The 54,627-nt window shown below is 39.2% G+C and overlaps 1 protein-coding gene across 1 annotated transcript; it reads right to left on the minus strand.

The window, feature by feature from the left end:
* Positions 1-397: 397 nt before the first annotated feature.
* On the minus strand, positions 398-30,820 carry LOC124169253. Its single transcript, XM_046547811.1, has 6 exons — positions 30,673-30,820; positions 28,963-29,083; positions 24,762-24,940; positions 21,177-21,332; positions 2,904-3,242; positions 398-1,007 (listed from the first exon to the last, which is right to left on the minus strand). The coding sequence occupies exons 1-6, from the start codon at positions 30,740-30,742 to the stop codon at positions 865-867; spliced, it is 1,008 nt and encodes a 335-aa protein (XP_046403767.1). The 5' UTR covers positions 30,743-30,820; the 3' UTR covers positions 398-864.
* Between the last annotated feature and the right edge of the window lie 23,807 nt (positions 30,821-54,627).

The raw sequence follows: 54,627 nt of genomic DNA on the forward strand, positions 1-54,627 counted from the left end.
GAAATGAATTATTGTCATAATATCCTTGATTAATAATAAACAGAATTAAAAAACAATGTGCTTATATTCCTGACATTATTAGTCAAATAAATAATTGCCTATTACGATTCATGCACAGGAAAGGCAATCGAAACTAAACGGGAGTCAAAACCAGTAAAATTTCAATGGTTTCGTTACCGGGAGCAAAATTTAGAAACTAAATGAATTGGATTCAAACCCGGAAGATAAATTTAGGGTCAGAACGATCCATGGACCGATGGTGCGTTTAAAGTTGACCAGCTTCACGTCGTTAAAATATCTAATCAAGACCACTATAGATTTGTGCTCTCTTCGCTGTCGCCGTCCTTAAAACGAGTCAAGCTTAACAATCGACTGCGATAGCAGTTAAATTTTACGGGTGAACCCAGTTTTATTTTATTGAAAGATACATTTAAGTACAGCACAAATTGGCATGTGTAACATTTGTTATTGTTCAGAATCACGAAATTTACAAATCAATCATCTGAAAAATGAAATTTCACCATTGGTGTAAAAATTGCGCTCAAATATTTATTATCCATATTCATCTCCAATATATGACAGTGCAATGATTCAATTTCATTGGCAACAATGCATAAAATGAAAAAACTCTGTAGATTTTCAAATAATTTGCAGTAATGCTTAAGCTCATAAAATTTATCAAAAAACTATTCCATTAATTAAGTCAATGTTTTTCGGGATTCAAATTGGCTGAGTAACGTGATTCGTTTTTTTATACTTTAAAGGTTTCCTACTAACATCCCTAAAATAACAAGAGCTCAATGAATCATAAATTAGAAGTTTTGTCTTAAATAAATATATATAAAATTATCATCGTGGCTTGAATTATCCGTTTATCCAATTTGTCCTGTAGCACCCTGTTCCACTTTCGCTGTATCGCATTTGGAATACTATTTCTGGCTCAAGCACGGTTTCATCAGCCAAACCATCGGTGTGGAAGATCACGTACATTGGTCCAGGAGCAGACGCTGAAATTAAAATAACAACCATTTTAATATTTAATACGAAATTTACATTGACATTTTACCGTTGGCATATGAGTATAAATATTATGTATGTATTCAGATAATTTCATTCGGAATAGCTTGTTATCCCGCTGAAACGTTGGGAAAATTTTGTGAGTGTCCCTTTTTCTGTCTCTCTATGTTTTAAATACTAGTAATGTATACATAAACAAAACTTTGGAAGGACACTCGCGAGGTGATATCACAATGCACTGATTAGCAAAAAATATAAATGTCAAATAACACTTTTATCATTTTTTTGCCTCAAATTATGTACATAATTTGATATATATTTTGTGACATGCCGGCGTTATGTCCGTTTATTTATTCTATGTTCTCCCCTTACGTTTTACGCGTGCACTGTAGGAGAAACGGCTCACGCCATGCTTGAATTTACCGATATTATATTCTGTTGTTCAGTTTTTTGTGGTTATTGTCATAAAAAGGCGGCGTTGGGGATCGCCGAAAAAAAATAAATACCAGGGACGAGGAGGCATGTGGGCATTCGGATTACGCATTGAGAATTTAGCATTAGGCTTTTCGTGTGTGGAAGGCATTGGCTGCAGATTATCCGTGAAGGCATATTGGTGGAGAGAGAGAGAGAGAGGTCGGTGACAGACCTTCGGAACTCAGGGAAAGTTGGAGCGTGGTTCAAGAGCATTCGGTTTGGCCACGCGTCGTGCGGCGTCCATCAACGTAACCAGGAGAAACGAGTATCCCTGCCGGGTGTCGACCTACAGTGCGACCCATGCGTGGAAGCGACAACGTACCTCTCCAGAATCGCTGCTCATTCAATGAATTAAGTATCACGGGCACGTTCTCACTCCCTTCATCAACTCAATAGATATTGAGTGCTGTCCACAGTCATCTCTCCCACACGCTAAATTCGTCCAATTGTCTCCATCGAAAGGTGTAGTGATTTTTGACTCTCAGTTGATGATGAAAATCGTCACCTGGTGTCGAACAGGACGATGTGATTGAAGTTCTCAATGCTATAAATCACCGGTCAAATTAGTCCTAACGGAATAAACTGCCTTCGGCGTAGAAAGCTCTCCCATGCCACATTGTTTGGAGCGGAGTCTAAACTCCCTATTGTATTAATAATCTCCCGTCGATTGTCCAACGAAAGACAGTTACCTTAAACGAGAAGTAGCTTGTAAATATTGTTTATAAAGGGTTATTATAGAATTCATTTCTTTATTTGGTCGGAAGGATCTCCTTCAGTATTTTCTTTTACTACACATTTATGTTGCATAATTCATCAATCCATTCATCCATCATTAGTTATTAAGAGGGTAATTTTTGTTTAACTTTGTATGTGTGTCGGCGGCTATTTTTATTTAAGTTATGAGCATAAATTATTCATGTTATTTGAAAGAATTTCGAGTCGCCTATGAACACGTGATGCTTCTAAATTTAGTTCTCTTTCAAAATACCAGCACCGCGAATGCGAAAGTTGGGAAAGGTTCATCCCTTCGAAGATATCTTCTCATTAGTCTACTCACTGATAGCTCGGCCGCGGTTTGGCGAGGCCCAATGGTGGTTTTCTAAAGGGATATTTGACCATTGAGGTGTTTTTTTTATGTCGCTATGTCAGAGCCGGAGAACAAAGAATCCGCATTTACGAAGTATACGGAAAAGGAGATCGATGACGACGAATCTGATGCGCTTAGCAGTCAGTCGGAAACCAATTGCTTAACACTGTCAGGTCACTGCCCGGAAAGGGGGATGTATTAGAATTGTGGACGGCAGGAATAATTGAGACCTCCGAGAGAATGACCTCGCTGTCATGTGACCCGGGCATGGCCCCAGCATGACTGGCTCATCGCTTCTATTTGAACGAAGAGAGATGTTACTCACTTCTGGTCGTTTTATTCCTGAGGTAATAGCTACAGAAAAGTGATTCCATGATTCCGGTAGAGTCAACTCGAGCGTCTGGTATGAGCAAGTAATCCTGTGAGCCGAGATATTCAGAGTCAGTGGCAACGTTGCATCCAGAAGTTCCATATGGATATTGGATATTGTCAGTGGCTAATTGGAATCCCGTGGACGTGTACTGGATACTGCAGACTCCATCGTATCTCTTGAAACAGATGGCGTAATTCAGATATCCTTGATAGTGGCCTTTGCCGCCGTTGTAGTTGAAGCTTTCAAATTGTCCAGTTCGTTCTGGATAGTACTGCAGGCACCCTTGAGGAGCTGTTAAAAAATGACAGAGTCCAGACATCAAATGTATGTAACCGGATTATAATGAAGGACATAGCTATAAAGGGATTTTGAGGCCAAATAACACCCCAGACATTGGCGCAGTTATCCAAAAATTACTGACAAGGGACACCTAGGGTGACCAGATACCAAAGAAAAAGAGGACAGCGCCTGTGAAAAAGAAATAGAATAGTATATAATAGAAAATGAAATTTATTATTCCGGAACAAGTTTGTCCCTTAGGAACACATATGATTATAAATATAATAGAGTCAAAATTATTACATAAAATATGAAGATTTAAATTGAACATCGATGTCACGAAATGCTATCCAATGTAAGAGAAAGTAGAACAAAAAATGCATATGTATATATTTATCAGCAAAGCAAACGAATGGATACTCATAAAAACGTCTGATTTTGTTAATTTTAGTACATATTCTTTTAACTTACAACATTCAATTCAAAAAAGAAGGGTACAGGTAAAATAATTAGGACACTTGAAAATTACTTTTGACAATTTCATAATTAAGAACAATACAAGTTTAATATCAATATGATTTTGTTTATTTTTCTGTGGAACTAATTTTTGCAAGCCATTTTTGCATTTTTATAAGAACTCTTTTTATTGAGGCAATGTTTAATTTATTTTACCTAGCAGTCGACCAAGATGAAATTACAGAAAATACCCGTTCTCCATTTTCATTTTGCCTTGGTATGCTGAAGAAATATTCAGAAATTTTGAGAAGTTCTCACTCCAAGAGAAAAATACCTACTTTAGCTTTGAACAATCTCTCCGTGACGATGGGAGTAAAACAATGGAGTCTTACAATATTGGACCACAATAGGGTGGTTTCCAATTTTTTTTAACTGCCTAAATCGAAAGATCTTACTCCTAGGGTACGTATTTTACGCTTTTAGACTTTTAAATGACGATATCCATTTTTCGGGATTAAATTAAAAGTGTTATTTTTAAATCGCGTGAAAACGCGACGGCTAAGTATGAATGCTGGGAAAAGCCCGTGTGACGTCATTCTGATTCCAGCTGCCGCCGTGTGAGGCCACCTTGGCGCGAGGCAATGAGCGCCGCTACGATGCAGGCTGCTAGCAGGTAGCAGAATACTCTTATAGCAGTTAGCGCTTGGAGGGTGTTCTATACCTCCGCGAAAAACGGCTCTGCAGACTTCAGGTTGCTCGCCATTTGCTCGCTTATTATACACTCTGGAGAGAACTTGTTTTGGATATTGTTTAAGCTAAGATTATTGTTCTCGGCAAGCGAAAAACAAATATTAGAAAAGCATTTGTTAATTAGTTATTGGCGCTGAAAAACACAATAAAACGCCTGTTTTCTCGATGTAATTCTACCACGTAGAAAGCGCGATTTGAATTTTTTTTTCGGGAAATGAGAACATTCTTCCTTCTTCTTGGAAATAAGATACGTTTCATCAATGTGATCTTTGTAATAACCACGCTATAGCCCAATTTCCCGAGCGTGTTTTCTCAACGTCAAGCGCCTACGATCTTTTCTTCCATGGCGCTGCTGTATGACCCCCCACTCTCGGTGAAAGAGCTTCTCACCCCACAGCAGTCTCTCTCACTACCTCCCCTCCATCGTCTCTTGGGTCCCCTCCATCTGTTTTTTTTTCCTCTATGCTTTCCTCGACCTAAGAAGCCCGTCTGACCCAGCAGGCCAACAGTTTTCTTTTCGTTATTATCCGAAGCCTTGTGTTCTTGTGTTGCGAGCGGCATGTTTGAAACGGGGCTAGCGCGAGTTTTCAAGTTTTCTGTTCTTATGCATGGAAAGTGAAAGGAAATCATAGAGGAAGCATATCTTATGTGGGAAGGTGGAAAAGAAGTACTAGGAATAATGGTGAATATATAAATCCTTTTGAAGTGTGCTTCATTAATAATAGTTTGTATATCTTTAGACACGTATTTTCATAATATCTCTAATAACGTGATGCAGCTAATAAATAGACTATCAAATTATTTTAACCATTTTAGTCATTACAAACCTGCAACAATAGATGTTATTTACACTGCAGAAGGAGAAACTGCTTTTAAGTAAGTACCTCTCGATAATGTATTGGCTATGACTATAATATATTAATTTTTTGTAACCAAGCATTGAAAATAAGATGAATATAGAGAATATACTGCACATTATCAATTAGATTCTAGGTTACACCATTGCCTTTTAAGTTCTCGCAGACGATAATCAAGAATAAATATTTCACCGAGTAGGTAATACAACGTGCATATCTTCATTTCGTGTCTAAATATTTTCAAAAGTAACCGTTATGTCATCAAAACACGATATGAAAAGTATCACGCTGGTTTATTTGTCTTGCATTTCCGACATATGTTTCTCGATAACTTGCAACCCAGGGGGAAAACTTCGAAAAGTTATTTTCTTATAAAAATATTCTTATCATTAAAATTACTATTATTAATTATTACGTGAGTCACCCAAAAGAAAGAATTTGAACTTGAACCACCGTATCACTAAGCAGGGGTTGATGTTTGGTCGATGTAATACAGCGATGACGTCAAGATAACCGAATTTAATCGTTAACTATCTCCTATTTACGTAAATATGCTTGTTGTATGCAAAAAATAGATACTCGAGATCCTGCCTGCGAACCAGTTTTACAAGTATAAGGCAAGAATTTTACTTGTGTAGCAGGAATTTTAGTTTTTTTTACCCATCCATCGACCGAATTATTAACTAAAATTACGATTTCGTGTCAGAGTAAACGACCACATTGCGATATAAATATGCGAGACTTCATATAAAATACTAGTGCACAGGATCAGATAGACTCATTATATTTAACTGTTGAAATTCTTCGGCATAATAATGCGTCTAGAAATTTATGACAAATAAATGTAATTTCATTAAAAATTCTTCAGTTTAGAATTATACTAACATCACCGCAGCGCGGTTGTAGTCTTTGGGAAGAAACTAAAATTTCTCAGGAGCATTACCCGATCAATTTTTCTGTACCCCTCAGTACACTGTATGACCCTTCCGGGATGGAACCCTGCATTGAAGTTAGGTCTTCTACTTGATATGTTTCCCATTTTATTAATTCTGAAGGGAATTTTAGTTCTTATACTCCACTATTATTTAACATGAATGAGAATACATATATACCAAGACTGTTATTTGCCACGAAAAAAACATTTCGCTAAGCCGCGATTCAAACCCAGATCCTCCCGATTTCCGGTCAGCTACATTACCAAGTAATTTTTTTTCTAGGCGAATGTTAGACACAAGTAAAAGGAGAATTGCATATTCAAGGAAAAAGGTTGCTTCGAGGTATAATTGGTAGCATATTTGACCGGCCATCGGGGATATCCGGGTTTGAATCCCAGGTTAGTCAAATGATTTTTTCATGTCGATTATCATACTTATTTAACTATGCACTAGTGTATTTAACTATGCACTCGTGCGCGTGACTGCGTACAAAGTTGCTTTTTCGACGCAGTACTTTGTATGAGTGAGAGCACAAAACCTTTTGCATGTGACGCAGGAGTATCCTCTTTCACAAATAACTGTAACCACTGTACGATAGATAATATTTAGTTGCCGTTCCATGCTTAACAACTTTATTTGGTAGAATGATTAATGATTTTCAAACGCTCTACATAAAAACATATACTTAATTCAACTTACAAATAAAATCCGAAGATTCAAACGCTATGGAGCGGAATTTTTCCATATTGAAACAAACACTTGCAATTTTCCACAATTATAAGAAAAGTTATTGTGACCTAGATTTCAATGATATAACAACATCTTCAACGTACAAATGGCGTGTTATTCATTCAATGTATCTTCTTGGGACTAAGTTGTGTCTGATTCCGAACTAATGGATTCGACTTTGCCTATATTTGGCCCGCTTTAATTTCGTAGGGGATAAATTATTTCTAATGCCTTTACTAATTTACTTTGAAAAATTGCAAGAAATATTCCTCCTTCCGTTAATTATGTAAAAGATAAGGAGCATACGATAGAAATTCAGGGAAAAAGGTTTTGCCCAAAATAAAAGGATAATTATGGTAAAGCTAGAGACTAAGCCGGTAGATACCGTAGTGGTACATGTTAACATACCTACGACGGACTACTAGGATGAAGAAGTTTAAGGCGTCTATGAAGATATCACCGCAGTAATCAAACAGGTAAGACGTGAAGAAAACCTTATAATTTTAGGTGATTGGAAGGAGAAGGGTTTGGGTGTCAATATTGACTGAGAAAAATAGTATTCTATGATTCGCTGACGACATAGTAATCATAGCCGAGACAGAGAAGAATTTTAAGAAGACTTTGACAAATATAGAAAGGAAAATGGCCAGGTATCAGTTGAAAATCAACAAAAGGAAGACTAAGATATTAGTATGTAGTAAAAGAGAGGAGGCTAGGACAAACATTAAGGTAAGAAATCAAAAGCTAGAAGAGATTTTCTTACCTGGGAAGCCGAATTATCAACGATGGACGAAGCAAGAAAGAAATAGTCAGTAGAATAGCGCTGGCGAAGAGGGCTTACTACAAAAAGATGAATCTTCTCACATATGAGAATACAAGCATAGAAGTAAGGAAGCAATTCATCATACGCTACATATGGAGTGTGATTCTCTAAGGAAGTGAGGCTTGGACGTTGATAGCAGCAGAGAAGTCAATGATTGGAAGCATTCGAAATGTGGTGCCACCGAAGAATGATGAAGATAAAATTGATCGAATGAGTAAGTAATGAAGGAGTGCTAAGAAAGTGGGAATTAAAATAAGTCTTCTAAAAACCTAAAAGAATTTCTTCCTTGGTTTTAGCCTCACTAAGACAAGGAATTTTAGTTAAAAATTGAAATTCAGCTCCTGTCTTGTCGATTGCTTTCACAAAGTATTTCATCTGTCCTAGTTTGATGTGCAATGGTGGCAAGTGAATATTTTCTGTCGGAACCAGGGAAACATGGGCGACATTTTCATAACCATGAGTGAAGCTTTCTCGCAGAGGCCATTTCCGTAAGATGTAATGTTTTCTCGGGCGCGGCTGTTGTATTCAAGGGAGCAGCAGTATTTCGTGAAGCCTGATTGCAGTCCCGTGAGTAGAGCGACAACTTTCAGATTAGCGCAAACTTACCAATTATAATCACGATAATTAGTATTCTCAAGGATTCAACTGATATATCGGTATGTCTCCTTCATATCAGCAGAGTATGCAGATAGGATAGAAGGTAACTCATTCCCATTGGCCAACAGGACAACTTCAAAGCTTGTCTTTGACGAATCCATAAACAGTCTCCATTTTTCTGGGTCACATGGCATCATAATTTCTATCAACAATGCATTTAATTACAGTAAAAAAAACCAAGCCTTCATCTTACGTAGAAATTAATTTCAGTGTTGGCGCTCTTGTCCTACTGGAAAAGATTTTTATGCCCTTTTGTAAGAGATTGGCATCCATATAGGCGCAACTTCGTACCATATGTTACATTAGTTTCTCCAAGTATTTGGTCAAATTACTGTAACAAGTGGTGCAGCAAACACTTGGAGCTTAATCCTAGCCCTGACCGCCAATTTGGCAGCCAGAGAAAAATTTATAAGCAGTTTAAAGAATTAAAGAAAGAGATTATTGTTGCGATGTTTTAGTCAATTCACCGCAAACATAGCAGAAGCGATGACGATGATTTTACACACGTGTAATTTAATTACATATTAAATCACGGTAATATTCACAACTCAAGCCCACATACTGACATTCACCTGGAAAAAGCCGGAGTAAAACATTTTTTACTGTTTTGAACTATTTAAATTACTTGTAAAAAAAGGATCCTTGTCCAGAACACCGAAAGAGTTGACTCTGCGATCGCTAGAGGTGACGAGGGAAGATGATGACAATTTCAATATACATAATTGATTTTAGAGGCTGATACTTTGCGGAATTCCATGATTAAGGAGAAAGAATACTTTTTTAATCCAATGGAATTATAAAATCTCAGTTTTACATTCTTCGTGGAACTAGAAAGTATTACTTTTCTTTTTTTAGCTGCGAAATCAAGAAAATTGCCGTCCAAGCCTGAACGGGAGAGGCACTGCGAGGGCCAGAGTAGTTAAGTGAATCTTCCGAGCTATTGCTTCATATTTTAATTATTGCTGCTATGCTAAACAGCAAAATATTTTTATTAATACTGCTGTTTCTTGCTGCTTTGTATTATTATCTTTCGGGGAGGATGATGTGAAATAGAAGCTGGAAATATTTTTAAATACGTGAAAATTTGCGAAAAAAATGGCAAAATTGGTCATTTTCAATGCGTTTTTACACAATTGACGGAGACTAATTCCCCTCAAATCTACATCTTTACCATTAATATTATTTTTTCAGAATTTTGCACCCCTCAAAACCCCTAAAAAAAATTTAAATGCTAAAATAATCCTTTTAATTTCTCCAAATGACCGAAAAGTGGTAAAAATTGGAGGCTCTTCCGAAAATGGTTGGTGATGGAGAAAAACAGAGTTAATATTCGGATTTAGGAGGTCATTTTAAAAACGAAATAGCAGGAATGGTGTCAGGGCCGATTTTCATGCCGTCCAGCGATAATTTAAGCAAAGCTGATCATTTGAATCCACTCCCCCTTGATAGTATTGTAAAATGATATAAAGCCAGGAAGCATTTTGTTACCACTTGAGGCAGTAATACTTGCGTCATGGATAATGGCAGAAATAAATACTACATGGATTTTATTGAAACGTAGGTATTACAACGCGGAAATGTCGGGAGTAAAGCAAAAAGGGAAGGATGTAAGACAAGGGCATACCCAGGGTCATAACTAGGGGGGGCAAGCCATAGTCTAGAAGGGGGCGCAAGCCAAGTTGTGACTTTTTAGCATGGAAAAGGTGAATGAAAAAAATATTTTAAGAAAATTATAACAGCGCATTATTAGTTTCTGATATCATTTCATAGAAAAAATATTTTTTTTTAGTTAAGTACATATCTTATACCTACTAATGCATATCATTTTTCGTGGGTTTAAAGGAAATTTGTTGAATACTTTCGTTTCAATTCAGTACCGATTTTGCTTAAGGACTTCTGCGATTTTTGCTTCTGGAGGGGGTGCAATTGCCCCCCCCCCTGCCCCTCGCCTATGATGTAAGGTTCTATTTTTTCTTGGGGGAGATTCAGGAGGAACGTCTGCTTTGTTCTTACTCATCGTCCTTACCATATTCAATCTTTTTCTGATAAAGTTCTACTGTTAAAGGCATGCTGGTACACCAACTGTCACTGGTAATATTTCTTCCTCTGCAGTCAATGTGCTCTGCTAAGCGTTTGACAATTTCATGAGGTGAATTGGATTCTTTGAAAGGGCATCTGGCTACCTGCCCATATAAATTTCAATTTTTAGGTAAAATTTCCTAGCATCCACCACAGCAATGACTTCAATAACATATTTCTTTGGCTTTTTGATAGATACTGCGTTCAAGGACATCGGCCTCGAAATGGTATAAGTTGCTCAAGGATCGTGATGCACTCTGATGGTGTATTTGCAAATTCAAATTTGTTGGATATTTTATTAATGAACTCAGTAACTGCAGCTTACTAGTCACTTTTCTTACTTTCTAGTCTAGTGCTGAGGTCATAAAAACTAATGCACCGTAGAAAAAAAATCCGATAGTTCAGTGTACGGGAAAAAATTTGATAGACTTCTTTGCTCCAAATCTCCCTAATATCAACATGGGAAATTTTATACGCACCTGAGAGAAAAAGGAGACTAATAAGAGCCAGTTATTCATCTTCACTGAACTGCTTGTATCACGATCTCTTGCATAATTTCCAGAAACAGAATTAAAGTAGAGATTTGTGATTTTCACAATTATATCTAATAATTCTGCGCAAAAAGAGGCGAAATGCTGATGATTCATTATACACACTTTGCACATGGGCGTATTCCAGGAAGATGAGTCATCGGCAATTTCATCAAGCCAAATTCGAGCGAATGAATTTTAATCGTCTCCACGATGGATCGGTAGCGAGAATAAATTGTAGCACTTTCGGTCGCATCGGGTCAAAACGTCGGTTGCAGCAAAACTAGGGAACACTTTGAATATTAAACGTTACTTCAGTCAGAATTACAAGAAATTAGAGACCAGAAAAACTCTAGTTCGAACGGCATCATTTTGTTACAAAAACATCGAAGAAAAAGTCAATATTACCCGATGCGATATATTCAGGGTTATTGGCTTTATTAAAGCTGTATGTGATGTCTGATGCAATACGAAATTTATGATGTTCTTACCATATAAATCAATAAATATTAAAGATGATTGAAAATCAATTTTCGTTAATTCATTATTTGTCATATTTCTCATTAGTGTTCTCCCTGTAGCGATATGATTACTGAATAAACATGTTTCGGAAAGTAACTGTATTGAATACACGTTTTCAAATGGACGTGGGTGGTTACTATTTCATTCATACTGAGGAATAACGTAAAAATGTAAAGTTGTACGTTAAAAAAAAGATTCACGAAGTACGCGCATTTCGGTTAGCGTAATTGACTTTTACGATGCTTTGAAGAACACTTAACAATTTTGAGATGAGAACGTTGACCAGCTCTCCCCTTCGAGGAGAGTGCATAAGGAGAGAACAATGCAAGTAATCGCCTTTCTTCATAGAAGCAGGCCGTACTTCCCAGCCTCGTCGAGAGCGTGCGTATTTGGATTCTTCCAAGAAACGTCAACCGAGTGGCTGAGATGGGACTAATGCCACCAGAGAGCAAAAATCAACCTCAGAATCCCGACCACTCTCAATATCGCACCTCCGCAGTGAAATTTGATACAGCGCCGGGTGTTTTTTTCGGTGGGAGCGAAGCTCTTTTCCTTTTTTTCCTTCGGTCAGCGACAACTCCCCTCCGCCCAAGGAAGCTTCCCATTCCACTGGCCGTTGCGGCCGACTTCGCAACTAAAATCCTGCGACGGTTGAATTTGGATTTTTGAATTAGGATAGAATACCCTTAATCGAATAAGGATTATTAATACCTACCAAACAAGGAAACATTCCGACAATAGGCAATTTTAGTAAGTGATTATTAAGAAATGTTTCCATGAGCTCTGTGTCACATGATTGCATTGGTAATATCAGACGATGTAAAACTCCTCAACACTCGTACAAAATCTAGGTGCATGTGACGTCACATGGAGTGGCATCACAAGGGCGCCAATCTGGCCTTTTTAAATGAGATAAAAATTGACCATTAACATTCGTCTAAACTGGAATTTCTAAAATCAAATAAATTGTATATTATGAATACACTAATGTTGCGTAACCAATCGCAATCAATGCCTATCGATTTCTTTGATGAAGCAAACTACCCTGTTCTTGTTGACGACGCGGAACATATATACGGGATTATTGTAATGAAAATAATGGCGTTCGGTTGTACGCGTCATTCCTTCGCCGAAAGAACTCATGAACAGTGTTTTTATTTACTATATTTGTGAAGTTACGGGGTAAAGTCCAAAAATTACTGACAATGTGAGTCGTACGCACGCTCGCACTCACTTCTTTTGGTATTCCGCTGTTCCCAGCCAAAACTGGCTGTCTCCTGGGCGCTTCGCTTTTTTTTAGATTGCTTCAGACAGCAAAAAGTCACTTGATTATATTTTAAATTGAGTCATGGCATAGTGACTAGAGGTAATTAGGGATCGGGAATATGGGTGGGTTCTAGGGCACATTTAGAGAGTATGTATTCATCGTGCGAAATATCCACAGAGAAAAAATCATCCGCCTTGACCGGGACTCGAATTCGGATCCCTCGATTTTCGGTCTAGTGCTTCAGCCAGTTAAGCTACCGAGACGTCATTCTTCCCTATGGATATTTTTGGACACTACCACCGGGCAAGGTGTGGTGCAGTGCATGGCGGACACACCTTGGACACACCTTGTCCGGTGGTGTCCAAAAATATCCACAGGGAAGAATGACGCCTCGGTAACTTAACTGGCTAAAGCACTCGAACGGAAAAGGGTTCGGGTTCGGAAAAACATTCGGGTTCGAATCCCGGTCAAGGCGGATGATTTTTCTCTCTATGGATCTTTCGCACGATTGTGCATTGCGGGTGACTCCCGTATAAGTTATCACCGTGGCTAGTCCCGGTATACTTTAAACTAGTCTGTATTTAGGTTTTACAGGAGGTTAATTGTCCCAGAGATTTTTCAGTAATGGATTATTTGTAGCAGCAAAGGATTTTTTTAATTTTTTTTTTAATGTTAAATTTTCATACACGCTAAAATTGAGGTCGATGTGAGTGTAAGCCGCTGGTAAGCAATTTAAGGTTGAACATGATCATTTTTATTTAAAAAAAATGTAACTGTTCACCCGGCGTTGCACGAGAAGGATAGTACCCAGAGAAGTGGGAAACTTGGAAATCCCACTGTTGACTCGAAATTGAAGTAACATGGTCGTGCTCTGTCCGCCATGCACTGCACAACACAGCTCGCTATAACCGCGTCTACTTAGGGCCGCACTGCACAACACAGCTCTACTAAGCGTCTATACAGCGTTTACTAAAGGTCGTGCTGCTCAGTCTATGCAAGGTTGTTGTCGGTATTATTACTATTTGACTTTGTGTGTGATAGTGAATCACGGAAACGAAAACGGAATAGTTTGATGTCAAGGTTTGTTATTTAAAAAATCAACGGTTCTCAGATATAAGCTTATTGAGGGAACTGAAAGAATACAACCAAGATCACTACAGAAATAATGTTATGCAATACATTTACTGATTGAAATGCGTTTGAGTTAGCCATGATTCCAGAAAAACTGCGCTGTCACAAACAAGTATCAGGAACGCAGTCACAACTGAACTATCACAACGACCTATCATACTCCCGCACGTCTGCCTCTCAGTAGCCCATCATACACGTGACTGATGGCCCGTCATGCAAAGCTTTTGGCGCCTACATTTTTTTAACTAGTCCAGATTTCAGACAGCACTTCGATCACGCGCACGACCGTGCACGGATGCCGCTTAAGGCTGGGACACAATCAACGCTAACGTGAGACGGGATCCGGGAGAACGTGAGACGGAGAACGCCACCGTGCGGTCACAATTGACGTTCCCGTGGCCGGAAAGAAAATTGACTAACGCCCTCGCAGTGGTTTTGTTCGTGATCTTCAGTATTTTCGTTTGTGTGTAGGAAGAGTTTTGAAGAATGTTCGAAATCGACGAGGATAGTATGCACGTAAATTAAATTAAGTAATGTCTTACCTTAACTGACTTCTCTTCAGCTCACGTTGTACGACAACAACAACTGCTATATTCAGCAATGGACGCCAACAACGCTGTATCGCTGTGATTGGCTTTCCGTGTACGGGGCACGGGAAGAGATGAAAGTTGCCCATCTCTCGCGTTTACGTACTCTCCGTAAACGGTGGTTGTGTCCCTTCCATAAGCTTTCCCTTCCGCCATCTTTTTACCACTTCCCGTTAAGGGGACTGGATACCACGCCAGAAAAGTGCCGTTGCAGCAAGCTACCATTTAGGTCGCTAGGGGGCCATTTTTGCATGTAACGAGGAACTGTTTCCATTAAAAAACATAGGATATATGTAGCCTTGGTTTGTATGTCTTCACAGTTGCACACGTAAAAACCTATTGGGAGAAAAAAATTGTAAACTTCCCAAAAAAATCGCCTTTTTCTCGTGAGAATTACTCCGCTCCTAATTGAGACTCAGAGATGATCAAACATTTGAGTCAAGGCTGCGTCTTTCATAATTTCTAATATATATACCGGTAGAGCGTGCATGCAACCAAATTTGCGTTATGTTCTTGAGCGTGATGGATGTTTTGGCCTTTCTACGGTTCGACGTCTATCACAGCGCTGGCGGGGACCTGGCGCTGTCGTCTTCCAGAGAAGGATCCCCCCACCTCCACTTCCCCTCTCTTTGGCGGTCTCTCTCCTTCCCCTCTCTCTCCCCCACTACCAATTCCTTGCCTTCCTTCCCCTCACACTGCTCCACTACGTCGGGCGTCATATTCGGAGAAAAAAAATATTTTGTTTCGGGAGGCTGGAGAGTTCAAGCGTGCTACGAGAGCAAGATACACCTGTGTTTTTCGACGGGTCAGTGTCGAGATTGATTGTGGACAGCAGATTATGGAAAAACCAACTCCTTACCTGAAGTGGAGATATCGTAAGTGTTATCAGCCAAAGAAGAGGAAATATCACCCTCCAAAACCTAAGGAAGCAGGTAATTTCACAGTGAAATTCAATTCATTTTGCGTTTAAAAAATGACTCTCTTGTATTAATAGTGTACCAAGTATTTAAGCTTCAAGAAAAATAACGAGAATAAAAATTCCCTCCTTTGCCTGAAGCCTTATTACACATTTATTTTGTAGCAGTTGAAACCGGAAGCGTTCATTCCGAAGAATCATCACCATTGGGTTCCGGAACAGGTGTAATGGAAAGGTAAATATTGCTGCAAAATACATAATTACATTAAATCTTATACCTACGATTTAGTTGATAATAGTTCAGAAATATTCAATGGAGCGCTAATTGCTAATTATAATTAACGTGTAAATTACATCACCGTCAGCAAATTCGTTTTCTCAAAATTAGTTTTTTCCCCTTAGGCCATCATCACCTCAGCCTGGATGCAGCAATTGGCATGGTGGAGAAATGGACCCTAAGGAACAGGATGAATATCGACGAGCTGAGCAATCAGAGGTAGACGATTGCCTTCTCAGAGTTTAGGATCATTTGTAAAAAACGGATAGGTAATTGCAATAAGACTTTGGTGGATTTGTTGATTCGGTTAGGTTGAATTACTCGGAACATAATTTTGAATACGCAAACTCACAGAATTGAAAAACGCATTTTAATGTAGTTCACCGTCTCCTATTTTGTACGCCCCTAGTTTAATATATAATGTCACCAACAATCCTGTAGAGTCATACAACTCTTACGTAGCTAATGTGCATAAAATATTTGTTCATTAGAAGCTATATGCATTCATTTTCTTTCAATACTTTAGTTGGAAGTTAATTTTAAAACTTGAATATTTAATATATTTTTACCATGAAATCATTCACGATCAAACAACATCGCTCTCAAGTAATGAAATCCTCTTTATTACAGGTGATGGTGATAGTAGCATAATGCAAAGGCTGTCTAGGGAAATGCCATATGGGCAGCAGTTACCAGTGCAAAAAGTAGAATGCGTCAACCACCTACTTAGAAATTACAGCAGTAGACTACAAGATATTGCACGACGGCCAAGAAATTCAAAAGGGGCAGTGCCCGTTGGGTACAGGAGAACAATAAACAATAACTTGCAAAGATTGAGGGTAGCTGTGAGTGGGGCAATCTCCTTCAGAGCGAAAATGGCCGGGTCGGAAAGGGTCAAACTCCTACAGAAGGACATAGAGCAAGGACCGAATCATGATTTTGGTAACCGTAATAAATGAGACAAATGTTATTGCAAAGTGCCCAAACAAGGAGAGGAGAACTTGGTCCCTCATTTCATCAGTTGCGATGGGAGGATATCACCTCTGCCAACAGTCTATTATCTCATCACTCCGCCAGTTCGATATATAACTTGACTAACAATCTTGTGGAGTCCTACAATCCTTATGTAGCTAAGTGCGTAGGAGGGAAAAGGCTAAATATATGTTTAAGGGGGGCCTATGAAACTAATTGTAAGTGTGCCATTGCATCGATAGCCTTCAATGTGAAAGATGATGTACATGGCATAATTCATAAAGGACTGACGAGCAAGAGCCCAGGAGAATGCCCAAAAAAATTCTGTTTCCTCCAAAAGGAATAGGGAGTACATAAGAAAGCGACGTCTGGAATTCTCTGAAACTTCAAAAAAGAAACGTCTGCGAATTGAGGGACCAGACAAACATTATGGGCTTGTTCCTGATGTACAAAGTGACATCGCATTGGCCAGCCAAGATTCCATGAATAATATCCTATCATCACTAAAAATGGATAAAACCTCAAGGGAAAAGTTGGAGAGGGAAACACGAGAGCAAATGCTCAATGCGACGTGGCAGGCGGAAATCTGGAAAAGGTTGACGGCCTCTTCCTTTGGCCGTATTTGCAATTTAAGGCCCACAACATCTAGGGAGAAAGTGGCAGACGATATTTTGTTTCCTTCCTTCAGAGGAAACAAGGCTACAGATTGGGGAAATGCTAACGAAAAATCTGCCATCAGGGAATATGAGTCTTCTATCAAATATAAAGTTTTACCCACAGGTCTCTTTGTTGATGACAAACTACCTTTTTTGGCTGCTAGTCCTGATGGGGTAATATCTGATGATGAAGGCTTGGTTGAAATCAAGTGCCCCTATAAGTGTAGGTATATTACTCCTGAGGAAGGAGTTAAAAATAAGAGCTACCTTCATGGAAGTGAAAGAAGGAAAATATAAGTTACGCAGGAGAAACAGATATTTTTATCGAGTACAGGGACAGCTGGAAATATGGGATAAACAATATTGCGGTTTTATTGTGTGGTCTCCTCATGGGATTATAATTGACAGAATTCAAAGGGAAAGCAGTTTTGGGCCACAGCAATGGTGGATAAATTAAAAGAGTTTTACCTGAACTTTATGTTGCCTAAAATATGCCAGAATACACCTGGTTACAATAAATAATTGTACCGGAGTTGATGTTTTTTAATCAATACTTTCCCTCAACTTTTTACCCTTCATTTCTCTTTGCACACCGGCCTCCTGGAGACTAAATATGGTAATATTTTATCCCTGTATATCGCGGTGCGTCCAACAGCAGCCTTCTGCCCCCGCCACTGGTTTTTCCTGGATTATCGCATATATATTATGGCATGGCTGAGTAAGACTCATTTTTCTTTTCTCGACCAATTTTATAAATTAATTAATATTGTAACAAATTTAAGTGCGACTTCCATTAGTGCTTACAATATGCTATACATACATCGAAATAATTAATAGCTATCAGCCGCGCGAACCGCATTGTTTATCGAGTCACGTGCGCATCAAAAGTTTCCGGCTTCAGCATTAAGGCCGTTTTACACGAGGTACGGAATTGCGCAGGTTAGAGCTGCATTAATTTCTAAAATGGCGCGGAATTGCGCGAATGCATGAACGAAATTAAAACAGTGGCTATTTTGCCGTCTCTCATCCACGCATTCCCGCATGTGTTCTAGCAATTCGCCGCTTTACACGACGCAATTTTGATTTCGCCTTCGCACGTACGTCAGATTGCGCAATTCCGTGTACCGTGTAAAACGGCCTTTAGAGATGGGATTCTTACAGGGTAATGAGATCGCAATACATGAAGTTACTAATTCCACCTCTGAATACCCTTCACCAATTGTGAACCGAGTCGAAATTTTTCGTGCTGCGGCGCGACATTAATTTTCTCCGGGCATTTTCAAACGAGTAAGATAAAAAAATGAGGATATCATGACTCCTCAGCTTCAGTGCCGATTATAGCGCTACAGACTTCAAAGTTAAGAAAAAATTAATTTTGCATGATCCCAGGGGAGTTGAGATTTAATAACTGTGTATGAATTTTTATAAATGTAATCATAAACACATATATGTATCATATGAAATAGACCACTTGTAAAACTTTTCGAATTTTAAGACATACTTTCACCTTTCATACTTGGAGTTGAAGCTTTCGAAATAGAGGTAATTTAGAATTCCTCCCAGCTGTACTAAAAATTATGCTGTCGTAGCCATCATAGGAAAAAATTATAATTGAAGTGCGCAATAAAACGGAGTATTGAAGTAATATAAACGTGGATTTTGTGGAGGATTGCCACAACAAACGGTAGAGAGAAAAATGAAACTGCAATTAACGAAAGTGATACACGATTTCTCGCGTTCTCGTTTCGATTAATTATATTGTGTAATATTGGTTACCGGCGTGGAATAAGTCAAGTCATACGGTCTATTTTATTTTTATATTATAAATTATAAACTGCAATCTTATTTACGATGCATTCATTGAGGTACAGGATGAATAGAAATGGGACACCGTGAAGAAAACGAGCGGAATTCAATGCGGGAACTATCCAGAGAAAAAGAGACCGACCGAAAGGCTGATCAACTAAAGTAACACAAAAAACACAAAAAGAGTTTTTTGGGCCTCAAGAGTTTTTTTGCAACACAAACAACTCCGTGGGGTCTGCATAGGTTATCCGAGATCCCGACCCTCAGCGGACCGAAATCTGACACCGCAGAAGGGGAGTTCAGTCCCTCTCCCCAACCATGAATTTTTCTTCGCTCTCGAGTCCCCCTTCCACCCAGTCAACTTCCCCTCCAATTCAAACGCAGCGGTCGCTTTCGGAACTAAATGCCAGCGACCGTTGCAGCGGAGTTCTCCCGAAGTATCCTATCCCCTTAACGGCTCGCGTCTCACGTTAGCGATCATTGTGTCCCGCCCTTAAGACGGTGAGTGGATGACGCTGAACATTAAACAATGGGAATGCATTTTCAGTATTCCGGTATAGCTTATTCTTCGCACCGCAACATTGATTTTTACGTGTGCGTTGACCAAAAACGTCTGCTGAACTCATACCCCAACAGAAAGGTTTACGCTGACCAGATTAATGGCTAAGCGTTGAATACTTTCGATTCATGTTGTCCTTTGTGCGTGTCAAGAGGTGTGGCCACTCGGTAGGATCTCCAACCGCAGAATTTGTATGATGTGACGTGACAAATTTTAATGAGTAAACGACGGAAAGGACGCGTCGGACACAACCGAAAGTTGTACTTCAGGGTTGGAGAGCATGGGATACACCTATGCACTATAGTCTATTCATTTTATGACTGCGGGTTAGTTTTCGTGAGAGCCCGGACGATCTCGGATTGCTTCGCTGATAGGGGGGGGGGGTTAGTACCGAGAGAGAGAGAGGAGGAGCGAACATAACGTTGCCAAATGCACATAGCCGCCCTACTTTTTCACTGAAAACGTGTGCGTCATGGGGTGGCCACAGGTATTTTGGCCCCTGCGTTAAGACAATATACCTACTCATTTGCAAGGCATTAGGGATAATTCTTTGACAGATTCTCATGACATTGTCAGCTACCGCGCTGAATGAGGCACCGTTGGTGGAAGGCATAGGTACTTAATCACCAAGGTTCTTAGAGTCTCAAGAGTTTCAAGTACAGTCTAAGAACCTTGCTTAATTACATACAAGGAGAACGCGTGAGGTTTGGCAACACTGCTCCACGAGCAGATTCACGATTTTCACTCGGCGGAGGTCTGAGAGCGACTCACTTTGGGCACGCCTACTGTTTGCTGATTGGCAAAGACAAGGAACTATATTAAATCGAAATTCTAAGAACAAACCTGCACTTCAGAATATGTATTCCTTCGTTTTACTGATATTTTGAAATATCTCTAGTTCTAATAGTCATTTTCACCAAATTACTCATTAATATAATAACTTCTTTCAATTCAAAATTTTCCTTTTTCAAAGAATTGACGCCTTATAAATTGTATATCATACTTCACCAGGATTTCGTGAGGACTTATTTTCGATAACGTCTTATATCTTAGTTCGGGTTTCATTATAGATCATGTTTATTTTTGTCATTCACTTTCATCCTTACTGCTGAAAATCTTGTTATTGTAAATAATTTTGCATTTACGAAACGATGTGCATTCTCTTGTAGACCACGGGGCTACGTACCATAGTTACGTAACCACAACGTTGCATAGAAGGGTTTCGGGCGATTTAAGACTATGCTGCAGAGTCGTAGCAGCTTGGATTGCAATGACACGGAAGTTTTACTATTTTGTTAACATCGGTGAGACGTTGTTATTATATGTAAAATTGCTACAATAGCGTCTCACCGGCGGCAAAGGGAGGCATTCAAGCTAGCTATTGCGGTCCCTCTCAGTATTTTCCAACCATACTTAGAGCGTCATGATATTGCATTCCGCATAGATCCTTTGTGTCGTTAGCACAGCAGTCAATTTGGGTTATTTTTATCTTCCATTGAGGCGAAATCAGTCCAGGATACCGTGTTCGATCCGCAAGCTCGAATACAAATTCCAAGGATGCACTTCCCATTGTTGCGTTCACGGGGACATACACTGAAAAGGAAAATTTAAAAAAATGCATCAAGATATTATTCATTTGCAGATATCATATCCTCTTATCTCTGTGGAGATTGTTCCACACGTAAATTGTAATTTTTTTAAATTTAAACATACTGGGCCTTCGTGCGAAAGATCCACAGAGAAAAAATCATTCGCCTTGACCAGGATTCGAACCCGAATCCCGGTCATTCTTCCCTGTGGATATTTTCGGACACTAGCGATAGCTCGGTAGCTTAACTGGCTAAAGCACTCGACCGAAAATCGGGGGATCCGGGTTCGAATCCCGGTCGAGGCGAATGATTCTTTCTCTGTGGATCTTTCGCACGATTGCGCATTGCGGGTGACTCCCGTCACCGCGGCTAGTCCCGGTATACTTTAAAACATACTGGGCCTTGTTTAATTTTGATTTTTACAATTTGTAACCAGTTACGAGCATCAATTTATCATTTGAAAACGAAATTTTTTATTGTCTAAGTATTGTTGCAGTTGCTCATCTTAATAAAAGGAAAATTTCATAATTAAAATTGCTCATTAGTTTTGTATACTATTTATAAATACATCTACATATACATAATTACCCGCAAGCCGCCTTAAAGGCGTGCGGCAGGGGGTGTTAGGACGATAGCCGTTTACAGCTAATAAAAAAATGAAGTGCTCTAACGAGGTTGGGAATAGCGTTTATTGAAGTCCTTTATGGTTCGGGGGAAAAACAAATTCCCACGTCTATCCGTTCGGCAAAACATCTCTCTTAAGTTATCGCTTCTATCGGACCTGGAAATATAGTGTGGCTCTAATATTATGTTCTCTGTGTCGCTCTTAAAGATATAAATTCTCAATTGTTCAAGCAGTCTAAGCCTAGGGCGCAGCCTCCGAGTCTCCAACGGCTTCCAGCCTAATTCGCTTCACATATGGGTAACACTGCCTGTACGCCAGTAGCAGTTATTCTGCAAGTAATCTTTCATGTATCGCTGTTATTTTATTTTGGGCTGTAGGCTCTGTATTTACCTAATGAAATTAGTCTTAAAGCAATAAAAGAGCTGTTTTTACCCGCGAATACCGTCCGTAGCAGTACAATACTTTGAATAATGATTATTAACGCCTCGGAGTCTGAGTTCATACATCTACGCTGGGAGGTTAATCATCGTCATTTTGAATAACATGTACACAACATTTGCCTATAGTAAGGCTTTTATAAAAATGTAACACGTGGCCAGCCACATAACCTGTGCACGAGACTCAAGTTTAACTACTAGAAGGAGTTAGAGTGAGTACCCAAGATAAAAATTTCCTTTATATTCTGCCGTAATATTTTGCAGATTGAAGAATTTGCATTTATAGATAAAATAAAAAAATAGGAAAGAGCCGAGTATATTGTTATCGCTGCCCACACCTCTGCCTGTATTGTTCCATGTGAACCCATAGCGCTTGCTAGAATGGGATATGACGAGAATGTGCAGCTTATTTGTAAAAATGCAGTAGCTTTTTAGAAAAATAGTCGGACATCCTAAATCCTAGTTCTACTCATATAATTACGAGGTTTATTAATTAATAAGCTTCTTTGAGGAAGGAATTTCAAAGCTTATTTCACGGTATACGAAGTGTATTGAGGTCTCTGGATATAATGTAGAAAAATAATACATATTATCAAAAACATTTACTACAAGTTTGAACTTTTTTCAATCAAAACTCGATTTAAAAAAGTAAAATGGAACTTTTTTCTGAATGTCCCTCGTAAATCGTTTCAACTGTTCAAGCTTATGACCACTTAATTTTATATTTAGCTCAAAACTGCTTTACAAACACTCCTTATTTTTATGCTTTTGTGTTCTATCTTTAGATTGTATTCCTCGCAGTGCTGGCTTACGATGTCAGAACTACTACTAATGCCTGCAATCTTTCAACCAATGGCTAATCAGTGCCAAATTCTCAGAGTGAGTGCAAGCATATGTATCGGTATATTTGACTCTTGTTCCTAACTCTAAGGAAGGTGGTGGAGTAATTGAAAATCTTGCGGGTCTTTTGGTGTTTAACCTAACCTGTGTTATATAGGCGCTATAATTGCAACGGGTTATATTTCAAGATATTTCAGTCTGTTGTAAATATAGAGAAAGAAATGGAAGAGGTGAATGTATTCTATTATTTGGGAAAGAAAATTACTAGCGATGTAAGAAGCAAGAAGAAAATTGTCGGTAGCATAGTCAAGCCGTAGAGGGCATATCTGCTAAGAGCGAAAAAAATTAAGGATAGAAGAAATGTATCAGAACTAACAACTGTAGTAACTATGCTTCTTTAAGGACGTGAGGCATGGACATAAATAGCCGCGAAGAAATCAAAGGTGGAGAATTTCAAAATGAAGTGCTAAAAAAAAGGATGAGGATCGTATGGATCGACCGTTTTAGTAATGATGAATTCTCAATAAGAGTAGGAAAGTACTTTGATAAGAAGACGGATTAACCTTATCGGCCACATCTTGAGACGTAATGACCTAGTGAAGACGATTGCTGACGGACATGTAGATAATAAGAACAGAAAAAGGTCTCGAATGTGATATTTGGAGGCGGTGAAGAACGATGATAAATATAAGGTATACGTCGATGTGAAAAGACTTGCTGATATTAGAGATAAGTAGGGAGATATATAAAACTTATCTTAGTGATTATGGTGATATTTCTGTGAATAGGGCCTGATTTTAAGCGCATTAAATGACTTTGGTAACATATTATTCGCAACACAAGATAACAATGATACAAAGAAAAATGGTTTCCTATGAGCCATTTATGAGATATTTCACGGTAAAATTAGGATAATTGAGCATCGGCTCTGATGGATAAATACGGTTTTTTCGAATTAGAGAAGATGTTTGTAACAAGATGTTGTTGAGAGGGCACTAATTAGAAGAAAAATTTTCTGAACAATCTAAAGTTTCAGTTCATGATAAAAGTAAGAAAGATATCTGCGAAAAACTGCCTGAAATTGGCAAGATGGCTGCCAGGTTCGCTGATACCAACATCGCAAAACGAAAGCCAATACACCGAACTCATGTAAATTACGCAAATATATTTAGTTTCCCTGCTTTTACATATGTCTTACATGTCTTTTGTTTATTAAAAAATATATTTATTTACGATTTCCCTATTAGATTGTTAACATGTAGTCAAAGTTTTTCGTTAACTGTACAGTGTACAAAGGTACGAAGCAAAGTTGAAACTAGTCAAGTTGACTACTGTAAACACCTTTAAAAATCATTTTTGACGTTTGTATTGTGCTGAGGTGCAAAATTGTACTAACATTTTATTCCTAATTATGTTTTCTTTTGTTTACTTTTTTTGGCAACTCTTTTGCTTAAATAATAGGTAGTCTGAGCACATCACTTGGCATCGGCCGATACCGCTCTAAGTACCTCAAATTCATTAAATGACTTACTATGTTGCCCCGAGTTTTCACCGCACAGATTCTTGAATCCTAGATTCCCGGACGCACCAGTTGACGGCGATGACACTGTAAAGGTGTCGTTATTACACAGATACGGCGGGTAAATATTTGCTCCTGGATTAACCCCCGATATAGTGGGCTGCTCTAATTTGAATGTTTCGAAGTCCAACCTGAAATAAAAATTCGTATTGAACAGGATCATTTTAAAGTCATAACGAAATGTGTAAGAACTACATTAATATCTGTTAAATTGTAGTTTATTGAAGAGCGGGTTGTTACTCATCACCTTCATTATAAAGCGGAATTTAATGCACTTCAAAGGGATAATGAACAGGTATGCTTTTTTTCACAAAAAAAATTTAAAAAACTGTAGATACGTGTACATGTTCGAACTCATATTTCAAATAACTTATTAGTTTTGAAGATTCTAAAGAAAAATATGCATCACATTACAGTTTCTGAAAAATGAAGATAAAAATGTTATAATTACGTTTCTAAGTTTGTTTGATGAAATTTAATCAGTTAAGGACACGATTAAACTTTTAAACATGCATTTTTCCATGCTTACGATTGACTTCCACTTCTGGTCGTAACTTCATACCATGCATGGTTACCATCACTGCAGGCGGTGGATTCTGGCTGTTTCTTCAGTTCAAGAAAAAAGTTGATATTTCCATTTTAACTTACTTTAATGGTGGAGTTATATTTAGCAATGGTTAAAGTAATTTCTTATGTTGCCTTTCAATACGTCATACTGCGATTTTAATGCTTGCTATTCACAAGTATTTCAAGTCTTTTATTTGACTTCCACTTCTGGTCGTAACGTGTTACCATGCATGGTTACCATTTCTAAAGGCAGTGCCATCTGGATGTTTCATACGGCCCCTAGCACACACACCGATTTTGGACGGCCGTTAAAATATCGGCCGTCTACTTTCCAACTGTGAACAGTGGGAGGGCATGAGAGCTTGCACGCAAACCGATCACGGGCCGGGACCGGCAAAATGCTGGTTAGCTGCCGGCCCTTGTCACTGTGAATCACCGTCGCCGGCTGAAAAACATAGCAACTTAACGTTCGACCGGTAAAGATCCGGCGTGTGAGAGAGCAACGCTTCGCCGGTAAAATATCGGCCGGTAATTTACCGCCCGTTCAAAATCGGTGCGAGTGCAAGTTGCCTGTTTCAAGTTCATCAATCCAAGAAAAACTTTAAAATATTGAGGGTTTTGAAGTTATGCTGGCTTTGTCAAGAATTTTTCCTTGATTAAATACAGTACTACTTGGTTATGAGGTAATTTACGGGACAACACAAGTATTGACGCTGTGTCAGAGCGACACTAAAAAAGGTTATTTTAACTAATTGTTCAATAATACCGGAGAAAGAAAAAAATTACGATTTTTCATGAAATACATTCTTAAATGAGTTTATTGGTTTAAATAATACTATATTTGTGAGAAATACAGTGGTGCTATACGAATGTTATGCACAAAAGGCATCAAAATTAAGCGTTTTTAAGCAACGAATACAGTATTTTGTTTCAGTATGGGCACAATTCGGTGTATTAATAAACATTCCAGACTTACAAGCACGTTTAAATGAAGAGCTACTGATGATAGTCCGGTCAAATAGACATTGAGCCTTGCATAAATTCCTATCTAGCTAAACATTTATAGGAACGATTGGAATACCACTATAATAAAATCCTTAAAATTCCCCATCGATCCCGTGTATGCAAAATATTTTATTCGAGGTCAAGGTTCACAAAAATATCCGCAATATGCGTGACTCTATCGAGGGAATATTTAAGACTAAACCTTTTGTCCCGATTAATGGCGGATATACAGGTGAGAGCCACCAATGTCGCATGTTACGCATCCTATAATATAAGAGGGCGCATAAATAGTCATGTATGTTACGGAGGATAGAGCTCCAGCCACGCTCCAGTACACTTTCGAATGGCTTTTTCTTAGAAATGGTAAATCTAAGCTAGAAAAAAGGCAAAATATAACTTTTGAATATAAATACTTACTATGAAATTTTGGTCAGAGCAATTTTTATCGTAAAACTAACCGTCTTACAAATAAATGCAAGAAACATATTCTGGTGACCTTTTTGACGTTGATTAAAATTTTATGAACACACGGGATCTATGTGGACGTTTTAGAAATTCATAAGAATCGTATCCCTAACGTTCCTGTATATTTTCAGCAACAACAAGCAAAAAAGATGTGACTTTTTAATCACCCAGTGACTTTATGGACATTGCGCCGGCAGAAAAAGGAAAAAAAAGAAGTTGTGTACGTGCTAACTGAAGACAGGAAAACCCCGCAGCAACTTTTTTTGGGAACAGGAGTAAATTCGATGCTTTATAGCCAGAGAATTGGAACTATGGGGATGGTTTAAAATTTTCTGTTTAGCTCAGTGAAAATTCCTTAAAATATATTCTGCAAACCACTTGGCTAAAATTCCTTGAATATCCTAGGCCAATTACTTTATGCCTTGTTCTACGAGAGCGGTTTTTTCAACCTCCGATCGCTAAAAAAAACATCTTACATGCGATAGGCGGGCAATGCGCATATGGGACAACTGTTGCCTCTGCACCACACGTTCAAGTACTTTCTGATCGTAAATTGTCAGGTTTAGGTTAGTGGCAATCTCTTTAAATAGACTGCTTCATTTGATTCTACCGCCAAGTGTGCTGTGCGATAGTCAGAAGACTTGCCGAATGGCTTCAGCATTAACATGTCTTTACCTTTATGACGATAAAAGATAATTTTTTTAAAGCTCTGTGGCTAGAGTGTGAGACAGTGCGGAACATTTTGCCCATTTTCATTCAAAACAAACGAAGAGACATGCTCACTTCCGGAAGAGTTCTGATCCACGACAACGCCTGTCATATCAGCGCTGAGATAACCCAACTGCTCCGTCAGCAATTTCAATGGGACATTTTCGACTACCCTTCATGCAATGCCGACTAGTGATGAGCGGAACTGTGATTTTCGGATCACTTCGTTACCTGTGACTGCTACTCATCAGTAACGGTGATTCTTAACTGTGATTGCGATCACCGAGGTGAATCACTCTTTAAAGTCATCGGTGATTTGTGGCGCTGCTATTCCTGCTACTTTGTCCAATTCCAAGGAATGAGCTCTCCTCAATAGGAACAAATAAACTTATAGAAAATTGTAAAATTAGGCAAAATATTTTTTTGAGGGAATTGTTCTAATTCCGAGTTTATATTACAATAATTAAGTAAATTTGAAGTGGTAAAAGAATTGATAAGGGCCAATCATTTTTTATACATATTTATAATCAAACCATCATAATTCAAAGCTTTAGCTGTATATTTCTCACAGAATGTCTTATTTATCATACAAGATGAATAAGACATCCTTATTTTACTATTGGTAGCATCATGGTAGCTGCCGAAGCTAACTTCACCGTATTCACAGTCGCAGTGATTTAGAGTATTTGGTGATTTAGTCACCGGCATTGATCGGCTACTTCTCTTCAATCACAGGTTGCGATATATCGCATATCACTTGGTAACAGTCAGAGCTATCTTCACCGAATCCAGTGATAGAATCACCGATCACAGTCATTTCGAATATTGAATCACCGACAGTGACTGCTACTTTTCAGTAACGGTGATTCAATCACAGTTAGCGAAATATCGCTCATCACTAATGCCGACCTGGTGCCGTGTGATTTCCATATTTACGCTTAAATGAAGATGTGGCTAGGATGGGACCTTTTGATACAGACGATGAGCTTCAAGGCAAAGGCAAAATTCATTGGAAGTCATCGGCGGCAACATCAACAGTATAATTTATAGTAAATCTTGTCCAAAGGCTCAACCAATTCCTCAATCGCCACGGTTATTATGTCGAAAGGATATCTCAAGTGTGCGCATTATTTATCAATGAAATAATTTTTCATCAACCACATCGTGTTAAGCCCTATACCCATCGGAGGTTGAGAAATTTGAGTCCTGCACATGTAAAAAATACGGCATTAGTATCGAGGAGTATTGGTTGTAGCCTCTCCTTGTTAGTTTCTTTTACACGAAGTATATTTTATGGACATGGTGGCAGAGTCAGCATATAAGGCATGGAATAATGTAGTACTCAGTACATTGGTTTGGTATTGTTACGCCGTTTTCATCGGCTCACATACAGAGAACGTTTACTCACCTTAGCTGAGTAACCGCTGGGTCATTTACAGTCACCGTTAGTGAGCAGTACGAAGGTATATCGTTCGGCGAGACGAAGTAAGAAACTCTTTCCGAAGTAATATTATCGCAGGTATAATCAACTGCAAAAAATGAAAAATGGATATTTTACTACCACAATCACTTCACGCTACTTCGGTAATTCTCACCTTATATGTAATTGCATTATCACAACTCTTAGGCAGTAACTTCGAGCGCGTAGTTAGATAGTGTCGCATTCAAAGAAATGCATATTATTAAAATATATAACATTAATCATGATGCATAATTATAATACGTTATACTTTATTGAAGAAGTAGGGTAATGCTATGACGGTTCAACGTCACTTTGCAGCGTTATATTCGACCCAAAAACAGAAACGAATCGAATCGAATTAATCGAATCTCTGCTGCTCATAGTTAAGTTTTCTATCTCTGAAGTCGAGTGGAGGGGGATAAGAGAGAATAGTTTCGACCCATTACGCGTGACAAAGGAGTAGAGAGGTTAAAACATTGAGCTTAAGAATTGAATGGCTAGTTAGCGTTCACCGTTCTCATGTTAGTGGTAAAAATATGAGTGAACAGTGCATCTAACGGCCGTAGGCTGAACCTCTACTTTATTGAACCATACTTCGTTCTCGGAGTGTGGTTAGAAACTAAACCGTTCGAAGTTGAAGCACGTAGTCCCTTCGGTGGAAACATTATCAACGTGTCGTCTCGTCCCATAGTTTTAGTTTAGTTTCGACCGGAAGTAGTTTTGACTCCGATTTCGTTTTGACCCTGAGTTTAGCTCCCTGGATTTAAATCCATGTCGTTTCGTTTCTACATTTCGCTCTCGGGGACGAAGCTATTGAAATGTCACTGGTTTTGACTTTCGTTTAGTTTCAATAGCCATCCCTGGTCGAAGCACGCACTAGATTAAGTCGAAATTTTCGTAGGTTGCCAATTTGCACAAAAGTATGTAGTTATATTTCCCGATATATCTACCTATTTTAACAAAATGAAATACAAAGTTGCTCTAAGTTTAGGGACTATTTTACACGCTTTTGTTATGTTACAATGCATTTGCAGATCATGAGAGGGAATAGGGGGGCTATAGCCTATATGTGGGCAACCACTTTAAACTAGATAGGTACATTCGTATTTTTGTTCGGACCCCTTAACTGTTAGTAAGTTACCCCCTTGGCCCTATCCTATATCCGCCACTGTTCTTAACCCTAAACAGCCAGTTTACTGTAGATATTACATTAGACGAATACGTTTGCTTTGGATCGGTGATTAGAGTGTATTTCAAACATCTTTTCGGCCGAGAGGAAGGCAGGAAACATTAAACAGGAAACACTTTATCCAAGCCGAAAAACTCTACATTGAAACTACACTCAACATTACGGCTCCTCGGACGCCTTTCGGCTACCCGACGTCGCACGAACCTGGAATTTTTGAAATTATTTTTTTTCATCAATTCGCGCATGCGGATGTCAGGAATTCTCAAATCGGGTCATATTTGAAAAATAAGAGGCGGACTAATGGTCCCTCCTCCTGCCGCGACGCCGCTCGAAACATTCCGATCTTGCACGACTGCGCCAGTTGCAACGATATTTGAAAAGCAGCATAGTGTGGACGGAATAGGGCCTACTACATGTAGTCCCATTGATCGCGAACCAAACTCTTGTTCCATTTTTGCAGTACTCACCGCTGACGGAGATGGTAAACAACATTAGAAGCACGCCGAAGATCCATTTACTGTTTATAAGGATCCACATGTTGATCAACGAAGAACCACTCTTATGCAGTTACACTGTCGGACAAGTGTCGGCCGCAACTTAAGCTTCCCTTTAAGGGATGAAACTTCTCGCTTCTCTTATCTCGCAACGCCGTCCCAAATTTGTTTTTAATCTTCATGAAAATTTCGCAATTCTATCCTATACTTGGATCAATATCCAATAGGTATCTTATCTGTAGTTGACGTAGGTTGGTTTTGTTGCAGGTGATTTTTTTCTTTCGGGATTTCATTTTATGTCTCAAATGCGGTAAATACAGACGAAAACAAGTTCAATAACACTATCGTCATAAATTTTTATCAGAAAATTGCCAAATTATCCATTCGATATCTTACAAACGGCCGAAAATTTCCTTTTATAAGATCAAAAATGTAAGATAAGAAAGACTGTAGAACATAATTTTGGGTTTTTTTCCACGATCTTTAAGAGACTATATCCACAGCGTTGGTACTAAGAAATAGTTAAGTTGACTTGTGGCGTTGCTAACTTATGCATAGGCGGATACAGGGGGGGGGGCGCGGGGGCACGCGCCCCCCCCCAGACCCTTAAAAATATGCTAGATTTTTAATACGGTCCCATTATCATTTCGTTCGTTTTGTATGACGAGGTATCCTTGTGCCCCCCCCCTGAACAAAATCCTGGATGCGGCCGTGCTAGTACCCCTCCCAGAAAGAAATCCTGGATCCGCCCCTGAACTTATGAATTCTTTCATCTACGTTTCTGAATTTTCCTAGTATTCTAACAGCTTGTATTGCATATTGATGGGCACTTAATCGGTAAATTTCTTTCATTATTAGAATAAATATTAATCCCATAGCGTATGTGCCTTGTGTAGCGTACTCGTTGCGTTGACGATATTCGTGAAAGTAAATTTTTAACCTATGGTGCACGTTATGGATGATTCGCCCCCTGCGAATCTCGCCGTAGGTTACCGTATCTACCCGTAGAAGCCGCGCACCTTTTCTCCGGAAATGCCGGTGATAAAAAGGGGGTGCGCGGCTTACACGAATCCTCAAAATTTTAATGTAATCCTCGGACCATTTTCCATAAAATTCTTTCTGCTTATTTCTTCACGGCCGTGTTCATAGTTTCCTCAGTAAGCTATCAATCAAAAAATATACCTGTGATGCGATATCACATCGAATTATCCATTATGAAGTAGAAATTTCGATGCATTTTGCTGAATCAATTTCTTTTGTTTGATGGTTTTACGAACTTTCCGCGCCGCAGAGGAGTCGGATGAAGCAGAGTCCTCTAGATTGCTCTCTCAACACTACTCTCTCATCATGTCGAGTCGTCGCATAGGCTTCCACTATGGGAATGACGACGTCCGCCATTGTTAGTCCTAGCAGCCCATTTACCCATAAGGAGATGTGGGCAGATTTCTTCGTTTGTTTGGTATGCAAAGAATGTTGGTAATTTTCGGATAGTTGATACTAATTCCCGAAACCTTCGGTAACATAAATACAAATTTTCTAGGCATGACAACAATGGAAACGGCGAAAATAAAGATAAAACCACGGCAAAGACTAAACGTATTACGACCTGATAGAACCCTTCTTTTAATGGGTTGACAGTCAATTGCGCTTAATAATCACTGAAAATACTATTGTATATTGACAATCATGGACCATCAAAACAGCTTAACACAAGAGCAACTAGTGACTGTTTAATTACTCTAGAAGTATTTTGAAACCCATTTTTCAATGTAAAGTAGCAAGGCTGATGCTATAGAAGTAATGAAAAATGGCATAACTGAAAAATTGCCAGAATATAAACAAAGGTAATGTGAAAGAAAAGAACTTGTAATGTATAGTTCAATCTTACATTCAAACAAACACGTCAATTTGAGAAGCTACCTCATTTGATAGATGATAAGCATTAACAAAGACTGCGTGCCTATTTTTCAACAACTGTGCTGATTTCTCAAAAAATTATAGATGAATGATAATGCTAACAATTACTTCATTTAAAAATATACATATGTAGTCATATCTCAGCAAAATACCAAGCGCAGGTGACACGTATGGAAGATGAGAAATGACTTACACTACCTAAAGACACTATCATGAGGCATAATAGAAAAAGACAAACTACAAGAGATTTTAGGAGTCCATAACTCAGGGTAATAGTTATTATATGACAATATAGAGGACTCCTAATCCGCGTTCTGGTGGTATTACCACTCTCTTAAAGTAAGGTCTTATGCCTGACACCGGAGGAAGACAATTTTTTTAAATACTTAACTCGCGAAGGAGCTGATTCATTCCACATTGGCTCAAAATTCCACCATTTTATATAGCATACGATGAAGAAAGAAAGAGTAGGAGTAGATAAACCCCATTCAATACTATGCATAGATTACTGAAAACCAAATAAATAAGGTAATTTCAACGTGAGGGAATGACGAGAGGCTGGATATATTAGCAAAATGTCTCATTTAACCCAGATGAATCTAAATGAAAAACCATTGATAAAAATCTTCTTATCAAGGTTCAAGCATTCTCATGACTCCTCTACACGTCGCTACATCGGTGAGTCCTGGTTCTTATTAAAACCACGTAAGCATTCATAAAATGAATTTGACCTATAGCTATTGTATCCCGTTACGTCCGAAAAAGGGTAGTTTCCTTCATAAAGAAAACGAAAGGCATTCATTGCGATTCGTTACCCACCATAAGTGTATTCATAATGTACAAATTATTTGGTTTTGGAAATCCCAGTTCAGACGAATGGCAATGGTCAATTTTAACCTCTTTTGAATAAGATGTTTGGCGCCCATGCGATGCCACTCCACATGAAGTCACAAGGACCTAGACGAGGAGTCAGGAGTTTTACATCGTCTGAGATTACCAGTGCATGCATGTGGCGCAGAGCTCAAACATTTCTTAATAATGTTGGTGCGAAGGCTTCCGCGTTGCGCTGGTACTGTATTTTGCAGGCTGCAATTTCCGGGTTTCACCGCGTCGTGGTTGCGTTGGTGACAACAGTTCCTCCTGCATTCCAGCAGGCGTCTTCAGGTCGAAGTGATAAAATCACCTATTAAAATTGCCTATGATGGGAAAATTTTCTTCGTTTGATAGGGTATTAATAACCCTTATTTAATCCAAGTGCTACCTGCTAGCAGGGTACTTTACACTTCCGCCATACTCGGCAGCAAGCAGCCTGCATCGTAGCGGCGTTCATAGCCTCGCACCCAGGTAGCCTCACACAGCAGCAACCAGACGTCACACGGGCTTTTCCCAGCATTCATACTAAGCCGTCGCGTTTTCGCGCTCTTGAAATTTTTCACTATCCATTTTATCGCGAAAAATAGATATCGTCATTTAAAAAGCTTAAAGCGTGAAATACGTGCTCCAGGAGTAATAATCTTTTGATTAAGGCATAAAATATAATAGGAAACCACCCTAGTGGCCGGAATCCGAGAGACCTACAGAATTGCCGGACATTTCATAAAACATAACTAGCCTCCACGATAGCACTGAGTGACTTACCCCAGGTCGCCAGGCTACAGGCTCCACGGTCAGGCGTCTTGAATATTACGATGATGCCTGTTAGTCGGTGCGTCAGTGAATGAGGCCGGTTTCGAAGCCTTATGGGCCCAGGAAAGCATTAAATAACGAAAAAATATTCCGACAGGTGTCGCGGTTAGAGGCAAATCCCTTACTGTCCTCTTTAGGCCATAAAAGAAAATCCACTACAGGGCGCAAATATCAAGCTTCTATAGTTTTATTAATAACATCTTTAAGACAAATTTGGTATTTTTCAAATCTTACTTACTTTATTTCCTTAAAAATTTCAGGAAAATTCAGTTTTTTTTTAATTACGTTCTACATCAAATAGGAGTTTTATCAGATAATTAAGTCATCGAGCAAAATGAAAATTAGAACCTTGTCACACTTAATCAGCGATTTGGTGATATTCCCACCCTCTTATAGTAAGGTCTTAAAGAGGAAACCAGCGAAGGACAATAAAAAGGTGCGTAAATTAAAAAAAAGGAGCTGATTTATTAATCATTGGCTCAAAATGTCATCTGGTTACGTAGCATACGATTGAGTTTAGTACCCGAGACTTCAAGAAGCAAATGAGTAGGAGTAGCTACCTCACAGCAGCGATAATACTTAAAACTCCTGATCATTCACACGTTCGAGCTTTTCTCTCGTGTTTTTATTCGCTCTGCATTCCTCAGGAATTCTCTCTTTTAGATAACTGCCTTTATCTTGGCTTTTGAAAAAAAAACGCACTTTGTTTCAAATTATTGCGGCCCCTCCATTCCAGTGTTCACCATGAAATTCTCTCCACACATCCCTCTAAGTTCACCTCAGCATTCTTTCATTACCGCTAGAATCTCCCATCGCTTTGAAAGTATTTTCGCTCTCATTCATCAAGATCCGTTCAAAATAATCACGGGGTTTAGAACTAAAAAGGCAACGTTTTATTTAACAGTGTATGATGCAGTCCAAGAAAAGAATTTTTCACATATTAGCAGTGTAGAGATTCCACAGAAGACAAAATAACATTGCGGTGAACCATTTCTTACTAACTCTGACCTGAATGTGATTGATTAAATGTATTTTTTAACAACCCATCTTCAAACAGGAAGTGGAGTTTGATTCATAATTCCGTAAGCCCTATTCCAGCATATGTTTCCGCGACAAATTCAAAGACTGGCCAGAAGATGTTCGCGGGATCTCCGGCTACACTGTAGACATCAAACATTAAAAAGCACGATGGAATTTCACAAAATATAAATGAACTATTCATCCACGAAATAACACCGGCACATTATATAATAAATACGTGCGGCTTTTGGCGAATCAGCTAATACCTTTAGACTTTAAATAAATACACGGTGACGTAAAATATTGTTTTCATTACTTTTATTGCCATCAAAAATGATTTCTCGTATAGTCGTAAAGATAGAGAGACATTTCAGCTCATTTATTCCATAATTATCAAAATAAAAATAACATTGGACACTGGGCAACATTCTTCAAAATCAGTATCCGACGTAAAAATATGGTGATCTTAAATGGTATTTACCACTCACACAACATGATAATCCTCAAAACAAACAAATATTTCATCCACCCTCCTCTACGTGGACAGAGCTCAGCCATAGCCACCTAGTCAGCTCATCACAATGGAATTTAGCATAGGGAATAGAACTTAGCGCATATTCTACCGCACGCCAGCAGACGACACATCTGGCGCGGCAACAATACTTTCGTTTACCTTGGTAACCAGAAAACGTAGCCGTACGGTGACATTTTATCAATTGGATTTTCCAAGCGATAGAGAGCGGATGCAATAGCATATTGTGGTGTTATAAACGAAGTTTAAACGCACTGTTTACAGTATCAAACAGCTACAGTGAGTAATACATCATTCACTTGAGTAGCAGAGGAAGAAAATAGTCATCTTGCAGGCGTTTGCAGTCAGCAACAGCCGGCGGAGTTCCGTGTTCGGCCAGCAGAGTTCGAAAAGAACTCGTGCAAATACGAGATTCCATTTATATCCTGCAGTTGAATCTCATAATCGATTCCATTCGGTGGATTTGGAGTTGATACCAAACAGCAGATCTCGCCATCTATATTTTCCGCCACGTACATCATGGAACGGATTTTAAAGAGATGTGCATCGAGCATCTCTGGAAGTGTGATGGGTAACAGCCTGGAGGAGAGGCTGGATAAAGAGTATATCGTCCACCTGGAGCACATTCAACCGAATTTGATTAAAATCCCCAACGAGCTTCGAACCCAGGCAGAAAAATGGTTGATTTATCTAGTCGGAGTGACTCCCAAGACCCTGGACGAAAGGGAGAGGCGAAACATCCACCTGTCCGTCCTCCTCAATGACATGGCATCCGGAACTCTCACGGGGATACACAAGCTCACGAATCCCCCAAGGCCAGGGGAGCCAATGCCTCCGTGTTCGAAAATATACTTCGACGACACCGAGGAGAAATTGCTGGCCGCGGAAGTCGTTGAAGAAGACCTGAGCGACGATTTGTGCTCAGAACTCAACAAAGCGGAAGAAGATGGTGCAAATTCGGCCAAAGGAGAACGTGTTCAAGACCATCCAGTGACACAAACTCCTGTCGTCGCTAGTGAAAGCTCGCCTTGTGACAAAAACCGTCTTCCCATGACGGATGATAAGAAAAGAGAAGGACACGACCATAGAAGTGGTAACACCAACGTTCGTCCAGATGCGGAAATTGATGGAGCAAATTCGGCCAAAAGAGAACGTGTTCAAGACCATCCAGAAACTTTGGATAAGGGAAAGGCTCACAAAAATGGGAAACTTATGGGAGATGTCGCAAATGAAGGCACTTATTACGACAACTATCGATATCTTCCATCTGAGAGTAAAATAATTGGAAGGAAAAATGCAACTAGTGTCGAGAATTATTCCTTTCATGGGAAAGGTAACGATATCAATGCTCACCACTTCTACCCGAGCAATTTCAAGACTTGGATTATCCTGTTATGCCGCCTAAGAAACAAATACTGTGCCATAACATTAAAACGGGATGCAATGATGCTTTCGGCCATGGTGAATGTGATTCATTAAAGCCAATGTATATCTCATCAGAACCCGTTGACGCCAACAACCCTCATATGTTGGCTGAAGACGATAGAAAGAAATGGGACAATAGAATGGACCGCGAGAACCCATGTCAACATACCGAAGGCGATTATATCAATAAAAACTTCATTCCATCACAAAAAACCAGAGCCTCCCACCATACTCTTGAGCCGGCTGAGAGGATGGCATATAGGACCCACAGAATGGATCGCAAGAACCCTCATCTCCAAAACGAAGGTGTCTTTATAAACGAAAACTACGTTCCATCGCAACAACGTAGAGCCTTCCACGATCCTTATGAGCCAGCTGAGCAGATGAAATTCTGTACCCACGGATTGGACGCGAAGAATAATCGCTTCAAAGCTGAATATGATTTCAGGCATGCATGCCAATATGAACCCACAGAAGAACGGAATCAACGCAAAAGTGCGATGCCTGGTGTCAGGTTTGCAACTTATCCACCACCACCGAGGCGACCCGCACAAAATCTGGGAATCTCAGAAATGCCGTTGGATAATCTCCTGGAGCTAGTGGACCGGGTTTGGAGAGGCGAGGCAATTGAGGAAGTTGAGATACTCCTGGAAAGCGTTTACGAGGATATGAGGGAGGAGCCAGAAAACGAATGGCTGTGGGAACAGCCCGACCCCCTAATAATAAGAGAGGCCCTACTACACACGTTGGCGCAGATAATAATCTATGATATGAGGCGACTGGAGCATAAACAGCTCCACCCACAACAGACGACCGCTTCCCGCCAATACTTCGGCCAGACTTCACCTGGATGCAAGTGTTCCTGCCACTCTAACTACCAGATGCATTCATCCCAAAATGTAAGTACATAATTCATATTATATTAAAATACCTTTGCCGAGGGTAAAGGGTTTGTTTCCTCTGAGTTACATACTAAATATGCACAACAGCGGGAATCGATTTCTGTTCTTGAGGCGGATATTGAAACGGTGAAAATCTTGATGCCGCGGTGGATCTGATAGGCTGCCTATGCTATTTTTTCATGCTGTTTTTTTCGTTTGGGATAAGCATTTATGTGAATCTCACGAACAATAAAATCCACTTCTACTAGTCTTTCGCGTGTCTTAACCTTCTTCTAATCATAGGTCATGAATAAGTATTGTTTATTTATTAAATTTTCAATATTTGTGTGAATACTCCACATAAAAAGAGAATAGATCACAAAAACATGTGAATGACCCCATTCAAAACTTAATTCTATAAGCACATTAAAAGGCGTAGCCAAAACGATAAGTTTGGGGGGCACGAACAGAGGGAGTATGGGGGGTTTAACTCTCCTCTGGGGAATATATGAAGACTTTTATACCTAGTAATCGCATTTTATGCTATTTTGACGCTTAAAATTACACAATTAATCGGTCGTCGGGAAGTTGTTAGGCTAAAACATATTGGTGGAGTACAAAGAGTTTGAGGGTTCTAGGTGAACCCTTCGAAGGATACAACGCATCGGGGCCGGGAACCAAGCCAGTAGCTTATTCGCCGAGACACCCGGGGAGGGGAAGGCAGGGAAGGAAAAAGGATAGAGGCGCCGCCGCGATGGAAGCCCGCCGACAACTCTGGGAAGGGATAGGTTCGGAAGGGCCGGGACGAGGGAAAAACACCCCAACGCTATAGAAGCGAAGGAGGCCCTACTACTAGCGAAACCAAGCATAAGCAATTAATGTTCTTGCGATTCTAGTGGATTTTCCTATGAGGAAGAAAAATCCATCGATCGAATCGCTAGATATTGGTGGAGAACAATAAATTTGTATTATAGGTCAATATTGTTCTGCTAAAAAGAATTGTCTTAGGGGGTGCGTGTCCCCCTGTGCCCACCTTTCTAAGCCGTTGACCACTTTAGATATCAGCTCAACATAATCCATAAGGAACGCTTCCTTTTTCATCGCAGATGACTCGTATGGATTACGGCGATGCATGGGAAGGAGGAGCAAGAACACATCATTCCCGCACCCATTGCCGTAAGCACAACAAACCATCCATGGAGGAAACGAACCAGTCCCAACGCAGAACTGGACATCCTATCTGAAAGACTACGAAGAAATGGAACGCGATTGGAAAATTCTCGAGAAGAAGAGGAAATCTATGATAACGGCATACAATGAAGGGCTGCAGAAAATATTCAACCCAAATGTTCCACTCCAAAGTGTATGGATGCCACTTCACAGCGAACTGGATGACATCACGCGCGAGATAGATATGTTAAAATTACAACTATCTCAATTGGATCAATATTATGGAATGGATTTCAAAAAAGATATTCACTCTCGTCAACCTGTGAGACAATATTACTAGTTTCACTGTCATCATGTAACAATAGGTGGTCAAGTTCGAAATTATATTCCTTTACTCTTTGTAAAATGAAAAATTTTAGTTGCCACGCACCCTGATCATACCATGGCATTAAAAAATTTTGTAAGAGCAGTAGGTCATTCATGATGAACTCTACTAGCTCAAAAAATATTTCTCGAACGCTTTCATTTTGCGGTTTTTTTCAATTTTGTGTGTAAATGAGATTTTTTCCTGCATGGCCATATTGTTCTACACATTATGATGCATGTCACCAAAGGCATCGTCACAATGTCACCATGGCATGCCAAATACCAAATTATATTTCCTTGGATGTACTTTGGAATGCATTAAAATTTGATGACGTGGTTGGATATCTAATTGTATTGCATTATATTATTTTTTACCCTTATTCACCAATTGATCTCCATAGATTTTATATTCCGCTGAATTTCATTATTTTTAATGACATCCAGTGCGCGCTAATTTTTTTAATGGCCCAAAGCTCTTTACCAATTATTTTTCAAGTTTTGAAGTGTTCAATTAGTGCCACTTTAAATCTCTATCCACGCTTAACTAAACCAGAATGACGCGACATATATTCATGAACTAGTTCAGGGATGCCGCAAATGACGGCAAAAATTATGGCTCTCGGACGTAGTCATTTTCAGATGTGATCATAGTCCCTATTTCCATCATTTTTTTCCATTGAGTTACCCATCATTGGACACTTACGTGGAATAAGCAGCAGCCAATCGAAGCACGAGAACAAGTGCATTTTCTGGTGACATTATTGAGCTTTTTGAGAACAACTATAGTATATATTTAGGAAGCCTTAAATGACAGAGTGATATAGAGAATGATGGTTTACGCAATATTTCCTCAAGGGGTCTGCATAGAGGAGGCCCAATGTCATTCCATAAAAGGCTGATTTCTGTTGCCACTGCAGACCCATTTTTATCTGTTTTCAAAAATATCCGCGGCTCTGTGGTGTGTGTAACGCGATCCTCTTTCATCCAATATTTTGCTGTTCAAAGTTTGTCATTGCGAGGAACAGCATTGAAAAATAACGATTTTAACAGATCACATCATCATGGGCGTACCCAGCGGGGGAAGGTCCAGTACGGGGAAGCTGCCCTCCCCCCCCTCATATGAGTAAAAGTAAATTTAGTTCAAAACGAAATTTTTTTAAACAAATTTTCTTCAGGAAATCCAAGAAAAGTGATATTAGTGCAGGGGAATGGAATTTTTACACCTGTAAAATGTTATTTTCGGCTAAGCTAGTTGCACAGCGGAACCGTGATGATTGACAATAATTTTTCCTTGGGAAAAGATATTCGAGGCATATTTTCACGAAGCCATCCCATAATGATAGAAAAAAGGTTTACTGTGATCGTTTCCGATAGTTTATTTTAGCGTAATAACCGAATATTTCACCAAATAGTTAGCATTTACTCTTAAGGGATTATCAATGTTTTGGTCAAAGTGGGCGTGTCTATCCTACCCAAGCACCCCCATTCCTGCCACATTTCGCTCCACGCTCGAAACCAGTGGTTCCCCCTCCAGTATATTTACCAACAACCTCCTTGACGACAACATATTTAGAGGACGACATGAGGATCCTCTTTCAATATTCGTGCTTTCCCCAGTCAAAGAAAATCATAACTGAAATGCGTGAATGCGTGAACTGAAGTACTCTGGATCGCCACCGGATCAGGAACTGCATTACTGCCGACGTTTCGATGTCCAACTCTGCCATCGTCCCATGGCCTATTGGCGCTAGCTTTCACTCAATAGCCCTGAGGACTATGGCCGAGTCGGACATCGAAACGTCGGCAGTAATGCAGTTGCTGACACGGTGGCGATCCCGAGAACACTTCACAGAATCTATTCGCCGGGAAGGCACCAAATCGTAGCTGAGATTATGACTGGATGATATTATGTACGACGTCACGCGCAGAATAAATATGATATGATTACATCAATCTCAAATGGATAAATATTATGGAATCGATATCCAAAATATTATTCCCTCACGTCAACCAGTGAGGCAATATTATGAGTTTCGATGTTCTTATGTCGCAATAGGTGATCAAGTCCCGAATTATATTCTATATAGTATTCCACTCCGGGGGGCGGCTAGGAATGATGGCTGGGGGGATTAGGTGCAACTAATACCAAGGTGTGTGGACGTATGGTATACCCACCAGTATAAGCGTTAGGTGCGAGATTAATGAATTGCGCAATTTTAAGATAAATGGTTCAAAATGGTGAGTTTTACGGCTTTCGGAGGGATATTTTATTATTTCGTTCACTATTCTATATTTATATCAATTCAATTAAGTAAAATGGATTAAAATTAAAAACTTCTATGATCTCTGGGGGGGGGGGTCTATCCCCCAAACCCCTCCCTCTTGCTACGCCTCTGATTCTGCTCAACTTTGTGGAAGTTCAATCTAGGATATGAAAAGAAAACTGTATTTATCCACCAATTATTTCTCGCGGTACAACTAGTATCGACGCGACGGCGTCTTCATCAGGCACCTAATGATGATGAATGTACCTGATGAAGATGCCGCCTCGTCGAAACTAGTTGTACCGCGGAAATGAATTGGCGGAAAAATACATACTTTCCTTTTCATTGCCCAGACTCAAAACATTGGCCAAACATCACGAGCTTTGAAATGCAAAATGAAGGAACATCCAAGGGCCACCAAGAATACACAATATCACCTATCCGCCATCGACGAGGCTGTATGGGAAGGACCAACGCAATAACTTCGAAAATGCTTTACTCATTGCTAAAGAGAAGTATTACTATCCACGACTCATGCGAGAGGCTATCTAAGTAGACAAAAAACACCTAATTTCAAAAGGGAGGAAAGTTAATCATTCTCCAACGCCTGGATGAAACTCGTTCACAAACCGACCAGTTAACAGTCACCTGTCCAAAACCAAGGATTATATAAGAAGAGAAAAAACTTCCATCCGACACTTCGAGCCTGAAGACGCGTGCTGCAATGCCGACGAAACTGTCATAGCGAAAATGAATGGACGCGGAGGATCACCCGAAAGCCAAGCTGCGAGTAAACTCCGATGTATTCCACACAATATTTAATAAAAGACTCGACCGGTTTCAACCTTTTCAGGTCATTGTCTTATGTCAGGTCAGTATTATGATTCATTTTTTTTCAATTACTCAATACTTCAAATAGGAGTTGCATCAGATACTAAATTATCGACCAAAATGATAATTTGAATCTTGTCACAATCAATCCGCGCAGAGTCCTCTAGATTGCTCTCTCAACACTACTCTCAACTTCGTAGTTATTATATGGCAATATAGAGGACTCTGGGATGAAGTTTGTCAAGCGTAGCCTAGCGGGTTGAACGCAAAGCGCCACCTAGTATCGGCTGCCGAGCTGACTAATAGCATACTAAGTTAGTAGCTTTTACTGGTTCATTTGAAAGAATCCATGAATGCCATATCGTAGTGGGCGACTTAAAGGTCTAACTAGCCGACTAAGTTAGTCGCCCTACTAGCGTGTTTTAGTGGAAATCTATGAATACGGTCGTCAGAGTTTACCATTGAACTAGGAAACCTTTGCAGGAATTACATTTTGTGACGGCTGCCCATCCCAACGCCGGTTAACCGTCTCTACCCGTAGAAGCCGCGCGCCTTTTATCCTGAAATGCCGTCGGAAAAAAAGAGGGTGCCCGGCTTACACGCATCCTCCTAGTTTTAATGTGAGCCGCGTTCCGTTTGCCCTCAAATCGTTACCGTTTATTACTTCAGAGCTTACCATTGAACTGGGAAAGATTCGCAGGAATTACATTTCTAGCATTATTCGACATTATTAATCACGGTAACGTAAATTTATCAATTTAGTAACGAATCACGAGTACATTAGGGATGGGTGAAAATAATCAATTTTCGATGATAATCGATTATTGTATTCCGATTGTTTTCCAAAAAATCGGCGGCACCGGTTTTTGTTTAAATCGCGTGCCATGTGCCAAGTACGGGTGGCTACATTTTTATATGTACAGTATTTATGTATCGCAGTATATTTGAAATGCAAGTGATAGGGAAAATTCCTATGGAAAAATCGTATGATATCCACGGGATTATTCAATAAAGAATCGGTATAATCATATGATTCGTTGCCTGCACATATCGGTAGAATCACATAAATCGATGCCTACTAAAATATCATACGATTGAAATGCCGCAGGAAACATTTCTTGCCTGCGATTTTCAAAATAATCGATTATACCATCCCGATTTTTACACTGAATCGATGCTTGGGAACCAATGATCACTTGACACGATTAATCGATTACGGCGGATTTTCGCCCATCTCTAGAGTACATACTTATAATAGTCAGCACCCAAAAAGCGCTAGGAAGTTTTTTTTACACGAGGTTTTTAGGTCACACGAGGACGAGTGGCTTACACGAGTAAATACGGTAATAACATGGTAATATACCATCACATACCATAACATGGTAATATACAATGTAGAAAAATGCGTGAAAAAGTCATGAAGTCATGTTTCGCAATGAAAATGATTAAAATAAAATAAAATGTCGGAATATTCCAAAATACCATGCCATGAAAATTATTAAAATGTTTATTTTCCATTTATTATTCATTAAAATGTAATAAAATGATAAAATGTTATTAAGTACCAATTTTTTTATTTTTTATTATGTTAAAAATACCTTATTAAATGACACATTTACGTTTTCAAGTTTCGATTAAGTTCAACTTGATAAACCGAAACTGAATTATCTAGAAAGTCACAACTTCAATCTAACCCTCGTCATATATTGAATATATGCAGAGGAATACAATGTCAAGTAACTCTTTAAATTGAAAGCAGTCAAATTATAACGATAGAGACATATAAGAATGATTTTGAAATAACAACAAACAAAAATGCAAAGTGAACACATTTACAACTTCCACGCGTAAAAATATGTGAAAAACGAAGGAAAAACCTATGGATAAAGACTATCGTTCTTGTTGGAAGAAACCCACAGCAGGAAAATGCCCCCACGAGAAGGGGGGCGTGTTAAACCAACTATAACCTACTGAGGAAGGCCTAATGCTAACAACGTGCATGTAAAGAAATACAAGAAAATTTCATTCATTACCTGGAAAAGAAAATATTTTACGGAAGGAAATCCTTTAACCCTAAACTGCATGAATTTTTAAATACTGGCCAATAAAATTTCTTGTAAAATATATTCAGAAACGCTTCAACTACGACATTTTTATAACCTTGTCTGCTATTTTTTAATTTTAACTAAACATTTTAATTTTATCACATACCCATGTTAATTTCTAACAACATGTACTTATATCAAAGATGAAAAAAATTCAGGAGTGCAAAAAAATACGATTTATTTTCTATATTGTATATAATTATCATTGAAATTGAAAACCAAAAATACATTAAACTGAAAAAGAAGCATACATTTGCAAACAAAGAGTTGTTGTTTGCTTGAACTACATTTTTTATACACAGTAGAACTTTTATACACAGTAGAGACTGGCCAAATTTTGAGACACGTGTTGTTAGAACTTAGCCATCGATATGCTACATTATGGTTATAGACAACTTTTACATTAAGTGGATTTGTATCGCAGATTTAGCGATTTTCCACAAAAGATTTTCATTTCACATACTCATTGAAAACTTCTCATTGGCGCCCGCACCTGTACTATTTTTTAATATGCTGGCCTCGGTGGCGGCGGGGTAACGTCCAATCCTGCCAAACAAGAGGTCGCGGGTTCGATTCCAGCCTTGGTAGGTTTCCCCTGTCCAGGGCATGGTTGTCCGTGTAGGTTTACTTGTTAAGTTCGTCGAATACCCCGATGTAAAATGGCCAATATGAGCTGTATTCGCTGTTTTGAGAATAAAATAAAAATAGAGTCAATAAATAAAATTGAGATATCACTCGGGTAAATCCTATTACTCGTTTCTTACGTGAGGAGCTGACTTCCTTTAAGCATAATTAGAAGCTGGAAGCCTTTGGTACCTACTGACTGCTTCCAGAACCGCATAGTATAGCGACGAGGTGTATCATATCTAATACACGATGCGTTAGAAAGGAAAAATTGTGCCCTTCACTAAGAGGCAATGAGTGCAGTGCATCATGTATGATGTAAAATGCAGTGAAGGGTTAAATTTATCACGAATGCGTGCGTATCGTGGTATGCACTATCATGTTATCTCCGCTCTAATTTTCACGGTCAGCGCCTACCATTACGAGAACTGAAACTACTCCATCCTGAGCTTTACATAAAATCGTGTAAATAGCGGTGGCGCCGACTGGGGAATGGGGGGGGCCGAGCCCCCTCAAAAATTCGTTATTGGTGTGAGGGAAAAATGTGTCAGGCTTGTCGATTTTCCGCGGAATGTCCAGATATCGAGATTTGAGTTATCAGGGTTCTAATGTTGTTTATATGACTCATCTAAAATTCTTAAAAAACTTAAAACCCACTACTTGTAAAATTTCCCGCGGCAAGATCCCCGGTTTGGGCCCCCCCAATATTTTTTGTAAATCGGCACCCCTGGTAAATAGGCCTTAAATTGATAAAATGGATGACTGAAATGGAGTGCATGGATAATCCACATCCTTTACAATGCCACTTCTGGTAGCGAAACGTGCCGAAAATAAGTTAAATGATTGACTACTATAGGAATATACCACTATTTATGACAGAAAAACTTGTATAACGTTCGATGCTGATTCGATGCTAAAGTTCGATAATAATTTTCGATGCTATCGTTATATGATGTTCCTTTATAATCATAAATTATACAAAACTAGTCATCGGACCTTCGGAATACTCTAATATTAGACATGTTAATAATAATAATAAATAATCCTCATCAGTTAAACATTCCACACATAGATAAAGAGGCTTCAAATATATGGTTGAAACAAGGGAATATATATGGGGAAACAATCGGATTTATGAGGGCCATTCAAGATCGCATAATATTGACGAGGAACTACAGAAATTTCATATTAAAAGAAAACGTAACCAGCGATCAGTGCAGAAGATGCAAGAACCAATCTGAGACAATAGAGCATATTATGGGAAATTGCACGGCCCTAGCAGCAAATGAATATACCAGTAACATGACAATGTAGCCAAAATCATGCACCAAGAACTGGCAAGAAAAAATAGAATCCTGGACACCTATGCACCATACTACAAATACCATTCACCTGATGTTATGGAAAACGATGAGTGCAAATTATACTGGAATGCAGAAATAAAAACTGACCGAGCAATTAAAAACAATAGACCGGACATAGTTATAATAGACAAAAAAACGGCACACTACCCTCATAGACGTGACAATTCCCTTAAACCATAATGTACAGAAAGCACAATCCACCAAAATTAACAAATATTCAGAACTTGCAGCAGTGATAAAAGCCTTGTGGAAGATGCAGTCAGTAGATATATGCCCAATAGTGATAACAACAACAGGAATCACACCGTGCGAAGTTTTACACCAGCTAAAAAAGCTAAACTTGGAGAAAACTCTACCAAAAATACAAAAATCAGTCATCCTGGACACCTGTCATATTGTCCGACGGTTTCTTTCAATAGAATAAGAACGGAAGTAATAATAAAACACAGTTGAACTTGACTTGGTCCGTTCACTGAGAACAATCCATGTAAGATAGCAAGAGGGAAAAAGGAAAATAACAATATTTATTTGCTCTGGGTACAATACACCTCAGAGCACAAATTATACATTAGTGGTGAGTGAAGTATATGCATGATACAGTCGATAACACATTAATTATAAGTGAATAACATATAAGCATAAATAGATAACATATTGCACTAGATAATTCAGTTTCGGTTTATCAAGTTGAACTTACTCGAAACATGAACACGTGAATATGTCATTTAATAAGATATTTTTAACAAAATAATAAATCAAAAATTTGACAATTAATAATATTTTATCATTTCATAACATTTTAATGAATAATAAATGGAAAATAAACATTTTAATAATTTTCATGGCGTGGTATTTTGGAATATTGGGATATTTTATTTTAATCATTTTCATTGCGAAAAGTCTCCTCATGACTTTTTCACGCATTTATCTACATCTGTATATTACCATGATATTACCTTATTCACCCATGTAAACCACTCGTCCTCGTGTATCTCGCGCACTCCCATTTTTGGGCCGGCCGTGAGGAGAAAAAAAGCTATCTTGCGCTTTTTCGGTGCGATCCAATGTAGGTACTCGTGATTCGTTGCTAAATCGATGAAGGGCATAGCCGAGTAAGAGATTGAGAAGTCCCCCCCTCACGGATTTTGCCCAGACTTGGGAATAGGATTTGGGGCACCAGCATCCACAAAGCTCTGTCCCTTGAGGTTGGAATTACAATCGGTATGAGTTTGAGCGATAGTGAGAGGACTAAATACGTCCAAGATGGTATGAAACGGGTGTTATGGGGGCAAAGGTCACGAGAAAAACAGAAAAAAATGGCCAAATTGGCATATTTTATTTTTTTCGGGGTGTTCCACCACCTAAATGTTCTTTTTTCATTGCATTAGCCGAAAGGTATTTAAATACTCCTTCTAAACACATTTTTTAATTGTGGCCCTCTCAAAAATATTTTATGAAAACTAGCGCTTGAAATTTTCAAATCGACGCCATTTCTCCTAATGCCCCTGAAAAGTTGTGAAAAAATTGGGCATCTGCTCCATCAATAAAGCCATCAAATGGCGCAAACTGCATTGAAAAATATGCTTTCTATCTCGAGATATTTAAAAAAGACTGGAAATCGAAATTTCGAGCCAGCCGGCCCTGGTGGGCCTCTAGCGGGCTGGAAGTGTGGGGAGATTAGTCCTATTTGATCCCAAATCCTATGCCCCAAGTCTGGGAAAAATCCGGGAGGGGGGACTTTTCAATCTCTTACTCGGCTATGCCCTTTCCGTTACCCTGATTAATAATGATAGAAATTGTGACAGTTGTGCCGCGGGTTAAGCTGTTGGTCTAGGTTCGTCGTGATAAACTATTGGGCGCAAGATGCTGAGCAAGGGAGAAATTATTCCGCCCATACTCGGAAATATACCAACACCCCCGTATGGGAAAGTAATTACCTCAGTAAATTGGAAGGATCGCGCTAGCGATCAAACCACTCCCTTTTCATCACCGGGAATAAGAGGAAGGTAATCGGGATGAAAAAAAACTAAGGTATACACTGGCCTTTCAACAAACAGAATGGGCTTACTCGAAGCGAGAATCTGAACAGCAGGTCACTCGCCAAAAAAAAACAACGCAATCGAAAATTAAAAACTCACTCACTAGGGCAATCTTCGCCCTCGGGTCTCCTTCGAACGACTGCCCTGCTTACTGTCTCACCGGCTCACCTCTCTACCGCCCGATGCGCCACCACCGCGGTCGGGGTTGGAATATAATGAGGACAAGAGAAGAGCGGCGAGCGCAGTAGCGTTGGGACGGGCAGCCGTCACAAAATGTAATTCCTACGAAGGTTTCCTAGTTCAATGGTAAACTCTGACGACCGTATTAATAGATTTCCACTAAAACACGCTAGAAGGGCGACTAACTTAGTCGGCTACTTAGACCTTTAAGTCGCCCACTACGATATGGCATTCATGGATTCTTTCAAGTGACCCACTAAGAGCTACTAATGCCCCGTTTACACCACGATCGTACCGACGTTGATCGCGACTACTGCACGTTTACACGTCTAAAAGTTACCATCGTAACTCAGTGCTGCCCTCGTTGTGGAATTGTGTCATTTAACAACTGACGACGACACTGCGTGAGAAAATTGAAATCCTGGAAATTAAGAAGCAAAAGAATATTTATGTTCTCATGTGCTAAAACTGAAGCTAGACCGAACTGTCGGTAAAACGTTAAAGAATGTAGGTTTCTTTATGGGAATCTGTCCAAAGTTTAGCAATATTCATGCGGTAAAGACAGTAGATATGTCTCCTTGCTACGTTCCAAATTGGAATATTTTGCTAACTGGTCACTTTATTATAATATCGACTCAATCCAGATTGAACATGTCCAAAATAAATTTTTCAAATTAAATAATTACGATTTATTAATCTCTTTGTCTGATTACAACACTTCATATATTCTTTCCCTAGTTAATTTGAAAACTCTTGCACGACCAAGGATCCTCCAACAAAGGCGTATTCCTCTACAAAATTATCAATTAATATTTAGATTGTTCCTATCTCCTTTATTAGTAACTTTTAATGTATCCCGTCATAGCTATATAAATCCTCACCTGCTTGTTTTTAATTACCATAGAGCAAAGTATGTCTTCAACTCCCAGCTATGATGAGATAAAACTAAAACTTTAGGTCATAACAGTCCGTTAAGTCTTTAAGAAACTAGATTCTTCGAGAGAATACGAGGTGTGTTCAAAAAGTATCGCGAATTTTGAATTTTTCGCGGGTTACGTATAATCGAATTTCGATTTTTTTGTGGCGTTATGTTGGTACTCATGTCTGTCACTTATGCTGAAAAGCTCGGCCATTTTGAATGTTTACTTAATTGTTGACAGCTGCTTTGCTTGCACGTGTTTTGGATCGTCTTCGATTTTTACCATGGATCAAAGAACCTGTATCAAATTTTGTGTGAAAAACGAAATTAAGTGCGCGGATGCATTCCGAATGTTGACTGTGGCATACGGAGAAGCTACCTTGGACCGAAGCAACGTTTATCGGTGGTACAAAATGTTCTCAGAAGGCCGAGAAGATGTGAACGACGAAGAGCGTGCCGGACGCCCGAGCACTTCAACAACAGACGAAAAAATTAATGAAGTGGAGAAAATGGTATTGGCCAATCGTCGAATCACCGTTAGAGAAGTTGCTGAGGACCTAAACATATCGATTGGCTCGTGCCATTCGATTTTTACCAATAATTTGGGCATGAGACGGGTCGGGTTGGGTTGGGTTTGGGTCCGCGACGACCCAAATTTGCTGCAGAGGGTCATAACTGGTGACGAATCGTGGGTTTATGGTTATGACGTGGAAACCAAAGCTCAATCATCTCAATGGACGCTGCCGCACGAACCAAGACCGAAAAAAGCGCGCCAAGTTCGGTCGAATCTGAAAGTTTTGCTGACAGTTTTCTTCGATTGCAGGGGCGTGGTGCATCATGAGTTCTTGCCACAGGGTAGAACGGTCAATAAGGAATATTACCTGCAAGTTATGCGCAATTTGCGCGAAGCAATCCGCCAGAAACGCCCGGATTTGTGGAAGAACAAAAATTGGCTTTTGCACCACGATAACGCCCCTGCTCACACATCGTTGCTTGTGCGCGACTTTTTGGCCAAAAACAACACACTAATGATGCCGCAGCCACCGTATTCCCCAGATCTGGCCCCCTGTGACTTTTTCTTGTTCCCTAAACTGAAGAGACCCATGAAAGGACGACGTTACGCTACGATTGACGAGATAAAGACGGCATCGAAGGAGGAGCTGAACAAGATTAAAAAAATTATTTTTTGAAGTGCTTCGAAGATTGGAAAAACCGTTGGCACAAGTGTATAATATCTCATGGGGATTACTTTGAAGGGGACAAAATAGATATTCATGAATAAATAAATAATTTTTGAAAAAACACAAAAGTCGCGATATTTTTTGAACACACCTCGTATGTCAAAACATTCAAGAATATTCACGCATTAAAGACAGTACATATTGCCGTTATAATTTAACCAGAAAAGGCTTAGATTTCGGATTGATTCGGCACAAGTATTGATATCTCCATGTCCTCATCTAAATGTTATGGTTATTTCTGGCGAATTTTATTGTATTGGTTAACATTTTGTGCATGTTTGTTATTTTCCATCATCTGTGAAGTATAATGTAAGGATACATGGTTATGGGTTAACCTGTAAATAAAGAAATGCATAAAACTGGTATAGTATAGAATATCCGATATCATTTGGTAAATAGAACATCAGAAAAAACTTCTTCCATTACCTGCTTCCATCACGTCCTTCCATTACCTGCTCAATAATGTCTTCAATCGTTGCCATAAATCTTATATATATTAGAGTTATTTATGAAATATCAATTACTAGCTGACCCGGCGAACTTCGTATCGCCTAACAATTAATGAACTTACAGTTTACTTACACCATTTATAAATCAAGAGCGGCTGTATCGTTTTCAATCATTTTTAATTTATTATAATGAAATAAGGATACAAATTCAATAAAACTACGTAAATGAGTACCAAAATTGCTTGTCAGAAAGACATTTTCTTTATTGTATCTACATTGGGTGGATCGGAGCACGTTTACGCGGATTTTTTCCAACAAATTTTCTTACGTTTTAGCTTAAGAAATTTTGGGCATTGTGGTTTAATAACGCAGTTCATGAAATAAAAATTATACGAATTCAGTGGTTGGCTATTTGCGTTATTAGCTGTAAAAAAAATTTTTTTAGGTCCAAGTCCGTTGCATACACTTGGCCCATTCAGGGGGGAGGTTGACACAACCCCAGACCGACGCTTGACTGATGCTCAAAATCGTGCAAGAAAAGCCCATATGAGGTAGCATTTGCATTAAATGACTTAAGGCGCGCCAGTTTTAGTATCTCTGTTTGGTAAAAATGCACTGCGTAAACGTACTGCATGCGTAAACGCACCACGGAGAGCCCTACACATTCGGGTTTAATGTCTTGTGTCAAGCACCTTCTGATAAACAACAGTTTTTGTTTTGTTATCAGGCGCAAGATGAAGCAGATGAAGCTAAATAAATATAGCGAAGCAAAGCAGTGACGCAGCGAGGGGAGGTTTTGGGGAATAGCCCCCACCCCCCCCCCAAGAGCTTAGAGAATTTTTATGAAAGATTTTGTTATTAATATTAGGGGGACGGATGACTAACAAACAAAACATATTTAACTATTCACACAGCCGCTAAACCCACTATTTTGAACTGTTTATCTATTTTGTAAAATGTCTGAGGGAAGTGCCCCCACACTTCCCGCTTACCTTAGCGAGTTTTCTATACCCTACAGACCCGTGGTATTAGCTGCGCCCAAAACCCCCTATCCTAGCTACGCAATTGAAGGGAAGGAAGAAATACAGAGGATGGTTTATCGACTCGTGAACATAGCACGTTAAATTGACCATGAGAAAATCATGGGTTTTCATTAGCACATGAGCAAAACAACACAAAAACTGAAAGACTGACCATGGGATTTTTTTAATCGTTATCACGAATGCAACACGAATTGTAAATTGAATAAGTTTAAGCTCAAAAGGGCATATGAGTTGAGATAATGGAATCTACGGAATAAGGACTTCCTCACCTTTGAATTTTCCTTTGAGTGAAGTTGCGTGAATCACATTCATTACCAATTATTTTAATCACCAAACACGTTCCGTTGGATAGTTATGGTTGGTTTAGGCTTCGAAAGATCATGAACACAGAAACTACATTTTTCTGTAAATCGTGCCTTGGTAAGCCAGGTATGTCCAAGGACTTAAAATATTCAGATAGATAGTTGGTGATTTCTTCTTCGTTTGTTACACATTTAAAAGATTCGAATTCATGCAGAGTACGAACTATTTGAATTTACCTCGTTTTAGTCATCCGCATCTTAGTTCTTGCTCGCTAAATCAACCATCTTTGATTCTTTTGGAGATCAATCATATTCTGGAACTCTTTGTTGATGAGCTCACTGAAACTAATTTGAAATCATTCCAAGGAAATGAGTTAAAACTACTCGATTCCTCGACAGGAACACGGACATTACCGTTTGTCAACAATTGCTTGGAGATTTGTTTACAAACACGGTAGTGAAGTGTCAACTCGAGCTGGGCCACGGCTGGGCTTACAATTAGCTCGAATTAAATTTAAAAAATGTAATTTCAATTTAATTAATATTTTGAATATATTTAGTAATTAAAATGTTGTTATATTGTTACTAAATTCAGTTATTAAAGTGGTAAAAACAAAACAAATTATTTAATTTGTAGTTTTGACCGACTTATCAATTGTTGTGTTACTATAACTCCTAAAAGCATGTCCATAGGAAAGAGATGAATTTTTTTTGTGAAATTATCCTTTTTTTAATAGCCTATATGTTAACCCCGCCTGAGACGAATCCAATGAACCAAATCTCATTGAAATCGGTGCAGCCGTTCTCGAGTTATAAGTGTTCTAACTAACACGATTTTTGACTTTCTTTTATAGATATAGATTGTATCAAGATTGCAACGGCGCGAAAGAATCGTATATGCATCGATCTTCATTTCCTAACTCTTTTTTTCTTGGCACACTAGCGCTAACCATCGTAAGTTCGGCAGTGTTAGGTACTAAGGCCTACGATGGTAACTCTGCGCGTCTACACGACGTTTTGAGGTTACGATCGTACGGATCAACGTCCCGACGATCGTTGTGTAAACGGGGCATAACTTAGTATGCTATTAGTCAGCTCGGCAGCCGATACTCGGTAGCGCTTTGCGTTCAACCCGCTACGCTTGACATCACTGCATCCGACTCCTCTGCGGCGCGGAAAATTCGTAAAACCATCAAACAAAAGAAATTGATTCAGTAACATGCATCGAAATTTCTACTTCATAATGGTTAATTCCATGTGATATCGCATCACAGGTATATTTTTTGATTGATAGCTTACTGAGGAAACTATGAACACGGCCGTGAAGAAATACACGGAAAGAATTTTATAGAAAATGGAACGAGGATTACATTAAAATTTTGAGGATTCGTGTGAGCCGCGCATCCCCTTTTTATCACCGGCATTTCCGGAGAAAAGGTGCGCGGCTTCAACGGGTAGATACGGTAACCTACGGCGGGATTCGCAGGGGGCGAATCATCCACAACATGCACCATAGGTTAAAAATTTACTTTAACGAATATCGTCAACGCAACGAGTACGCTACATAAGG

Source organism: Ischnura elegans, chromosome 12 (assembly GCF_921293095.1).
Source record: "Ischnura elegans chromosome 12, ioIscEleg1.1, whole genome shotgun sequence".
NCBI lineage: Eukaryota > Metazoa > Arthropoda > Insecta > Odonata > Coenagrionidae > Ischnura > Ischnura elegans.

Bases quoted from the DNA above. Each gene is read 5' to 3' on its own strand.
- LOC124169253 (XM_046547811.1), bottom strand. From the start codon at position 30,742: ATGTGGATCCTTATAAACAGTAAATGGATCTTCGGCGTGCTTCTAATG. The intron at 21,333-24,761 runs GTAAGTCATTTA...TTTCCTTTTCAG, and splicing joins TGAAAACTCGGGGCAACATA to TGTATGTCCCCGTGAACGCA. The intron at 1,008-2,903 runs GTGAGTAACATC...TTTTAATTTCAG, and splicing joins CAGGAATAAAACGACCAGAA to CGTCTGCTCCTGGACCAATG.